Source organism: Coloeus monedula (assembly GCF_965178545.1).
Source record: "Coloeus monedula genome assembly, chromosome: 4".
NCBI lineage: Eukaryota > Metazoa > Chordata > Aves > Passeriformes > Corvidae > Coloeus > Coloeus monedula.
In genome coordinates this window covers 68,683,718-68,755,806 of record NC_138784.1, presented here as the reverse complement: position 1 = coordinate 68,755,806, position 72,089 = coordinate 68,683,718, and positions in this window count along the sequence as shown.

Sequence of the window (72,089 nt, the reverse complement as noted above, 5' to 3'; positions counted from 1 at the left end):
ACTGCTCTTGGGAGGAGTCTTTGTCTGGATGAACTCCAAAGCAATACTCCAGCCGACTTAAATGTGGTCATGGCTTTGTTCCCTACCTTCAAAATACTGACCTAGGTGTCGTGTATGATCATGGCATGTTTCTGGTAAGAACACCAGAAAACATATTGAAATATACTTTGAATTTGGGAGTATCTGCTCCAGTGATGTCCATCTACAGAGTGGTTGTTCTACATTACCCTTCCCTACAGTCACATGGATCCAAGTGAATTCATGGAAGAATAAGAATATGCAGTCCCCACAGGCTTGCCTACATGTGGAAGTTATCAGGAATTAAATTAGAAGAATTTGAAGTTTGGTAGCTATTGCACACTGTATCTGATATAGAAGCTAATATTCTGCACTTCTGAGCAATATTGAGTTATCTTCACAGAAGCACTGGGTACTATTTCAAAATTTCTTTCCACACGTCTGGATGGGGCTGGTGTTATGTTCTGGCCATCTCCCTTGGGATGGCCTACCAATAAGCCAGACTGGAGAACTGCCTTCCAGAAAACTTCTCTAAACAAACAACAGTTTCCTTCCAGCTAGGGCTTTTATCTTAAGTTGCTCTTGGAGAGTAAGAGCACCAGGACACATCCAAATAAAAAAAGCAGGGAGGGAAATGGTGGGCTAAACACAGCAGTGAGGTGGTACAACTGATTTTTGTGGCACTGCCTTCAGCTGAGAATGGCTGTGGAAGCCAGAGGCAATGTGCAAGAAGGGAAGTTTTGGGCAGGGGAATGAAGATGTTTTCCATGTCATCTATTCTGTGCATGCAGCTTTAGGGGTGCAATCTGGAGAGCCACTGACAGTGGCAGCTCCTCCACAGGTGTGTGCAAGCCTTGTGATCTGAGTGACCCCTTAGAGAAGCTCACTGCCGTCCACTGACTATAAACAACCTCAGTAGATGAGACTAATGTAGATGTTCAGAAAAGCTGACATTTTAGTGCTGCTTCCTTCAATACAGAGTACCAATAGCTCTTGTTTAAAAGTTTCTTTTGCCAGTTTGGCTAACATAATCAGCTAATTATCACAGTAATTGCTGTTCACCATGGTAGTCAAGAGTAAGTCTCTGTTGTTCTAAACCCTGTGGAGCTGATTAAGATGATCACTGACCCAGAGAGTCCATGGACTTAAGAAAGTCAGTGAATGGTTTCCCCAGAGAGAATGAAGGCAGATTTCTGGGAATAAGATCCACTGCTTGGATTCCTGTGAGAAAAGTGCTAACATATTCACCTCTTGCTCACAATCTCCAGCATTTTTCCAAGCTTTTAGTTTCCAGAGCAGAATTATGAAAGTTATATATTCTTGCTTGCAAAGCTGCTGTCAGTGCTTTACTAGCAGTGCCCCAGTTGAGCATATTTCACTGTGTGCAATGGCTGTATTTAGTGAAAGCAATCATGCTGACAGTCTGCATGATGGAAGCCCTAATCTGTGCAGTGTCATGCATTGTGCATCACCACAAGGGAATCTCTAGTGACTTGGTATTAATGAGAGGGAAGCAGTGGCACTGTTATTATTTTTTTTATGACGTATTCTGCTCCACAGATGTTTAAGGCACTTTAAAAAACAAATAAATCAGGTATCCCTGCTGATAACTATGCAGAGCAGCAAGGCACAGTTGGCATCCTCATGATTCCTGCTGCATAGGGTCTAAAGAAAGAAGGCTGGGAAACAGTGAGGAGAGCACCACCTTCTAGTGCTGTCAGAGATCTGGGTAAATGGAGAGTAGTCAGCATTGTAGACCCCTTAACAGACAGAAGTGCTAAAAAAACATGTAGATGGGGTTCAGTGGTGGACTTGGCAGTGCTGGGTTAACAGTTGGACTCAAAGACCCTAGATGTTTTTCCAACCTTATTCTATGATTCTATGAAAATTCTGCTTACTATTTCCATCACATAGTGTTTTAGGGTCTCCTTCTCCCATCTATGATTAGGGCTTCATGCATAAATGGCATGAAGAATTAACTCTCAGGCTCACTTTTCCCACTGACGCAAACCTAAATTATTCCCCCAAAGCACAGAATATAGGAAAGCAAAGAATTTATTTACCTTATCTCTCTTTCATGCAGAGAATATTTCCATGCAGACACTCTTCTAACAGCTAAGAATAAAATAAAGTATTACTGTTATTAGTAAAAATCACCTCTTGACTTCTAGGTATTGCTCTATTTTCCTCTTTTGTAACTCTGTATTGTCTGAGGACCCTGATCTGCATCACGGGCAGTGACAGAGGGATATGAAGTATGTGCAGGGGACATAAGTCTTTCACCTCCTGCTAAATTTTTTAACTTAAATATAATAATATATATGATAATAATAAAAAAGTGCAGTCTGCATTCTAAAATTGTGGATTTCTTCAGTCACGGGTAATTTTTTTCACTTTCCTCTCTGTTTAATCACCTGCTTCTGGTGCCAGCTTCTGTGGTATTCAGCTACCAATGTGTATTGAGGCTGAACTGGTATGTCCCAAAGTAAAAATGACTCTGAAACAGCAGCTCAGGAGTTGCCTACACATGCTTCATTTTTCCATGTCCTTCATGATCAAAGCCTGTTCTTTCCATCTGACTAATGTACTAACATTGGTCTGAATAAATGTGCACCTTCAGTCATCACTAGCAAAAGGTGCCCAAAATTACTCAGGCCGGGGTACACACAGTGAAAGTGAAAGAAACCTGACAAGAGACCATCATTATCAGCACTGATAGTGGTTTGGCATATCTCATGAGAGATGTCTGACCATGAGTTCACCTGGGGGATCAGTGTTTCTTTCAAGAAGGTCTTTGTATGGGAGAAAGCCATAACCTCAAAATGGGGTTGTCAAGTCCTAAACTTATTCCCTCATTTGGTTCAATGAGGAGGAAAGTTTGATGGTGTTCATGGTGTGCTGCAAAACAAATACACTTATTCAATCGTTTCTTAACTGAGTGTTCTGCTTAATCTTAGGAAAAACATTCCAAATTGGCTTGTCTCCACTCAGTTTCCAAGAACACCTTGATTTCTTCACATTACTGTAAATTTTACAAAGCTAACATCCCCCTCTATCCTGATTTTAGCTCCTTATCATAAATATTGCTATGGCTCTGACTTTACTTCATTGCTTTTTATGTGATGTTACAGAACAGCTTGCAAAACATCTGGCAGTAAATGGCTTATATTTTGAAGCTATAATTTTGCATGAGGAACTTTTAGAGACATCAGTAAGTTTTGGATAAAAGTCATTGTCAGAGTATAGTACTTTGCACTATTATAAGAAGATCAGAGAAATTTCCTCATGTAACCAAAATCTTGAAAAAGTTAAGGATTTTTTTTTTTTACCTTGCTAGCATAAATGATGTTATAACAGAAAGTATTGGTTCTGAATTTGCCATAGACGTAACTTTGCTTTTTTTTTTTTGTTTGTTTTGGATGAAAGAAGGATGCTATTTTCAACAGCACATAACCACATTAAGTGGTTCAAGGGAATAAAGTTTTACTGAGCTTGTTGAAGTTATTCTGATCTATTGCTATAGCCTAACACCCAGTTCTGGGCACTGTAATAAAACTGAATAGAGTTAAGTCATACTGTAGGTAGTGAAAACAGTGTCACTGTTTCATAAAACCCATGACAAAATGTGATGGATAAGTATGCCCTGATACTACTGCAGAAACACTGGTTTCTGGGGTCAGGAAAAAGCATGAGCATTACTCTTATGACAGTATTAATGTGTGGAGAAGCTATTGGAATTAAAATGATGGAATAAAAAGTTCACACTTATACCATATATTTATTTAATAAATGGAACAGAACTCTCTATATAAATCTCAGAATTTACAGACTAGCTTGTGCTAAAAGAAAGATTACTTGGACACAACCAGCTTTCTGTTTTTTTCCTTACCCAGAAGTGTCCCCTATTCCAGTATATGAGACAAGAAAACTTTTATCTAATGTATTTGAGTCTCAGTGGTATGAAAAGACATTTCATTTCTAGACCTTGTACCTCAAATATGGGTACTATGACAAGTTATACATTAAATTATGTACCTTTCCTCAAAATTAACACATAACAACATGGGCTGTTATGTTTGGTTGTTAAAACCGAAGTATTCAAATGCAGAGGATCAAAGTCACTGGGCTCAAGGCTTTGTGAGGATTCACGACAGTAATCTTAAAAAAGGTTAATGAGCAGCACAGACATGGCACATCAAGCACAATAAGTCACCATCTAATCCAAAGTATAATGAAACAGTTCAAGTTTAGAATTAAGTATAATTCCCCTGCTTCTGGTGCCAGCTTCTGTGGTTTTCAGCTACCAATGTGTATTGAGGCTGAACTGGTATGTCCCAAAGTAAAAATGACTCTGAAACAGCAGCTCAGGAGTTGCCTACACATGCTTCATTTTTCCATGTCCTTCATGATCAAAGCCTGTTCTTTCCATCTGACTAATGTACTAACATTAGTCTGAATAAATGTCACCACCAGCAAAAGGTGCCCAAAATTACTTGGACTGGGATACACACAGTGAAAGAAACCTGACAAGAGATCTTGTCTCCTTTCTCAAAAGGAAAATCTTTTGTTGAGTCTCTCCTTTTTACTTCTCTTTCAAAGTAACTATAGGAAACGCTAAATGCAGGATGAGACAGAAAATCTTCATATAGAAAGAGCAGAAAATAAGAAAAGAAAGAATCTTTTAAGCTCAATGATATATTTTTAAACTTTTTTCTCTTCCCTTTTCTTTTGACCAGCCTTAGGCTGGTGCTTTGATCTATATTTCAGTCACCAAGGTCCCTTATCAGAGAAAACACAAGAAAAGGAAAGTGAAAGATACAGACAGAATGACAAATAGATGCACCTTGAGTTACTACAGAGTGGCTTTTCTGCTCTTTGGAATTAAATCTATCTGGAAACCATATCTGCAATGGGAATGGACCAGAGCTTTGCCCTGAGGGCCTGAACCAACTCCTGCTGTTTGCAAAAAGTGCTTTTTGATATGTAGATTGATCAGGCTAAGATTCCAGAGGATAAAACAATAACATACAACGTTCTGGCATTCCTTGGATGCTCCTTTTTTGTTCCCCTCCCTTCCTGCACTGAGGGCAGCTCCTCTGTCCCTCCATATGCCTGTTTTCATGTGTGTGTACACCTCTCTGCCTTCTAGGAATAACTTCTAAGTGCACGGTATAAGGCATACAGATCAAAACCAGCCCAGTAGTCTGTCTCTGACAGACCAGGGGCAGATGCCTGGGGTAAAAGAAAGGCCAGAAAGCCCTTCATGGCTCATGTTTATACAAGCCACAAACAGAGGTGATAGGTCTCTTAGGTCACCCTCAGTGTGTTCTCCTTTCAAAAATATGAAGCAGCTTTCCCACAGAGGTAATTTTTAGCATCAGTAGCTTTCACATATGTGTAAGGAATTACTCCAGTTTGCTTGCTTTGAACTGAGTGTGTGGCAGAATATTCTCATGACTTTAAGCTCATGTATTAGAAGTTGATCCCTCTTCATGTCCTCCTTGTTGCCCCTGCTCTGCACCACCTTTTCCCCAGGAGTTCTGGTCCACCTCATTGTTTCTTGCACAGATGGCACCTACACCTTTGATCAGCGGTCATGCCCTTTTCCATGCCTTTCCCACTTCTGGATGAACAGAAAGAGCAGAAATGCACAAAGCATTGAAGGTGCAAGCATATCATAGATTTATACACTGGCATAATAACATTACCTATTTGTTCTCTATTCATTTCCTGATATTTCCTAAGGTTTGATTTGCTTTTTGACTTCTACTGAATATTGAGTTGATGTTTTTATAGAACTAGCTATGATGTTCCCAATATCTCTCTCTTGAATGATAATAGTCAGCCCAGAGCCCATAATTTTGTAACTAAAGCTTTATTGCTTTTACCTGTGTAAATTACTTTTCATTTATCCATATTGAATTTCATTTTCCATTTTATCTCTCAGTCACTTAGCCTTGTACAGTCTTTTAGCAAATCTTTGCAGTCAGCTCTCAGTTTTACTAAGCCAAGCAAGTTCATGCCACCAACAAAGTTTGTGTCCTCATTCTCTTCACCTTAGAGACTTGTGCACTTTCCTGGTGTTTTCAAGCAGCTGATTCAGTGCCATAGTACCAAGCAAAGTAAGACAAACTAGTCTTCCTCAGCCTTGCTATTAGAATTATTTGTACTTTATGCTTCCAAAATTTTGCATAGCTGGCTATGGGCCATCGTCTTCCCATCTATTTTTATCTACTTTTTCACTTATTTTTCTCATTTTCCTCCTCCTTATAGAGAAACTGCATTATTCATCTCTTTGAACATGCATAGCATTTTGAGATGGAGTTTGGAATAGATCTGTTTCATAGAGAAAACAAAGCTTTCTCCAGAACAATGTTCAGCTTGAGGGCAGCTAGAAAACTTGTGTAATGTCAAGCTAAGAAAAGAGTAATGGTATTGCATGTTTAGCTGTCACATTGGATAATGGCGATTAAGGCACATTAATTTTTGTAGCCAGTAGTACACACTGAGTGATATGACCAGCAGCACATCAACCCTGCTAAGACCTAATGGTCTTACACACTTCCACCTGAACCAAGAATAGGTGACTTCAGAGGAAAGTACAGAATGCAGCTCTTGCTCTTGCTTCAGGAGCCATAATAAAAATACCTTAACTTCCTTCACAGGAGATTTAATTTGGTCACAGTCATTCTCAAGTATAATTTCTTTGGAAATTTGGTCTTGTTCATTTTTCTTGGTTTATTTTTTTTCTCTGCAGATATTCCTCTAACCTAGAGGCTCAAAGAAAGGACATAAAATTCTGTCTAGTGAACACATATACTACCCTCCCAAAGGAAATGTGGACAGATAGTGCAGTGGTACCATTGATAGGGTGATTTGGTGACTAGCACATCACTGACTTTACAAGTTCGTGGAGATGAACAGTCCTTCATAGTTATCTCAGCTCTTAACTAAATCCACCTGATTTGCATGTCCCACTCATGGTTAATTTACTGAGCTTTTCCCCTTTAAGACTGTCTATAAATATGCCATCACGACCTCTAAACCTTATTTAAACTTCCTGAAGCACAGTAACAACAAACTTCCCACCACAGTCAGCAGCAGATTTCAATGGAGCTGCTCATGAGTATGGACTCTGTGGTTTGGCACAGACAAAAACCACTGGTGTGTAGGCTACTGCACCTCTAACCTCTTTTACAGTAAGAATACAATCTTATTCCTTCTCCTTTTTCCCTATCTCCTAGTGAGGTCTTAATCCATGTGAAGTTTTAACTCTCACTCCATGGTTACCAAGTTTCCCTAACAGTCTCTTGTAAGGGTCCTTACCAAAGGTCTTTTGAAAGCCTGAATAAATTTTATCCACCATTTCTCCCTCATTCACTATTTTGTTAACTCTGAATGAGTGTTGGCAGCTTAGAGAGCTATTATTTGGCCTTGAGAAGCCTGAGGCTTTAGTCCTAGTAGGTTGTATACATTAAATTAATATATAACTCTATCTTTCATAATTGTCTTGACTATTTTTCCTGCTGCTGAGGTACATCCTGTATATCTATAAAAGACAATTGCCTCTGGCACTTTATGGAAGATTAAGGCAGTCTTGGCTACAACCCAGCTGGCTGTGCTAGCAGGGTTCTATTTCAGATTTTTAACAATAAACTATGTATCTTTAAACAGCAATTGAGCTGCTTCATTATTTAGTCCCTCATAGCTCCTAGACAGCTAAGACACAGCAGTGATGATTAATTACTATGTAATGTGTTGTATTATTATACTACCTTTTTTCCATTTTTTGTGTTCACAGAGAACATCTCACCCTTACTTCATGTAGATAATAGCACCTATTTAAGTTATTTTTGTAAACAAGGGTTTAAGCTCAGTAGCATAAGTCAATGTATTTTTTGCTTATCACTTCTTGACATTGTGGAGAAGAATGTGTGTGACTGACACCATGTGAAAAGCAGAGGTAAGCAGAGAGAAAAAAATTAAACAAAAGAAATACTTCATGCTACTGGTGAGGGCAAATCATTCTCTTAGAGAGTGAGCTAAATAGTGCCCTGGTAAGGGAGCATAAATTGGATCTACCTTGAGTCAGATATATATTTGAAGAAAATTGGTGTAATTTCCCTTTGACAAATGAAAAAGTCATTTATACTCCTTGCAGCTCTGTCTCATTTATTTCAATGAAGTTATTCTGCATTTATGTGGGTGTAACCCAGAACAGCATTTACTTCACTGCTAAGGTAGTAACTTCTCTGCTCCTAATCCTGTGATAGCTGGTAGCAAAAATAGTTTGTGGGATACTGGCATGAATGGAACAGGAAAAAGAGGAGAGGAGAGGAGAGGAGAGGAGAGGAGAGGAGAGGAGAGGAGAGGAGAGGAGAGGAGAGGAGAGGAGAGGAGAGGAGAGGAGAGGAGAGGAGAGGAGAGGAGAGGAGAGGAGAGGAGAGGAGAGGAGAGGAGAGGAGAGGAGAGGAAAGGAAAGGAAAGGAAAGGAAAGGAAAGGAAAGGAAAGGAAAGGAAAGGAAAGGAAAGGAAAGGAGAAGAAGCTCTTCACATGCAGAGAAAATAGGTTTTGTTATTTATTGAAGCAATAGGTGGAATCTTACTTGAACCTTTCATTCCCATTGTGCCGGGCACCACAGCACCTTAACCTGAGGTAGAGGCTGTTGAGGCAATAACTTATTTAGCTCTTTTGCACTCCCCTCCCTCCTGCCCCCCAGCTAAACTGTGTTCTGAACAGCCAGACCGCCAACTGGGGCTCCTGGGCTGGTCTGGCTGGAAAGCAGCATACTCCAGCCTAATGCCTTGTACCCACTTCAGTGTTTCTATCATTTCTGTGTGCCAAACACAGCAGAATGCAGTGCAAAGATAAAGGGAGAGACAATATCCTGCTCAAAGAGCTTCCAGCAGAAACAGGCACCTTCCAATGAGGGAAATGGAGAGGCAGTCTGCCTGAGCTCTGACTAGAATAGAAAACTAGAAATAGAAAGTGAACTAGCAGTTCTCGAGACCTGTATGCCTTTACAATGCACTTTTTTTAGACAAAACACATCAGGTAATAATACCTTTCTTAGCTGAGTGCTGGAATTTTTGAGTACTGCCGCCCCAGGATTAATTGCAGTCTTTGGAAATGCTTTGTGTTATCTCTCTGTTACAACTGATGATGATTTGTTTCTGCTTTGCAAGTTTGAGTTGGTTTATTGGAAATTTTATGAGGGTAAAAGAAGTTTATGGGGGTAAAGAGGAAGAATTATCACTGTATGTTAAAGGAAGAGTTATTACCACTACTCATAATAGCAGTGGGAAGGATTATCAGTAGCAAAAGCTCAAGAAGATTACTTGGAATTCATCAACGTACAGTAAACAACCTTTATCTCTTGCAGAATGTCAGTGCATATTTTACAATATAGTTGGTGTTGGTGATCCATGAAAAAAATCTGCTGCAATTTAAGTTTAATCATTCTGAATCTTAGAATTAAATTAATATTCAGTTATCACCAAAAAAAAAAAAAAAAAAAAAGAAAAAAAAAAAGGAAAAAAAAAGCCGCTTAAGAAAGGAACAGGGAAAAGCACTGTAATTTCATTTCAGTCTAATTCCAATTTAAAATCTTTGTATCAGCATCCCCTTGGCAAGTTTTCAGTAGATTCATAAGACTCAGCAGAGCAGTATGAGCATGCAGATAACAGACACGAGATCACTAAGCAAACTAGTTTCAAAAGCTTCTGGTTTACATTAAATACTTTTTTAAAAGTACAGAATATATTCCTGAATTTCCTATGTCACTGTCATAAATATCAACTGATTAAATGTTGTTCTTATTTAACAAAAGTACAGATTCTTCCAGCATATTCACAGGCAGACACACAAGCTCGTCCTGTTGACAGAGATTAAACTCAGCACAGCCAGGATTTAAAAAAAGGGTAATGAAGATAGTATTAATGAAATTTATGTGAGGATTTCTTCTGGTAAGAAAAAATAAAGTAACCAGAATGAGGTTACATGTGACAAAAACATTTCATATTCTGCTGGAAATTTCTTGGATAATGTGAAGATAGGCATCCTATAATATAGTGAAAAGATGTAAAAGACCGTGTAAAGAAAACAAACCTGTCTAGGATGTGATGGAATTACATGAACTAATATTAGTTTTGCCCTTGGAAATTTATATTCACATTTATAGTTATAAATATAAAATCAGATTTATAAATCAAAAATACCCTGAGATGAATTCTGTACCAACTCTTTTCTTGCTATTCACTCATCAATGGCAGGTTTCAAATCAGCCTCTCCTGGAACTTAGGAATGTGAGTGATGCCCTGTTCTCTTTCACACTTTTTATGCAGCTTTGTTCAGTAACTGTATGGAGTCATAGCATATGTATATATACTATAACATATATATATATTTTTATATAAAAGTATGCATACAACAACACACAATATTCTCAGATCTCTGATCAAGGTGCCTCCTTTTGGAAAGAATTCTTGGTTATTAGAGAAAAAAAAACTCCCCAAGACAAAATGACATGCTAGTTATACATTCCGCCTCGTTTTCAAGACACTTGTACTATGAGTTTGTTTTGAAGTCACTCTTTTGCAATACAGTTATGTTAATGGAAATTAGGGCTGGAATTACAAAGATGGAAAACTGTGAAAAATAAAAATTCGGGATGCTCTGGATCATTAAAAAGGATAATTAACATTGTTTTGCAAAAACTATGGAAAGCTCATGCAAATTACATCTTATTTTAAATAAACTTGCTATGCATATATACATACTAATTTTGAAAGATGAGTTTCTAATTTTTAGGAGATAAGTTGGAAAATTAATGCTCTCATATTGATGTATTTATTATATTTAGGCATTTACTATGTTTAGGAAACTTAGATTCTCCTGTTCAAGGTACAAATCAATCATGGACAAAGCCACCTTTCCCAAAGGCACCCAGCAATGTGTCTCAGGTCTCACCTGGAGGATCATCTCAGGGATATGCAGTGCAGGCAAATTAATCACAGTGCTTGTTCAACCTTCAAAGTCAGCTGAGTTAACAAAACAAGTTAATAGTGATTAAAAAAAAAAAATTGTATGAGGGCAATCCTAGTAAACAGGAGTAGTGACTGACCTACTCTTGGAAGAAGAAAGATCTAATTTTCCCCTCACACATTGCATCTACAACCAAAAACCCTAGTTCTTTAAGATGAGAAGGGAATGTGCCATACCAGTGGAAGGAAGTTCACACTAGCAGCATTGCAGCCACACAGCTGTTCCAGTGGATCCCTAAGAAAATGTTTTTCTTAAAAGACATTTATATCAACACATACTGACAGACCCTGACACAAGTTCCTGTGCATACTTTTCAGTGGCAGTACACTGGTGTATTCTGCTTTCATTTACAGGTGGTCCAGCATTACTTTCCTGAACTGTAGAAATCTTGCTTTACATAGAATTAACACTTCAGTTGACAAAACATTTATTTTCTCCTTTTGGTACATGATTCAGGATGAACATAGCTCTTCCACCTTTCACATAGTATATTTCCAGCTTTCAAAGCAGCTCTTTGGAAAAGGTGCATTTTCTGGTGGGCTTTGGCATGTGGCCTCAGCAGGCAGCAGTGGAAGGTGAGCCCTCAGTGAGACACAGCAGGAAGCACAGAGGGATTAAGATCACTCACAGCCTAAGGTAGTGCCTGATACAGACCATGTTAGCGAGCACATTTCTCCTTTCTGCTGAGAACTTTATTGAAACATTTTGGTTTTAACAGTACATAATTTCCTAACACAGTTCCATGTCTTTGAAATTCACCAGTGGTATCTTGACTGCAAGGAGTCCATCCTCCAACAGCTTCCAAGCCTCCACTCAGGTGACAACTGCAGTCAACTTCCATCATACTGTTCTTTAAATCTTGTCTTACCATGCAACCTCTTTACTTTGACCTTCAAGCCAACCAGGATCATGTGTCCTGACCAAACCATGTGACAAACTTGAATTTACTTAGTCTGTATTTTTCAAGGTAATGGGATGAACTCCTGTGTCAAGCAGGGTCTCCAGCAGCCTCAGCCTGCAGGCACTGCTAAGTCTGCTAAGTGGTGTGAAGATATAATTGTGATAATAATAGCACTGCTGAATCTCTATTGAACTAAGGTGTTCTGCTACACTTTTGACCCCTGCACATTTATACACCTTGTCCTGACTCCTCAAATGTTTTCAAAAGGGCTGTTTGTTGCTGCAGTGTCCTTGATGTGCACTTCTGGAGGCTGAGCCAGCGGGTGCTGCAGTGCTTGACAATCTTTAAATGCTTCAATGCTCTTGAATACCTGATTTATTTTGTAGCCTTCCTTCTTTTTGAAGCAGCTTTGAAAATGGTAAGACGTACCCAACAGCAGTTCTCAGGCACTTAATGGCCACTGCTTCCGATCAAGTTGGCAGCATCTGTTTGCCAAATGACAAACACAGCCTGGGTCAGGTAAGCTCCGGGTCTCCACGTAACAAATCTGGAGGTGAGCAGAGTTGTTTTTTTCTCTCTCTCATAAAGCTGCCGTTGGCACTACTATGGAAAGCAACAATGTTATTCCGGGGTACAGCTTTGTCTTGTCAAGAATGGCAAAGGTGTTTTCACCTATTGTATGTCAACATGACTGAGATCCACTTACTGCTTGGCCTACATCTTTTCAAAGAGCCTTCCTAGAATAAAAAATTCTCTCTTATCTCTTTGAATTGCTACTTTGATCACTTCTTTCATCTCTTAAACAGTGACCCATGCTTTCTGATGTTCATCTGGACTAACAAAGCATTTTTAATGATTGACGTTGTATTTACACATCTCATGATCTCTAACTGCACTGTCACAGAATATTTCTTCATCACCTTGACTTCTATAAATGTCTATGCTCTTTATAGATACCTTTAACTTTTGCTGTAGTATCTAAGATTAAGAGGTTCATGGTGTAGGTAGTAATCAGTAGGTAGAGATGAAACACTATTCTGGAGCACTGTGAGGTGCTCTCGTTTTATTCACAGCATGTTTGTTGCCCATGAATTCTGTATTATGTGTTTATCAACAGATAGATTCAGCATTGATTGGTCAGGGCAAAGAGGGAATTACAGGCAATATGAATAACAGACAAATGTAAAGTAAACTGCGCTTTCCACTGTATACCAGGTAATCATTACTATTTTCTCTCTCCTTTTTATTGCTTTTAAAGTGGAAACTGTGACTTTGTACTATTATTTAGAATGTTCCTGTTTGTGAAGGCACTGGGACCAGAGACTCATTCTGCTGGATTCTGTGTGCACACAGAATTTGTTTTCCAATGTAAATATTTATGAAATCTTTGGCGATGGAAGGGGATGCACCAGTGGCAGCACAATATGCAACACAAACACAGGCAAAAATGCAAAAGTTATATTATGCATATCATATAGAATCAAGCCACATCATATGAAATGCAGTCTTTTTCATGACTGAGCTGGTCATTCATAAGCACTGCCTTGATGATCCTATGCTGATGCATCTAGAGTAAGCACTTATCTGTCTCCAGTGATAATATATAGAAGCATTAGAAAAATCACAGTCTCAGCTTACTGTCCTTGAAACATTAAATTCAACAGTTACCACCACTAACCTCATTAATTCCAAAACATTACTTAAAGCATGCATGTTAAACAAATTCAGTTAACTTCGTTGGAATAATCTAAAAATATGGACACAGTCCATTATTTCAGCTCAGTTAATCAGAAATAGCTCTTTAAAGTCAGTAGCTTATATTTCATAGAAACTTGCTTCCTATAAATATTTTCATAGCTTCACTTTCCATATTTTCACTTTTATATTTAACAGAACCATTCAATAGCTTTTCTGCTTATAATATGAATTCTGTTTTTACTAAACAGTTTTACATATTCAAAATTCACTAAAGAACATGTTCAAAGGATAGTGTTATAAATGAAAAACTAGTTGAATTTGCAGGAAGAAATACTTGTGATTTGAAAATATAATGTCATTGAAACCAAGGAATTATCATTAAGATTACTTTAACTATGAAATTACAGTTCTGAAAGTGTAAAATAATGCTCCTTTAATATATTAGCTATAACACTATTTTTTTTGTTAACGTTCAATTTCATTAAAATCAGAACAAAACAACACTTTTAAAATGACATCTTGAAATTACAGTTTTCTTTTTTTTTTTTAAACTTGAAAATGTTAAAGAAAAAAAAGTTATGTGACTTCTGATGCAGAGCTTTTGGGATTTTTTTTTTTTTTCATTATAGACTCAGATTTAGACTAAAAAAGAATTTAAAAGTTTTATCATGCCCCGAGTGATAAAGCAGCAATGTCACTAAGTGATCATGTACAAAATTTCTCTATGAAGCAGTTGTGTAATTGTAAAGCGAAGAGGTTCCCAATCAGTACCTCTTTAATGAGTTAAGCCAACATTAAAAGGAAGGCACAGCCCATGGTGGAAATAAATAAACTTTGGTGGAAGATTGCAGTGCAGCCAAAGGCAACTCTATGGATTCAAGGGTGTTGCAGTGAGGTTGTGGAGCTGCAGCTCTACCAATATGTGATGGTTTATTGGAGACATGGGAATGAGATGCTGTGGGATCAGGAGGGATCTGGGGCAGGAATAGAATCTGTGGGTAGAGTGAAATGGGTAGAAAAAGCCAGAAACTGCAGCACCCAAATCTAATTTAGTGAAGACTGAGGGTTATTGCTCACTGAAGAGTAAACCAATTTACAGTAAAGGTCATATCTACTGCACTGGGATATACATTTTTAATGAAAATAGCAGGGATTGTGGATGCTCATGAATGAATAACTGTGCATGAAGACCATCAGTACTGCTGTAACAAACAGATAATGCCCATAGTTCGCCTTTTGAAGCTATTAATCTTCTAACTGATGTCTGGTATCAATATCCTATACTGTTCCTAACTATACAATCAACCACATATTGTCTTAAAAACTATATGGTCAAAAGAGATTTTCATGCTAGTGCACCTTTAATTTAGGAAGAATGTTTTTCTCTGACAGTAAGCCTTTTAGTCACAGATGTTTAGCTTGGTGAAATGAAATAGTTCCCAGTATGCTGAAAGTCTGTCTATGATTAAATGTAATCACTTTTTAATTAACTGGAATTTTCAATATCTTGCAAGTACTCTTTATGAAGTTTTATTCAAATGAGGACATGGTTTACTTTAGTTTTTAAAGTTTGGAGCTCAGAGAAAAGGCAACCAAAGAGACAGTACAGATAAAATGAAGATTAGCACAAAAAGAATGATGCACAAAATCTGCCTAAAGGCTGTGCAGGGTGTATGCACAGAAATGGACCTTGAGCAAGACCTTAACTGTGTATTTGTCTGATAGAAACACCTGTACAGCTGTTCATATGTATCATTATCTTAACTCTAATGTTGTTATTAATTATTATGGTTAAAACTGTAAATGAGTGTATGTGTAGAGCAGTTTCAGCCCCCTCAAGCAGTGGCACAGAGAGCTCCATGTGTGACATCTCCCCAGGTGGACTGGCAGTCCTCCCCCAGAAAGTATCACAGGTGCTGTGCTTCAGCAATGCACTACAGAAGTCTCCAGGGCATCATGAGCCAGATAAAAACTTTCAAAGCCTCATGAAGCATAGAACTGCATTATTACAAATTTACCTTCCTGGATCAACGGGCAGACAAATAGAAAACCATTATAAACCAGAGCAGAAAACCTACTATTATTTCTTTTGAAAAGATCAAAGCTAAACCTTTTCCCTCCAAAAATACATAAAAATTTCTTTTAATAATAACCAAGGATTTTGTTCTCCCAAACTGAAAAATCTCAATTATATAAAGGACAAACCTTTCATTTCAGTAAATACGTACTATGGAGCAGTGCTTTAATATCATATAAATGTTATAAATACGATATAAAAAGCAGTATTATAAAATAATACTGAACATTATTAAATGAAAACTAAAATTTTAATTACCTTTTATCTCATTAAAAGAGAGATATTCCAAATATATTTTAGAAAATGAAAGAAAAATTTTAACACTTTTTTGGAATTTTTGACACAAAACTTAACTAAAATCAACAGTGATGTATTAAATATTTTGTTTTTAATTGAATTTATCTTCTGAATAATCATCTCTATATAGCTCTCCTCTTTCAAACAAACATTGTGTTGAACATGCATGAAATTAATTTAAATATATTCCTACATTTTTTGCTCTAGTGGTTATTAATGCTATTCTTCTGGCGTCTAAGTGGGCATTTAGAATGCCACCCACCCACCATTCCCTCTGAGGAGAATTCTCAATCTATTGTATAATCAAATGGAGCAGGAAAGTCTCAGTCTAATTCTTGATGCAGATAAGATGAGACAGATGTATTTCAAGGCTTGGAAATGTATCTGAGAAAGGCATCTAAACAATAAAAACCAATTTACTTGATTCAGGCTCAGGCCAAGCTTCCCTGATTGCACAGGTCCAGAGGGAAGAGGCAATCCCTGCAGTCAGCTTCTTGGCTTAGACTAAAAGAAAAGCTCAGTTTGGGAAGTAAAGATTACACGGTCCTTTCAACGCCCCTGATCTGTTTGAGCTGGGTGTCAGCCCTCTGGTCACAGGGTGGATGTTTTGTCAGGCAGGAGCAATCCTCCTTGCCCTCAGGAGTATGGGTGAAAGGAGGTAAATCATCCATTTTGCTACTTTTCTTGGGATTTGTGAGGTGCTTCTGCAAAACAGCAGTGGCACTGCCTGCACCTTTGCTGGGGTGGCATAGCTCAGGGGAGTTTGGGATAGCAGATGCATAATCATTATATGTGAAAATATTTCTGTCTCTGAGAATTAATCGCAGCAACTTAAGGGATGCCCAAATTGTCTCTCTGCCCCCCATCTACATGGTGACATTCTCTGAGGGAAAGTGTTTCCTGCACCCAACAAGGTGAAGGAAGAAACCATGGTGAGGAGGAAGCTCTTTCTGTCCTTCCCACAGACTGGCAGCAACATGGATTTTTGTGTTGGCAGCGTAAGAGTCTGTGATGGTCACGAAATGGGACTGCAACCAGCAAGTATCCGGTGGCAGGAGCTGGGAAGGGGCGGCATTGGAACAAGTAAAAAGCAAAGGAGTTTCCTTCCTTAGGAAGAGAAGAGAGCAATTGGCTTGATTTAAAAAGGCCTAGCTTCTAAGCTCTAATTAAAACTTCAAATGAAGGGGAAGGGAGGATGAAGGGAATGTGATTGTAGCACTTTCTTCTGCAAAAACTGCTCAGTCCGGGGGTCCCATTCATCTCCAGGAGGACATTCCGCCCTCACAAAACCAGCCCAGCCTGGCACCAGCCTGCACAACCCTGGCTGCTCGTTAGAGCCAGGCACAAGTGCTCAAAGGACGTGTGAGCTGGATGAAAGGGACATTGGCACAGCTGTGTGGGGAAGTAGCTGTCACTCGTGGCTGTACCAGCATGGGGCTTTCGTGAACAGCAAAGCTGCTTCTCGTCTCTCAGATGCTCTCTATGGCCTCATTGCCAAGATCACCATTCACACTTTTCACTGAAGTTGAGGATGGGATTCCTTCCAAAGAAGGGTCAGGGTGGGGAAGCTGCAAGACTGAAATCTGTTTTCAAAATGAGAGATCTGCTTCATAGTACAGACACTGTCAGCCTGTGGCTTGGAGTGTGGACCAGGTTTGAGCACACATGTACAGAGCCTGGGTGAAGCAAAGATAGTTTACTACTGGTGAATTCATAGAAAAAACAGTGCTCAGAAAGCACCAAGGCCAAGTGTGGCATAGGGTGGGCTGCCAGCCATGTACTTAGGGAAAGCTAATGGAGAAAATGTGTGGGAAATTACAGCCACTGCTATGGCATGTGAAGGAGAGGTGTTAAATTTGTAGGGGGCATAGGTTAATGCAGAGGAATCCCAAATGCACGCTGGATATACATTTCCATTTTACCCATAATAACCTTTCCACTTCCCATTTAGGCCTGAAGGCACAAGCTGTGGGTTACCTCCAGTCAGATTGTGTCCAAAACCCATCTCTATATGTAAGGATATTTTCCACTCTGTAAGAGCAATCTGACCTGTGCTACCTGTGCAGCAGGTGTGAGCCTGATTCCACTTTGGGCAAAGCTGCTGCTTGCCAGTGATACAGGCAATTAAGGTTTGGATGGGAGTGTGAGCTCAAGCCTGCAGCTCCCTAGCAGCACAGACATAGTCTGAATTTCCTTTCCTCAGGGAGGTTATCTCCTCCCCTGAATAAATATATAGCTATTCTTGCTGTGTACATCTCCCCATTGCCACTGAGAGCATCTATACATCAATAGGGTTCTATATTTTTAAATTAATGCATCATTATGTACTGTCACAGTGCTGGTAATGCAGACTTTTCTCCATTAACATATTTTTCAAAAAGTTTTTATGCTGCTAAAAGAAAAACTGCCTTGAAAAATGTTTCTTTCTCCCACAAAATATTTCAGTTTAAAATATTGCCATTAATATTAATAATAATACTCTAAGAAGTATTCTTGCTTTTTCTAAAGTGGCAATTGAAAGTAGTCCTGAAAGATTTTTATTTTCTTTCAGTGTTGTCTTTCTCAGATCGTGTATCTGGCAGAAGAGAGTGCCTATGGGGAAAAGGGGAGAGACAAGACCACAGTCACTAACATAGGGTATTTTAATACAGAATCCAAATGAGTGCTGCAGCCTTTGTTTGGGTAATAAAGGAACAACTGATGTAATGATAATATACGATAAAAAATAGCCAATGTTTTGATACAATAATGCTCCCATTGCTATAGGGATTTTTCTGCAGTTATTTAGTTGTGTAAATCATGTGTGTATATATATATATAAATAAAACCAAGCTTCATGCCAAACCTTCAGGCAATTTTTACAGCCATTAGCAAGGCAAACATCAAGTACAGGAAGTTTCTTAACAGAAAAATTAAAGAAAAGCAGGAAAAAAAGTCCTTTTTACAAGCTTAAACTACCCAGACAAGGCATCTTCTATCTGCAGGCACACAAACATACTGGAAAACAAAGCCTGTCCTGAATAGCTAACAATAAATCTAGAATCATAGAGCTGGGCTTTAAGGGGTCCTCTTACAACCTGCACTGAAGCAGCACCAAAATATATGTAGCACCCTGTATCTCAACTGTCCTTGAGAACCTTCAGTACAGCACCTCCTCAAGGCTTTTCCAGTATTTCATACATATTGGGAGTGTTATTGTATAACATTCATCTTAAATTGGCACATTTTTCATAAAACTTCTTATTCTATACCAAGGACTGTGGAAAATAATGAATCACTGAGTTTTTTAGTACAAACTGTATGTACTGGAAGACTGATAACTCTATTGGTCACTCCTGTCTTTTTCAAATTGAGCCCAGATTATTCAACTTAATCTTGCTAATCTTGTAGGGTTCCTTGCTTCTCTTAAACCAACACTAAAGCTGATATACAGTCTAGATAAAGCCTTGTGATGGACAAACAGCATTGAACCATGAAGGAAAAAAAATAAAAGAAAGGCTTGCTCTGTCAAGCTCATCATACATACAACCAACTAAGAGCTGGTTTGCCTCTATTGATCAAAGACCTTTACACAGATCAAGGCAGCTCCTGCCCTCCATGGCGAGTTAGCACCACTGAGGACATAGACACTGCTACCCTCATTTGCACAATGTGAGAGCCTGCCCTGAAAATCTCTCTGAGTTGTTTTAGATTTCTATTCTGTAGAAGAAAGAGTATTACAGATCTTGCAGTAATTAAGCTCTGCATACTGCATCTTCCAGCCAAATGCTTTCATTTTTAATAACCATTTATTTTCTCCTTTTTATATTTTTTTCTTTTTGCCTCTGCAGAGTGCAGCAGCTCAAGATTCAATGGTGCTCGAACAGGGGAGGCTTTGTAAACTGAATCAATAATGCTTAAAATTTAATTAAGCTGTTGCATCTGAAGAACTGACTCCAAAAAGTATATGTGATCCATCATGATACAGCTAGTGCTGTTTCAACTACAGCAATATAAAAGTGCCCATCCTTTCATTGTAAGCCTTTGGCAACATGATATTTTTTCTGCAGAGACACAGAAGAAAAGAACAAAATCCAGCCAGGAACTCCCTGCAGTTTACTTTGAAGTGTTCAGCACTCTTTGACCTTCATAGCTAAGCATCCCTTCAAGCCCTACAAAACATGCATGGATTTCTGATCCCTAAATGTTTGATTTTCTCAAGGTGTTTGGCTGTCCTTGCAGAGAATTATCACTGGAAAGGAGAGCAGGAAGAATGTGAGTCAGGGCAATCCCAAGCACAAATACAGGCTGGGAGAATGAATTGAGAGTGAGATTTGGGGATATTTGTTGATGAGAAGCTCAGCATGACCCGGCAATGTCTGCTTGTGACCCAGAAAGCCAACTGTATCCTGGGCTGCAGAAAAGAAGGGTGGCCAGCAGGTCAAGGGAGGGCATTCTTCCCCTGTACTCTGTTCTCGTGACCCTACCTGGAGTGCTGTGTCCAGCTCTGGAACTCTCACCATAAGAAGGACATGGATCTTCTCGACTGAGTCCAGAGAAGGGACATGAAGATGCTCAGAGAGCTGGAGCACCTCTCCTATGGAGACAGGCTGAGAGAATTGGAATTATTCAGCCCAGAGAAGAAATGGCTTTGTGGAGACCTTACAGAACCTTCTGGTACCTAAAGGGGCAACCAGAGCTGGAGAAGGACAGTGGACAAGGGCTTGTGGTGACAGCACAAGGGGGAAATGGCTTTGGGCTGAAAGAGGGTAGGTTTAGATTAGGTGTCAGGAAGAAACTCTTTACTATGAGGGTGGTGAAGCACTGGAACAGGTTGCCTAGAGAGCTTGTGGATGTCCCTCCCTGGAAGTGTTCAAGGCCAGTTTGGATGAGGCTTTGAGCAAATGGATCAAGTGTGTGGCATCCCTGCACATGGTGGGGTGTTGAACTAAAAGATCTTACAGGTCACTTCCAATCCACACTATTCTGTGATTCTCTGAGTTGTTTGGGGTATCATTTTTGTGCCTGACTTGTAAAGGGAAAAGAAATTTTCCAGCTCATAAACCCTGAGCAAAGGTGGCTTCTTGAGAAATTGCAAATACCTCTAACACCTTGGGAGAGTGCTTGGGGCTGGGAAGGCACTTCACAAAACACTCACACTAGCTCTTTGGGCTTTGCAAGCAGATCCCTCAGAGCCTGACACATTCATTAAACTAGAAATTGTAAGTAGGCAGCCCAAGCTTTTAAATAAATTTTATTTTATTTTAAAATGTATGTCCTAAATCACCACACAGTTGAACATTTTACCTATCTGGCTTTTCATTCTGAATGTCTTTCATGGGTCTTATTCCAATTAAGTATAAGAAAGAAAAAGGAAAAAAAAAAAAAAAGGAAAAGGAAAAAAAAGGATGTCATGCTTTTGTACATAATGCATGAACAGAACTTTTATAAAATTCTGAAATATTAAAATGGAAGTTTATTATGTTGTATAATGATTAATAATATTATATGAATGTATGAGAAATTTCCTAGAGAGATATTTGAAAAGAACTCAGAACATGGCTTTGTCACAGCTCTTTCAATGCTCTATTTTATGTGTGCCAAAATTATTCTTTTTTAACATGTTCTGCATTTCTCCACATTGTGCTTACTCTGCCTCACCCTGTGTTAGCAACACTGCATTGTATAAGAGCTCGAGGAGAAGGGACAGCTGGTTATGGCAGAGTCAGCTGGTGATGTTGACAAGTTCCTTGATACACTAAAAAGCCAGGGAAAAACAGGTCATGCTGTAAACATCAAAGTTAATTCTCACCAGAGGCTGCGGGAATATGCAGGTCACATGACAAGGTGTTTATACTAAATATCCTAGAGCAGTAATATCACCTCCACCTGGGCATGATTCCTGCTTATTACATGGAATGGGGTAAAAGATCCCTCCCTCCTGCCACCTCCCAGTCACTCTCTGATGTAGGAATGCTTCCCTGAAACATTTACAAAAACACCATAATATACACTCCTTCCTTAAGCTTCTACAAAAATAAAGAAAATATCAGAAGTTTTTACTGAAGTCCACAGAAATATAGCCCGAGTTGCAGAAGTTGACACGGCACCCTAAAAGCTGAGTAGGAGCCTCACCAAGATGCATTACTAAGAAATTACTGACTAGGTTCAAGCTAAGACAGTATTTTTCAATTTATAGACACATAAATTTCATAAAACAGAGTTGTGCTCCAAAAGCATTTCTACTTTGGATCTGTTTTTCCAGTATTATTCATTTTCAAAGGAGTAATTCAAGATTTTTTTGTCATATTTTCAAGATTTGAACATTTTTCCAATCCACAAAGCATAAAAGCTACCACTGCTTCAAAAGTTACTCATAAAGTCATATTTTTTAAAAATACAGGTTACGATGCTGCAAGAAAAGGTACTTTTTCATATATTTTTGAAGTGTTTTTCCATTGACTTTTAGCAAGATAAACTTTCTATATTAGCAATTAGAAATGAAAAGTAGTTATCTTGACAGTTTTTGCAATGTGGTTTGGGAAGTGCTATCTTTTGGAGGATTTGGGATTTTTAGTGCAGAGGGAGAAATCTCAGAAAATTCCCCTACTAGTACTTCTGAGATAATTTCTTTTCTGAAGTATATCTGTAAAAGATGCTGCAGAATGGGTTGGAACAGGGAAATAATTGAACTGGGGTATGGTCAATGCTTTATCTATTTCACTTTACAGCAATTTCTCTGCATAAAAGACCCTAATCAGACAATGCCTGCATTCCTAATGCCCTGCAAAAAAAGAGGAATGTGCTTACCTAGGAGTAAAACATATGGACTATAGGATAGGAAGAAATAGGGTCATAACTCTGGCTCTTAACACCTGTTGGATCCCCAGTAGCCATCAGTATACTGATGTGTGTTTCTTTTGTGAAAGCAGCAGCATCATAAAATTAGTAGTTGTTCAGGGCATAAAGTGGACCACTGTTTCCAAATTTTGTAGCTTTTGGAATATCTAATTCAGGGTCTAAATTTATGGTGCTTTTTCCTACCGTGCCTCCACACACTTGAAAAATTGCCAGCATTTCCTGATCTGGCTTTTACAGGTTGTTTCACAGATCTGCATACTCAGCTCAAGCTATTTAGCTGTATGTACAAGCAATTTGAACAAGCATTTTGTTTCTTCTACTTCATAAAATATCCATCAAGCCTAAATATGCACTCCTGATCATTTTTCCCCCTGAGGTTTTTCTTCAGACTTACTCCATGGTCTCCTTCCTGTCCCTAGTCTCTTATTTCCACTCTGTCTGTTGTTTCCAGCTGACACATTATCCGTTTCATAATCCATGAGCTGTAAGTTATTTCCACAGAGCAACATCAGTTAGCCCTGGATTTTCCAACCTGCCACAATCAGTGACTCCAACACGTTGCCTTGGCTCTCTTCCACTTGCTTTTCCCACCTCCCTTTCCAAAGACTTTCCCTCCAGCATCTGCCTTATTAGGCTGAGGGACAAGCCCCACACTAAGGGACTCTTTTCAAAGCACAACAGGGGCCTCTAAGGAATGCAAATTCCCGAGCATGCCCACTAGAGTTGGTCCAAGGCAAATGAAGGCTCCTGGATACCAGTTCCATGTTTTCCTTATCCTAACTCTTAGAGAGCAATTCCAGTCCCAATGCTCTCAAGTTTCCAGTGCGCATTCCCTATACATAGGGCCTAGGCTAAATGCTTGAGTCGTATGTCAAGGATATCCCTTAACCCTTAGCTTAAATCGTGGAGCAGTGCCATGGTGCTTCACTGAGGAGATTGTCCTCTCCAACAGGTCTCATATCTAAAGCTCACACCTGGGGACACACCGAATGCTGATCTGTGCAGAGCTGTGGCCCCATGCCTGTGAGAGGTCAGTTTAGAGGGATGATCTCACACAGGAGAGAGGATGATACTGTCCCTGCAAAAGGGACCTGCAGTCATTGAAGTAGAGATTGTTCCTCTCCGTAGATAATCTTCATTCTGACTAGTCTTGAACTTGTTAAAATCAGTGACAGGATTGCAGTGGGCTTAAACTGATTTAGAATTTTTCCCACCATATTTGAAAAATGTAAGATTGAGCCTCAGTAAATTTTCCTCCCATTAAAAAAAAATATTAGCAGAAATATACAAAACCCTCAGAAATACTCTGTTCTTCAGAAGACTTTATATGGTAGATGACAATTCAAAATAGACCTATTCTGGTATGTTATTAGGATATAACTGGGCACTTGCTCTGGGAAGATAAAGAGCTGTGCAATCTTGCACTTCTGGAGCCATCTGCTTTCAAACCACATTATATTCAATAAATTCAATAAGAATTCATAAGGAATTTGAAGCTTCTATCAGATCGTCTAGAAGAAAAAAGAAAAGAATTATAAAAAACTTGGAACTGAGTACTTTTTTTTATTCTAAACAAAAATTTGTCTGATACGAGGCTTACTTCTTATTTAAAATGGCCTTGAGAAACTGATCTGAATTCTGCTAGAGGTAAAAAACAGTGTAAGTTTCAAAATCACAAGACAGCCATCTTAAGGACATATCTTGGATAGAAGGACATATGAGGAACAAAATAATTACATATAAATTTAATCTAGGGTAGTTTATGTTCATGACGCAACAGATGAGGCAGTATGAAACTATATTGGTGGGGTAGAAACCTTATTTAAATACATTTGAATAAGTTATTTCCTGAAGTCTGGATAAAAATAGGACAGAGTGTGTGTGGGCTATATTACTGAGACATGTTCCCATTCAAAATAGACATATTTCATCAGTTTTTCCTTTCAATAATCCAATTGTCAGTTTTATAGTCCATAAAAAAAAATGTGCAGAAGGGATAGGAAATGACTTTCATACATGTCCTGACTGCTGAGTTGCTCTGTTTCATTACATTGCCCTGCAGATGACTGACAGCTCTGTAATCAACTTCAGACTGGATTTAGTGGTTCCACATCCCATTCTCTCATTAATTATTGAAGGCATTTTTCTCTGTTGCACGCCGGGTCGTTGTATCCACTGTGCTTATATTTGCATCTCCTGAGCAACGGAGGAGGTGTTGTTGAACTGGGAATCAGTCATCACATGCACACACACAAGAAAAGATGAAGAGGAAGAAAAGTAACATAAAAGAGCCATAAAAGTGTTTGCAAGAGGCCTGGAGCAGCTCCACTGCTACCTGTGAGGTCTCAGCACACTGTGTTCAGAAACAAACCGGTCGCTTACAAGAGAGGTTCTTGTTTTGCAAATGCTTTTTGTTTTATTCTAAACAGAATAGGTTTTGGGTTTTGCTTTTGGGGTTTTTTTTTTACTGTTAATGGTGCTGTTCACCCATTTCTTGCTGTCTGCTTAATTGGACAGTGCAGAAGAAAAAGAAATATTCCTGAGAACCTGCATGTACAAATAGCATCAGAGTAAAATCAGTGCCCTCTAAATGCCATATGTACTTAAGATTATATTTTTTTCTGAATTATTCAGTTAATGCTAAAAAATGCCACGTTCAGAGTTCTTTCTTGGAAGACCAGGTGACTGATCAATTAAATATGCCTATAGAAATAGGTCAGGTACACCTCTTCTCATCCACTCCTTCTCTTGGCAGCTCTGTGCCAAGGTAATTAATATATAGCCTTCTTTGTCAGGCTATAGGTGCCCAGCTAATATATAATAATATAAAAGGGTCACAGAATCACAGAATGGTTTGGGTTGCAAGAAACATTGAAGATCATCTCGTTGCAACCCCCTTGACACAGGGAGGCCTTTCACTGGACCAGGTTACTCCAAGACCCATTCAGCCTGGCTTTAACACTTCCAGGAATGGGGCATTCACAACTCCTTTGAGCAACCTGTTCCAGTGTCTCACCACCCTCAGAGTAAAGAATTTCTTCTTTATGACTAATATAAACCTAATTTATTTCAGTTTAATGCCATGTCACCACATGCCCTTCTATGAAGTCCCTCTCCAGCTCTCTTGTAGCCCCTTTAGGTTCTGGAAGGTGGTCTAAGGTCTCCCTGAAGGTGCTCTAAGGCCTTCTGTGCTCCAGGCTGAACAACCCCACCTCTCTCAGCCTGTCTCCATGGGAGAGGTGCTCCAACCCTCTGAGCATCTTCATGTCCCTCATCTGCACTTGCTCCAACAAGTCCATGTCCTTATGTTGGGATCCCAGAGCTGGATGCAGCAGCTGCCTTTTTCTTAATTCACAGTATCATAGAATGGCATGTTTGGGTTGGATGAGGCATATGGATATGATTGGATATGGTTTATGCTAAACCATAAACTGAAAATCTCATATCTACTTACAATTAGTTTCAAAAATAGCAGGCTAACTCACCCACTCACCCATCTCCCAATTCCTACTCCTAAGCTCTCTGACTGTATCCTTCATAAGTACCCACTTGCCTGCATTGACGTGATGATAATTTCACAGTGCACCAATATCCTACCTATGAAATAGAAAAAACATCAATTTCTGACCTCATGGGCATGTTCCATGAGCAACTGTCCATGCTTAGGAGAAAACAGAAATTTCATTTAAAAGATAATGCTGAGGTTTCAAAATTGACTTGCTTATAAAAAAGAATAAAATTTAAAAAACACTGATGAAACAAAAGTCAGGGGAAAATGTCTGTCTAAGTATTAGAAAGTTTGATTTTTTGTTTTAAATAAAAGAATTACTTTAGAAAATTAATCAGAAGAAAGAGTTGAATATGTGTGTTTCATGTTAAAATATTGAGAGTTCCAGACACTCCAATTTTAGTGTAAAACAAAAAGGGCCACAATATTGACATAAATATGTACAGTAGACTATTTTGGTACGTTTTTTCTAATGAATGTTTTTTCTAACTTTAGTAAATGAATAGGGACATAACCCAAGATTTATAAGATCTTAATTCCACATTTTTGCATGTTGCCAAGGGAACACAACTGGAAGGGACTTCTGATGTTACTGAAAGCAGTTCCTTCTCATATTAGCCACAGTACTGTATATCTCAACAATGGAAAACATAAATAACCAATCTGGAAATTTCTGTTAAGGGTACATCTCAAAAATTGAGACTGTTGATACACACCTTCAGGGGCAGGACTGATGTCTAAACAACTGAACTGAACACACTGTAACGAACAATACTTGATGATACTTGGAAAGATAAATTATTCATCTCTAGAGGATGAACAAATGACTATTTTTTAAAAATTGGATTTTTTTTCATGATGTATGAGAATGGCTGAATTTGTGTATAAGCAAATACTGAAGGCTTTGAAGAAAGTGCAGAATTTGATCTATGATTAATAAGTTGAATCAGATGAAAAACACTTTCAGCAGGCTTTTGAACATAATAAAATAGTGTTATTAGAAAGGTACCATGTAGTGGGACTAAACGTATGAGCATAAAATTTATTCATGAGTTCAGCTGAAGTAAGAAATACCATAATTTCTCTAACACTGGGAAGAAGAACAGGCTTTCTTAATGTTACAAACTGGAAAAACAGCTATTATATGTGAAATCATTTCAATGCATCTTGCTGCACAAACCAATACTGCTGCTAAAAGAAGGCATTGTTTTACAAGTAAATAAGTTTTAAAACACTTCAAGTAGCAGACTCACAAACACAGGTCTCTGTAATATTTATTCCAGGTGACATTTTTAGCCATTAAAATTGTTTCTCTTGAAATATGTATGGAATATTTTCTCATGCTAGAAACAAAAATATTGAAGTTAATATCAAGAACAATTTTTTAAAGTTTCTTCATAGTCAGTAAAACGTCAATAACTGTTCAAAAATGAGGTTAAGATGGAATAAGATATCCATTTTCTTTCCCTCTCAAAAAGAAACATTCTTACAAGGATAATATGCTAGTGCTTTTGTGTTTCTTCACCACTTGGCTTATAATTAACTAAAAGATTAACTTAGATATAATTACATAACGGCACAGAATGAACATAATAAATGAGAAGGCTTTGCTAATCTTACTCTCCCTTACTGCTATTCCAATGATCACATTAAAGAAAAAAAGCACCTAAAAAGTTCTCAGTTACATTTGTTGGAACTTAGGTTAATTAGCACATGGGATATCTTCATGTCAAAATCATATTCCCTTCTTGAAAATCTTTACTAACTACTTTCTTTATAGATTTCATATGCTTTAAAAATACCCAGTAGCCTGTAGACCAAGGAATGTGGATTCTAATTGAACAGCTCCATGAAAGGAGTCATGAGGATAGAGCTGATATTTGAAGACAAGGTAAGATTTGGCTTTTAAAAATAGAGGAAAGAGAAAGGATTTTCAGAAGAATGCCTAGTAGAAGACATTATTTTGTGTGGATTCTCTGCTCAGTAATAGTCAGAAATTTTCATTGAAGATTTCTGGGACAGCAAGAAGAATCCAGAAGTGCTCTGTGACATCACCTGTACTATCTCACCTCTAATATGAAAAACTCCTTCAGCATAAGAGAAAAAAAATTATCATCCATATCATAATATCACATCCCTGACAACCATCATCTTCCCCATCATACAGATAATGACTCTGCCAGCCCTTTTACTAATATTGAGAAACTCATCAAAAATAATAATAATATTTCTTCTAATTTCATATTTAAATGTAATTGAGTTCAGATTATACATAACAGCTCCTGTGCTAATATAATATTTTCAGTTTAAATAATCCTTAATTTTTTCTCCAGAATTGTGCGCTACATTTTCATTGAATGCTCTCTAGGAAGGCTGGAATTATCTCATCTGAGTTGTCCCAGGATCACATTTGTCATATTTAAGGATGCACCATGCTGGCGGCCCATAGACAATGTGTTTCCAGCTGATCCACTGATTACTCTCCCCCACTCTGCTATTTCCAGCTCACAAACACATAGCTGGAATCAGCTTTTTCTGTAAGCCTCAATGCATAACCTTGCATTTCACTTTGTTACAGCTCATCCCCTTCCCACTGTTCAGATTTCAATGTCATTTCAGTCTCCTTATACAATATTCTAACAGCTGACTGGTGCCAAGACTGAGTAACACAATATAACTAATAATGTTGTTATAAAGATTATTTTTTATGGACAAGTTCCAAAAATCACATAATCAAACCTGACAGACTGATTTTCACCTCTCTGAATATGCAGAATAGTAGAGGTCTATGAGCAGGAGCTTCACACAGCTCCTGCTAGAAAACCAGCCTCTTCTTCTCTTTGAAATGGGACATTTATGGAGACCAGACTGAACTTTTGAGAATGCTGCTTTCCACACAGATTCCCAAAATGCAGTTATGTGTGAAGCATATATGCACATACCTGTGTCCTGTTCTTTCAGGTAAGCTCACAGCAACCTGCATGTACCTATTTCAGGGTACCCAAGTTTGGACATGCTATGGGTCTTTCGACCCCACATTTCGCTTCTACATTTCCAAATATAAACCAGACAAAATTGTAAGTGGCTGAATATAGTTCAGTATTTCTGTACTGGAAATAAAAGCTTGTTTTGTCTCTTCTATTCTAATTCAAACCTCTTTTCCATAAAGCTGGTACTCCCACAGTAGTTAGAGGAGAAGGAGAGAGAAGAGGGACAACCATCATCCCTTTTCCTCATGAATAGAAGTTAATTTCTACATGCTGTCGTAGGTAGAAATACTGGACTCAGTAACATTCTACTTTTTTTTCCTACCTGTATGTTCAGAGCATCTAAGAAAGTTGCCTATAGAGAGAGGTTGCGGATCTGTTTCATCAACTTGAAATGAAAACTTTTAAGGTTTGTTCTCATTTAAGTTCTGCATCTTCTTCAGCTAATATTAAGAATGCACAAAAAGAAAAGCAATATTGTCTTCATGTAACAACATACAGATGAATAATCTGGTCCTCCAGGTGAATAGGATTTGAGACTGGGAATTTATCAACAGTACTAGGAAAATGGCATTTTTTATTTAAGGCAAATTTCTAGTTATAAGGATGAACTGTAGAAAAGAAATGACAATGAAACTGTCGCTGTCCAGAAACTGAAATGGGTGCAAGAAAATTGCACAGATGAAACAACAAGTGAAACAAAACTAGTTTGCATGACAGGCACAAATATCAATTCATCTGCCTGTGCAGGCAGCAGCATTTTCTTGGTCACCTAGTGCGAAAAGTGATTTTTATCAGAAAACATCAAACTTTTACCCAGATAATAATCCATTCAGGTATTTGACACATCTGAGCAGCACCATTATTGTTATTTTCTGTGTATGGAAACTCACGTAGAGAGACCTGTAACAAATAAGGAATTTATGGGTTCTTTAAACTACAGATATTAGTCCAGTCTTTGGGTCACCCTTTCTCATACTGAAGGCTAAAATAAAGGACAGGGAATTTTCTCATTCAGAATAAGTCTGGAATTGTGTCAGATTAGTGATGAAAGTCTGTTCCATGGTCAGCTTTCGGTCTATTTCTGAAGGAGGATGATAGGTGAGATGGTGGGTACCAGCTAGAGGTGGTAGGTAGAATTAAGCCCAGAGTTTTCTTTACAGCCTCTGGAGGAAAACAGACATTTACACACACAATGTGCACATCAGACTTAATCTCATCCTAAAGCAGGTTTCTAAATTGATCAGATTAATCATGCATTATTTTGCATATTTCCTTTTATGGACTATAAAAGGTAGCTGTGGTAATAAACTCAGATATAAATATTGAAGTTGCTGCAGGCTAAAATTAGTGAGATGAAACACACCCAGGAAGACAAATGTGCTCTCAAAGACCTAGAAATTCTCTATTTAAAACAAACCCAAAACAAAATCAGTGTTTATTTCCACTCAGAGTTTATAGTTTTGGTATAAAACAAAGGTACCCATATCCTTTCAGTATCCTTGAAGCATTTTAAATATGCATGCTGTGAGTATTTTAATATATTAATCTTCAGTGGACTGGTGAGTTCAGATTTCTTTTTCAAGTTTCAATGTTTTTCTCACCCTTACCACCCCTATGATTTTCTAGTTATTTTCAAATACCATTGCTTTTATCTTCAAATATATAAAAACCATGGAAACATAAATCTTGACAGGATCTCAAGAGAGCATGTATTAATCTGTCCCCTAGATATGAAATAAGATGGGCATATCTTAACCATTTCTGTCAGATACTTTTCTGAAAGCATTTTCTTAAAAAAATCCAGTGGGGTAGATTTTACAGCTTCCTTGGGTAATCTCTTCCAGTGCTTTACTCCCTGGTAATCTGAACGTGTTTCTTATTACATGTTTGCAAGTTAAACTAATTCGTTTTTCCCTTATCCCCTGTGGATGTAGAAAGCAATTAATCATCACCTTTTTTATAATACAATTTAACATATTAAAGATAGCCAACCTGTCTCAGTCTCTGTCTTCCCTTCTGTAGACAAAAGGAGTCAAATTTTTTCAACCTTTCCTATAATTCATGCTTTATAAACGTTTTTCTCTTACTGTTTCTCCTTCAAACTTTCTGGGCTATGTCTATCTTTGACTACAGAGAAACTTAAGATTTTACAATGTAACAGTGGTAGGTGAACTTTAATCATTATTTCCCATATCTTACTTCTCACATGGTCTTAATGAATCCCAGAATGAGATTCACCAGTTTTGAGTTATCGTCTCTCTGTTGACTTTCTTTCTCCTCAGAATGTACTATCATTCCCAGGTCTCACGTGGCACATTGCTGCCTTGTGAGCTATCCCTCATTTTGTAGTTACACATATGATTTCTTCTTCAGGGTGCAGTGCCTTTTACTTCTCATTATTGAATTTCATCTTGTTAGATTTCATCTTATTTCCCCAGTTTCTCAAAATCATTTTGAATTTTAATGCTGCCTTGCAGGTTGCTTGTGACCTCCCTCCTGGCCCCGCTTGAATTCATCAGTGCCTCACAGATTAGAAAGGAAACTGATAATACTAAGCTAATCAGTGTGTGAAATGGAAAGTCTAAAGCAATGGTAGAGAGTGAAAAACATTGCTGATATTAGTTGGGAATAAATGCCTTGTGGGTAGCTGCCAGTTAGGAGATATCAATCAACTCTTACATGATGCTTCTCCTGACACTGCATATTTTGAGAATATTTAGTACCTGCTTAGCAAAATTATGATTTGCAAACAGAGCGTAACTTTCAAGTCTCTAATTCTTTTGTCTCATGCATGTGTGCTGAGAACTTGTGTCAGCCTTCTATGTGCCAAAATGATGGGTCTGTCTCAACTGGATGAGTACCCTGAGATGGGAGGCCACTTGGCATGTGTAAAAATGTGTGTTGGTGTCACACCAAAGGAAAAAAAAAACCCAGTAACACATTTTCTAGGACAAAGCTATAAAGCTATGCAGGTCAGAAAGCTATGAAAGTTGACTATTTCATCAGGACAACTGCAGCATCTGAGATACTGATAACATTGGTGGGAGGCACATAGACAACATACCAATGTCTGCAGCCCAAGATCTGCACAACACACCTCCCATATTTTATCAAGGATTATACACAGACTGCAAGTTTTCCCATTTTAAGATGTGGAACGTGAACTGCAGTGCAGCTAGGAGCAAAGTTTCCATACAAATTTAACATAAAGTAATCAACTAAAGAGTGCATGTTGCCTGACTGAAGGAGATAACAAAAAAGAAAAAGGATATTAAAAAGGATAAAGAAGGTATTAATTATATGTAAATCTGTAGATTACATCTTTTAATTTGGAAATTGTCTTCTGTATTGGGAACAGTGGGTCAGGGATTCTGGAGCTCCTGAGAGCCTGTAGTCAGACAAGGGGTGTGAGATAGCAAACATCAACAGACATGAGATGCAGACTCTGGAAGGTGCATCCAAAAATTATTAAAAAACCTAAAAATCAATAAATCTATTTTGTATTCCTTTACCTAAGCCATTAAAGGAAATACTGATCAGGAACCACCTTACAGGAAATATACAGATATACCTGAAATATCTTCATAGCCTAGCAATAAATCACTGACTATGGTGTGAGGATGTTTTTTACTCAGCTGATAGTGACTCTGTCTCATCCTTTCATACCAAATACTTAAGCAGCTCTTCTCTGCCTGTCAGAATTAAATCAAGAATGGTTATTCAATAACTTCTCTCATCTTCTAAAGAAAAGGTTAATCTTAATATATTTTTAGTGACATATTTCTGTTCTATCATTTTTCAAAAAATATATGTAATTCAGATTCTTCATTGCCACCATGCATAGCTTTTTTTTGTAATTGTTTAAAAACTTTCAATATTTCCCTCTTACTAGGCAGTCTGCAGCATACTCCATACATCTGTTTTTCTCCTTTTACATTTATTCAGAAATACTACATCTTTTCACTTTTGCAGTCACTTCTTCATGAATGAGAGCAAAAATAAACTCTTTTAATATGTAGAAAAATTACATCTTAAATTTCCCTCAGATATTAATTCTTTTTGCGTAAACACTCCAGTTTTACGACTCGCTCTAATCTGTCTCTTAAATGATAATACACAATTTTTATGGCGTTTCAAGATTTCAAATTTTTCCAATAGCCTCCTGTTATCTGAATATTCCTGTAGAGATGCCTCAACTTCTCATCAGGCAACTCTCATTTTCCTCTGGCAGTTTTCAGCTAGCTTCCATGCTTTTAACATTCTCGTTAAACAATCTTTACCAAGATGATTAATTGTGATGCTCTTAGCTACTCTTCCCTTGTTTTATCAGCTGTACATCCCATGCTCCTCATAGACTTTCCTCAGTGAGCACTGGCCAGGAAGATCTGGGTCAGAAACTTTCTGTGATTTCCATAAGAAAATCTTCCATAAGTAACTCTAAAAGGCTCTTACCTGACTGTATAAGCCCATACCATTATATGAATTTGGGGGAACAGACAGAAGCATCTCTTGTTATTCTGATGTCTGTTACAGTGTGGATACTGCAACACGCGTAGCAGACAACGAGGCCCGTGGAAAAGAAATATATATGGACCAATTCTTGGTAGACGTTTCAGAGATGTTTATTTCTCCAGCTGCATGGCCGGGGCTCTGCTGAGGATCTGCTCAGTCACGGGACCCGAGGGTCCTTGCCCGCACAGGGGAACACAAAACAACCATCGGGGAATGAGGCTGAGCAGGGCAGGGAAACCCCGTGCCTCCCCCCAGGGCCCCTCTCCCAGGACCACATGGCAGGGGAGGGACCCCAACATTTCACCCGTTTATTTTTAATAAAAAGAGATTTAAAACTTAACATTGAAAACAACTGGATAAACATGAGATAACAAGGTGTCTCGGTTTTGAAAGACAGGTGTCTGCTAAGGAAGGCAGAAGCCCCCCTTGAAGTGGCAGATATAACCCTTTTTCCCTCCAAGTTATTATATTTTGAAATCAAGGGCCTTCAGGCAGAGATGTGGGAAATAGGAATAACAGTTCTTTACTATATATATATATATATATATATGTATATGTATATAACCAGTCAAACAAAAACAACAACAACTATGACAGTAACAGCACACACAAACCCAGTGCCAGCCTTCTCGGCTGTCAGGCTATTTCCCCTCGGGTGCAGTTCCGCTCGCAGCCGGCAGGGGCGCTGGCGGCTCCCGGTGAGCAGGGCAGGTGCGATGGTTCCCCCGCGGCTGCAGGGGGCGCTCCGGAGCGAGCTCGGGAAACACGCGGGCAATGGCGGCCTGGGATCCCGGGAAGGGATGGGACAAAGGCTTCACAAACCGCTGGGCAGCCGATCCCGGACTCTCAGGAGCAGCAGGCTGGAAACGGCAGGCAGGAGCGGCAGGGACGAACGCAAATCCCGGGTGGCAGGCGAGATGTATCCAGATGGGAGAACCCCACGGGTGCCCAGGCAGGCAGGGCGAGCAGGGCTGCAGCGTAGCGAAAAACTCGAAGCAGCAGCAGTGGGGCAGGGCAGCCACAGCTCGGCCTCCAGCAGGGCAGGGAAAGCGGCTTTTGGGGTCCCGGCGTTGTTTCCAGCAGGAAGAGAAGAACGGCCAAAAAAAGAAGAAGCAGCAGCTCCTTTCTCTGCAGCTTCTCTCTCCGGACGCTCAGAGCGAACTGCCCCCACACCCAGGTGTAGACAAAAAAGTAGCCAGGCCCGCCCCACTCCCTTTTTGTCTTTCTTAAGTACAGCTATTTGTCCCCTAGCAACATGCATATGGGAGAAAATTCCTTTAACAGAAAAAAAACCTAAGACTAAACTAAAACCCCAACATTATCCACCCCGAATTTTTTCCCATACTAACATGTTACATGAAACTTAACTTTTTTTCTTAACCATATAAATCTATGCATTACCCAAATTATACACAAATATACATGCTGATAGTGATACAAGTACAGAGTCATGGGTAGTTCACCCTAAAACAAGGTCCCCTTGAGGTAAGCATCGGGTCTCTCCATCCTTTTGCATCACCCACCAGGTGCAACCTGGTCCCTGAGCAAAAACGACCCCACGGATGGGTTTGTCTTTGCTCAAGGCAGACTTTACCCAAACAGTTTTTCCAAGCATACCTCTCATGTGCACCACTGGAACCTTATCTCCGTCTGTTGTTTGTAGGGGTTCGGATTGGGCAGGGCCTGCTCGGCTGGTGGAGCCTCGGGTGTTAACTAACCAGGTGGCTCTTGCTAAATGCATCTCCCAGTTTTTGAAAGTCCCCCCACCCAGTGCCTTCAAGGTGGTTTTAAGCAATCCATTACACCGCTCAACCTTCCCAGCTGCTGGTGCATGGTAAGGGATGTGGTACACCCACTCTATGCCATGTTCTCTAGCCCAGGTGTTTATAAGGCTGTTCTTGAAATGAGTCCCATTGTCAGACTCGATTCTCTCAGGGGTGCCATGCCTCCAAAGGACTTGCTTTTCCAGGCCCAGGATGGTGTTCCGGGCAGTAGCGTGAGGCACAGGGTAGGTCTCCAGCCATCCAGTGGTGGCTTCTACCATTGTGAGCACATAGCGCTTGCCTTGGCGGGTTTGAGGCAGTGTGATGTAATCAATCTGCCAGGCCTCCCCATACTTGTATTTGGACCATCGCCCACCGTACCACAGAGGCTTCACCCGCTTGGCCTGCTTGATCGCAGCGCATGTCTCACAATCATGGATAACCTGGGAGATACTGTCCATGGTTAGATCCACCCCTCGGTCTCGTGCCCACTTATAGGTGGCATCTCTGCCCTGATGACCTGAGGCATCATGGGCCCATCGAGCTAGGAACAGTTCTCCTTTATGTTGCCAATCTAAGTCTATCTGGGACACCTCTATTTTCGCAGCCTGATCTACCTGTTTGTTGTTACGATGTTCTTCATTAGCCCGGCTCTTGGGGATGTGAGCATCTACATGACGGACCTTCACGGATAGCTTCTCTACCCGAGTGGCAATGTCTTTCCACTCTTCAGCAGCCCAGATTGGTTTTCCTCTGCGCTGCCAGTTTGCCTTATTCCACCTTTCTAGCCAACCCCACAGAGCATTGGCTACCATCCATGAATCAGTGTAGAGGTAGAGCTTTGGCCACTTCTCTCTTTCAGCTATGTCCAGAGCTAATTGAACAGCTTTGAGCTCAGCAAATTGGCTCGATCCACCTTCTCCTTCAGTAGCCTGTGCAACTTGTCGTGTGGGGCTCCATACAGCGGCTTTCCATTTCCGGCTAGCGCCTACAATTCGGCAGGAACCATCAGTGAAGAGGGCGTATTGTCTTTCACTCTCTGGTAGCTCGTTATATGGTGGGGCTTCTTCAGCACGTGTCACCTGCTCCTCTTCTTCTTCAGAAGATAACCCAAAAGTCTCACCTTCCGGCCAGTTCGTAATTATTTCCAAGATCCCAGGGCGACTTGGGTTTCCAATTCGAGCGCGCTGCGTGATGAGGGCAATCCATTTGCTCCAAGTAGCGTCGGTGGCGTGATGCGTGGAGGGAACCTTTCCTTTGAACATCCACCCCAGCACCGGTAGTCGGGGTGCCAGGAGGAGTTGTGCCTCTGTGCCAATTACTTCTGAGGCAGCCTGGACTCCTTCATAAGCTGCCAGGATTTCCTTCTCTGTGGGAGTGTAGTTGGCTTCAGACCCTCTGTAGCTTCGGCTCCAGAATCCCAGTGGTCGGCCCCGAGTCTCACCAGGCACCTTCTGCCAGAGGCTCCAGGACAGACCATTGTTCCCGGCTGCAGAGTAGAGCACGTTCTTCACCTCTGGTCCTGTCCTGACTGGGCCAAGGGCTACGGCGTGAGCAATTTCCTGTTTGATCTGGGCGAAGGCTTGCTGCTGTTCAGGGCCCCAGTGGAAATCGTTCTTCTTGCGGGTAACCAGGTAGAGAGGACTCACGATCTGGCTGTACTCGGGAATGTGCATCCTCCAGAAACCTATAGCGCCTAGGAAAGCTTGTGTTTCCTTCTTGTTGGTCGGTGGAGACATTGCTGTGATCTTATTGATGACCTCAGTAGGAATCTGACGCCGTCCATCTTGCCACTTTACTCCCAGGAACTGGATCTCTCGGGCAGGTCCCTTGACCTTGCTCTTCTTGATGGCAAAACCAGCTTGCAGGAGAATTTGAATTATTCTCTCTCCTTTCTCAAACACTTCGGTCGCGGTGTTCCCCCACACAATGATGTCATCAATGTACTGCAGATGTTCTGGAGCCCCACCCTTTTCTAGTGCAGTCTGGATCAGTCCATGACAGATGGTGGGACTGTGCTTCCACCCCTGGGGCAGTCGGTTCCAGGTGTACTGCACGCCCCTCCATGTGAAGGCAAACTGAGGCCTGCACTCTGCTGCCAGAGGAATAGAGAAGAATGCATTGGCAATGTCAATAGTGGCGTACCACTTTGCTGCTTTGGACTCCAGCTCGTACTGGAGCTCCAACATGTCCGGCACGGCAGCGCTCAGCGGTGGAGTCACTTCATTCAGGGCACGATAGTCCACAGTCAGTCTCCATTCCCCATCAGACTTGCGCACAGGCCAGATGGGGCTGTTGAAGGGTGAGTGGGTCTTGCTGACCACCCCTTGGCTCTCCAGCTCGCGGATCATCTTGTGGATGGGGATCACAGCATCTCGATTTGTCCGATACTGCCGGTGGTGCACTGTCGAGGTGGCAATTGGCACTCGTTGCTCTTCCACTTTCAGGAGCCCAACTGCAGAAGGATTCTCAGATAGTCCAGACAGGGTGTTCAATTGCCTAATGCCCTCTGCCTCCACAGCAGCAATACCAAATGCCCACCTGAGTCCTTTTGGGTCTTTGTAATAGCCATTCCGGAGGAAGTCTATGCCCAGAATACACGGGGCCTCTGGGCCGGTCACAATCGGATGCTTTTGCCACTCCTTCCCAGTCAGGCTCACCTCAGCTTCCAAAAGGGTCAACTGCTGTGATCCCCCGGTCACCCCAGCGATGGATACAGGTTCTGCCCCCACATGTCCCGATGGCATTAAAGTACACTGTGCCCCAGTATCAACCAATGCATCATATTTTTGTGGCTCTGATGTGCCAGGCCATCGGATCCACACCGTCCAGAAAACTCGGTTCTCCCGTGCCTCTTCCTGGCTAGAGGCAGGGCCCCTCTAGCCCTGGTTATCATTCTTTCCCTGGGTGTACATGCTCGAGGTACCTTCAAGGGGATCCGACATATCATCCTCCCTTCTGAAATATCTGGCAGCTCGGTCACGGGAGGCTGAGGCTACCTTCACCTTAGCGGAACCCCCTCGGTTAGTGCCTCCCTCCTTGAGTTCACGCACCCGCGCTGCCAGGACAGAGGTGGGTTTCCCATCCCACCTTCTCATGTCTTCCCCATGCTCACACAGGAAAAACCACAGCTCAGCTCGTGGGGTGTACCCTCTCTCTCTAGCAGGGGGACGACGGGCTCTGACTTGGGGGCCTGTGACTCGCACTGGTGCCACACTGACCCTCCTCATCTCCTCCCTCATCTCCTCCCTCATCTCCTCCCTCATTTCCTTCCTCATCTCCTTCATCTCCTCTTTGAGGTCCTGGACCACAGCAGAGACATGAGCTTTCAGCGGGCCATTGATCATGCTGTCATAATGCCTGAGCTTGCTGGCAACAGAGCCCACGGTTTCTCGGGTATTGTCAGCATCAATCGTTGCAATGAAGGTGGTGTATTGCGATGGCCCCAGCCTTGCCAGGTTCCACATCATCTGTCCTGTGCACCTGACCTTATCGGGGTCATTATCATGCTGTCCATCCCTCCCAAAGAGTACCTCTAATATTGCCACCTCTCTTAGCTGTTGAATCCCTTGCTCGAGTGTCTTCCACTGCATTCTATGATGGTACTCCTGCATTCTTTCTTTGTGAATGAACCTTTCTCTCACACTCATTAAGAGCCGCTCCCAGAGAGAAAGGGGCCCTGGCTCCCTCACAAATACCTGGTCCACACCTGGGTCCTGGGTCAATGATCCCAGATACCTTGCCTCACCACTATCCAGTTGCACACTTGTGCCCATAAGGTCCCAAACCCGAAGCAGCCAGGTGGTATAAGGCTCACGCCCCCTTCGCGCAATGTCGTTTCGCATAGTGCGGAGACTGTCGTACGACAGGGACTCAGTGATGATTTCTGGCTCTGGCTCTCCTGCTGGTTGTGAGGGCCCTGGTTGTCCATCATCATTAACTGGTCGTACTGATTTGGTCTTACACTTCCTCCTTTGCACAGGGGCGACTGCTGCTGGCTGTGGTTGTCCTTGTGGTTCAGCTGAAGCCTGGACGGTTGTAACATCCGTGGGTTCTACTGCTGTACCATCGGACTCACCCTCTTTGGGGCAGGGAGAGGGCTTTTCACTAGCTGAGGAGGTGTATTCCCTTAGCAATTGGCATATCTCCTGGCGCACCTGGCCCATCTCCTGGCACATCTCCTTGCGCACCTGGCCCATCTCCTGGCACATCTCCTTGCGCACCTGGCCCATCTCCTGGCACATCTCCTGGCGCACCTGGCCCATCTCCTGGCATATCCCCTGGCGCACCTGACCCATCTCTTGGCACATCTCTTGCATCCCTTTTGCCAGTACCCCCACCCAGTTTGGGTAGTCCATTTCTGAGGTGGACTGTTGGGCGGTATCAGTCTGTGGGGCGGGGTCTCTAGTGTCTGGGGCTACGTCAGTCTCTGGGGTAGGATCTCTAGTGTCTGGGGCCGTGCCAGGTTCTGGGGCAGGATAGGGCTCTGGGGTAGGATCTCTTGTGTCTGGGGCCATGTCAGGTTCTGGGGCAGGATCAGGCTCTGGGGTAGGAACTCTACTCTCTGGGGCCAGGTCAGGTTCTGGGGCAGGATCTCTAGTCTCTGGGGCTGGTGTCCGGGTAGATATCCAAGCCAATCTCAACTTATCCTTGAGTGCTAAATAGAGTAGGCCTATCAGCAGCAGATGGTTAATATTCAGAGGGAATTTAAACCCTTCGAAAATTGATGGGGTGGGCCCGAAGAACTGGTTGAGGGGTTGGGGGAAAACTTCCCCTGGTGTCATTTCCTCACAGAAGGTACCATTGTTAACATAACCCCAAAAACATGTGCTCAGTGTGTGATAGCCGTTTATCCATGTGCCCACATTCCGGAGGAAGCTAAAAACCCATGAATTCCTCACCTTCTCAACCCATAACGCAAGCTGGATAACAGCAATGGTAGCCTTAGTCAGAGGACCCAGATTCAAGTAAGGAGCTGCAAAGGGGAAGAATATAGCTACGGCCACATGCCACCCGAACCAGGGTAAACTAGACCACATAGTGCAGCCTAACAAGGTTCCTATATCTGGCACACAAAATAAAGTTCCAAGAACTGTTATTCCTTTTTTTTCACCTCTCTCTCTTAATGCCCTCAGGCCCCACGTTGGGCGCCAAGATCTGTCTCGGTTTTGAAAGACAGGTGTCTGCTAAGGAAGGCAGAAGCCCCCCTTGAAGTGGCAGATATAACCCTTTTTCCCTCCAAGTTATTATATTTTGAAATCAAGGGCCTTCAGGCAGAGATGTGGGAAATAGGAATAACAGTTCTTTACTATATATATATATATATATATATGTATATGTATATAACCAGTCAAACAAAAACAACAACAACTATGACAGTAACAGCACACACAAACCCAGTGCCAGCCTTCTCGGCTGTCAGGCTATTTCCCCTCGGGTGCAGTTCCGCTCGCAGCCGGCAGGGGCGCTGGCGGCTCCCGGTGAGCAGGGCAGGTGCGATGGTTCCCCCGCGGCTGCAGGGGGCGCTCCGGAGCGAGCTCGGGAAACACGCGGGCAATGGCGGCCTGGGATCCCGGGAAGGGATGGGACAAAGGCTTCACAAACCGCTGGGCAGCCGATCCCGGACTCTCAGGAGCAGCAGGCTGGAAACGGCAGGCAGGAGCGGCAGGGACGAACGCAAATCCCGGGTGGCAGGCGAGATGTATCCAGATGGGAGAACCCCACGGGTGCCCAGGCAGGCAGGGCGAGCAGGGCTGCAGCGTAGCGAAAAACTCGAAGCAGCAGCAGTGGGGCAGGGCAGCCACAGCTCGGCCTCCAGCAGGGCAGGGAAAGCGGCTTTTGGGGTCCCGGCGTTGTTTCCAGCAGGAAGAGAAGAACGGCCAAAAAAAGAAGAAGCAGCAGCTCCTTTCTCTGCAGCTTCTCTCTCCGGACGCTCAGAGCGAACTGCCCCCACACCCAGGTGTAGACAAAAAAGTAGCCAGGCCCGCCCCACTCCCTTTTTGTCTTTCTTAAGTACAGCTATTTGTCCCCTAGCAACATGCATATGGGAGAAAATTCCTTTAACAGAAAAAAAACCTAAGACTAAACTAAAACCCCAACACAAGGACAGTTTCAAAACAAAATAAGCCACCCCCCTGAGTCTTTAAATGTCTAAACAGATTCTCTGGAACATCTTAAGGCTTAAGAAGGGAGACAGGACTCCCTGGGCATGCTTTGTGGGGAAACTGAGGCAGGAGAGGGTTTCATTTCTTCCCTCCCCCTTTTCATCCCGCCCTCAGCATCAGAGAGGAGTTGTAGGGAAAGGGAATTGTATAGGGAAGCCATGGGGTGAAAAATGGATTAGGAATAAACTGGGGATAGGGTAAATTTAGGAAAGGGTTCATATTGGGTATAGGGTAAAAGGGGAAAGTAGGTTGTGGGTAGGGAAATTGCTGGGATGGATATTGTTTATAATTTTGTGCATAACGGCTGCCTTTGACGGGAATACCTCCAGGCCCAGTAACATTTGCTGCTTGTAAACCCTTCTTTCCTTGCACTATATCAAATTGTACAACTTCTCCATCTCCTACACTTTGCAGGTAATTTTTAGGGTTATTCCTTTTAATGGCAGTTCTATGAATGAATAAATATTCCCCTGTATCATCTCGTGTTATAAACCCATAGTTGTTTTTTACATTGTACCATTTCACAGTTCCTGTGATTTCGTGGCTACAACTCCTCCTATCGTGTGTTTGCGTGTTTGTCGTGGCTGCTGGTCCCCCGTGGCCGCTGCCTCGCCGACTCCGACGTCTCGGCCGGGCCCCCGCGTTGCGGCTGCTCCGCGCTCTCCGAGCGGCGCTGCTCCGGCGTGTCTGGGCTCTGCGCGGCCCCGCGTTGCCATCGCCACTGGCTCTGTGCCCTGTGAGTGGTTCCACTCGGCCAACTCCACGCTGCTTTGAGAGCGGCCCCGTTCCGGCTCGGCGCTGCGCGGCTTCTCGTGTCGCTGTGGGAACCGCCGCTTCTCCCTCCGCAGGGCTCTCCGAGCCGTGTGCTCAGAGCGGGCTGCCACGCCGATGCCGGTTCCTGGCTGCTCGTGGCCCACGGCACCCGCGGCGCCTGCGGCATCGCTCCCTCACTCGCGGCCGCGTGGCCGGGGACCCCGAGACAGGGATGGGGTCCGTGATAAGGAGCGCGCTCCCGAGGGGGCCGGGCGCATCCAGCACAGGCACCTCCGCCGGCACGGCTGCAGTCGTGTGCTCCCGGGATGGCGGCTGCACGGTCTTGGCCACGGGATTATGGCCATCCTCTGCTCTAGGGGTAATGGGACCATACAAATGCTCCTCAAGAGCTTCGCTGATTACAAGGGATGCACGGAGAGTTTCTATCACTAGTGCATGCTCTGTTTGATCCTTTATCTCACACAAGATCTCAGACCAAAAACACCTGTGAGTAGTTCCAGGAGGATTAATATCAAAAGTAAGTCTCGAGAAATATAAAAGAAATTTTTGAAAAGCCAGTTAAAAAAATGTTCTAGATCTCCCGGAACAAACGCTTTCTTGTTTTGTTGTTCAAGGATTCTTTTAACTTCTAGATACATTTCTTTCTGTGGCTCAGAGAACCACATTTCCCACGATTCTTCCATAGTCCAGAGAGAATATCCAAACCAAGGCGAGAAGAGAGAGATCTAGAGTGGTTTTTACTCACGAATTTTCTGTCCTTAGGGATCAGTGTCTCCTCGGCATCTTCACCATATGTTTCAGTGCAGATGCTGCAACATGTGTATCAGCCAATGAGGCCCGTGGAAAAGAAATACAAGGACTGATTCTTGCTAGATGTTTCAGAGATGTTTATTTCTCCAGCTGCATGGCCGGGGCTCTGCCGAGGAACTGTGGCAATCACGGGACCCGAGGGTCCTTGCCCGCGCAGGGGAACACAAAACAACCAATGGGGAATGAGGCTGACCAGGGGCAGGGAAAACCTGTGCCTCCCCCCCAGGGTCCCTCTCCCAGGACCACACGGCAGGAGGAGGGCCCCAACAGATGTCCTCACCTTTGTTCTCAGAATTTTGTAGTTATTTCTAATTGTCTTAGGGTCACTAATACCAATGTGGATAAGAAGCTTAGAGTAGCACTGATTTATTCAAGGTTTTGCAAGATCTTGAAGGTCATCAAATTCAGATGCTTGGGCATGTCACAGCAGATTCTATTTGCAATTAAAATAGTGAGAATAACAAGAAGATTAATTGCTTTCTGTGGAGGTATTACAGATCCATATCAATGTAATTGAGCTCATAATCTGGCCCGTTGACAGGTGAGTTCATTTATAAGGAGTGATTTCACTGTTACTGTTCTTGCAACAGTGCTTTCAAAAAAATGTAGTCCTTGATCTATTCTCACATTTCAAATACATTAAAAATATGCATAAAATAATATAATTTCTCCTAAAATATATGCTTAGTTAATTTCCCTTCATCTCAAATAAAAAGATTACTTCTCTCTCCTTCATCTTCCTGTCAATATGCAATTAATAGGTGGAAATGAATGTATTCTCACAGATGTCGGTGCTGATATTGGTAGGTATGGATGAGTGTCTCCTAGCACAGTGGTGAACCTGGGCAAACTGCTTGATTTCTGCAGCCAGGCTGCGTCTGGTAATGGATGTAGTTCAGCTGTCAATGTCTTGTACCATGAAGCCATGCTGTGGAGGAAAAAGTCACACGGTGCAAGTATTTCCAGCCTCTGTGACCTTTCTGCCTGCACTGTTCAATGTCAGAGGGCAGCATCCTTGGCATCCCAGTGTGAGCCTCCATAGTCACATATGAATCCAATGTTACACTGGGAAATCCTTGGACTCTGCAGTTATTGGTTCAGCTCCGGCAGCAAGAGAGGCAAACAAAATAGTTAAAGCCTGTGTTAAATTTTACATGTATCAGCAATATCATAACTTCAGAGAAAACTGTAACCTTACAAAATGACAGTACTTAAAATTACTGACCCAGAGTGGAGTCTTATATGAGGGGTTCTTACCTGTGCCCATACCCATTCATTAGGGTCTTCACTGCTGTGAACTCAGTATGGACGAAGTCCAAGAGTCCTGGTATGGTGTTGATAGGTAAAGTGATATCACCTTGAATTGAGCCATCACTGGAGAAATTATCTCACTTTCAGATCAAGGGTGCAGCAAAACACACAAATGTTGTTGTTGTTACAGAACAGTAACATATAGTATCAAACACAAAAGAAGGTTGTTCCCAGGTGCTGGAGAATCATTTGCCTTAATTACTGTCTTTGACTGAAGCCCCTTAAAAACTGATTGCTTTAATTGAAATTTGTGGAAATAACATACATTAGGCAGGGAAAAAAGATTTTTTTTTTTTGTTTTACACCTCTGTTGTGTCTAAAATAACCACAGTTACACCATCTATTGGTAAATGAATGCTTCTTTTGGTGAGTACAAGAGACCACAGGGTATGCAGTTAAAACAAAACCAAATGTAAAAGCACTCTTTATTATGCATAAAGATTTTTAAAAACTAAAACATATTTCCTCTATCCCCTCCCAAAAGCACTGCTAGCAATTTCACTGTATAGCAAAGTACATCAGAGATAAGTTATTATGTAAAGAAGCAAATCTCCAACTATAAAGACTTTAGATTATAGTGGTATCAAGACTAAACTATTTGCATAAGCTTGAATCTTGGCCAGCAGATGAAAAATATAACGCCAAGGTCACAAACCTTTCCAATGCACCCAAGGGGAAAGGGGTAGCTTCAAGTCTGTCATAAATGAAATCATAAATCTCTTTAGAGCAGCAACTCTGAGGAGGATTTGCATTCTTCTGGATTTTTGTACTTAGAAAGTTCATCCTCTGATTTTCTGTTTTCCCAATTTAGCAAAACATTCCTTTATTCACTGTATTGGGAAACTGTCCAAATAAGGCTAAATAAATGATGCACCTTTTATTTTATCCCTGTAGCAAACTGACTTTATCCTGCATGTTCCAAATTTCTGTTTAAATATTTAAAAATATCTAAGTTAGAATAATGTTATCAAGATATAAATTTTAAGAGAGGATATGAGAGGATGGGACCCTTAGTCCCATAAATGACTGCAGGAAACTGTAGGTATGAGAAGCCAATTGAATTAAACAATGTGAGGTGGTAAACTCCACATGACAAAATTTCTCATTTATGTCTGTCATTGCTCTACATGACCTTCATGCTATTGAAGGCTCCTAAGCTTTACTGCAATTGCAATATTTATATCATGTTCTTTGGAAAATATTTGGAAAATATACGTTTTTTCCTTCAAAAATCCTATTTTGTACATCGGCATATTGTCTCACTTCCAGCTTTGGAAAATCCTAGCTCCTAACTGAGTGCTTGTGTAACAATTTAGGAGTCCAGAAGAAGACTAGGAGCATAGATATTAATTGTATCTAATCTTTTATGCTATTGATATGCCATCTCAAAATGGCAAACATGGAAATATTTGACATATCCTAGGATATTCCCTACAGCTGCTGCTCTAAAAGGTGTGGTCTTCTAAAGGTCCCTATAACATTTTCAAAGACTGTGGAAATATTTCAGATACCATGATATCATAAGGGGGTTTTGCAGAAGATACCTTAGGTGGATGGCTGATTTTGAAGTCTTACTTTAAAAAGTCAAGAAGGTTAAAAGAACTACTCCATTTTCTCTAAACTAGATATATTTGGCCAGTTGCATTTCTTAACAGGCTCCACTCATCATACCAAGAGATCTTCTTTATCTATAACAAGATCTTAAGCACTTAAATCACACTTGGACAACTACAGAGAGACACTTAAATGTGTGTGGCTTAATCTGAGTCTCACTCTAACTGTCAGATGCTGAGGTGAGTAAGGTTTTGATTCTTTCTCCCACTAGTCTCAAAAGCCAGCTAATAAAATTTGGTCAGTTTGAAAATACTGGATTTCAGTTTGGGATCAAAACCAACTGCATGTCTCAGTTTTAATTGTGATGATCCCCTATGATTAATTTTATTTGATTTATATTTATTTAATTTTATTAATTGATTTTATGATATGTTCATTACTAAAATGTTTTTAGGAACAGAAGTGCTAGAAATGTAATAGAAATAGTGTCGTAGCTGTGACATTGTAGAACCAGGTTTTCTAGGGAGACGTAACATATTGCTTTAGCCCTAAATGTCTTTCATGGTTAGAAAAATGGAAGCCCTGGGAAGACCTGTTTTAATGTGTTTCTAGATGAAAAGCACCGTGACAATAATGTGTAAGATGGCGTGGTTTGGGGGTTTCTGTTAATTTTGGGGTTTTTTAACAAAGTTCTGACTAGAGAACTACTTGTGGTGCCTCTAAGGGCCGTTTTTTCAAGACTTGCAACATAAATCTAGAGATCTTGGTGGCTAAGAAAAATGTTTTGCTTCTTTTATCATCAAACTGTGTTTTTATAGATTGCTTGAGGTAGTTTAACAATGTATACTTTAGGAACATTATTTCTGCCTAGGCTTCACTGAGAGCATGCAAATGCTGTTTTTGAACTTGCCTTTAGCTCATTATGCATTTTAATGCAAATTTGCGATGGAGAAGGTTTTGGTTTTTCTCAATTAGCTTTATAGAACTTCAGTCTGATTTAAACCTATCCTAAAATAAATGACATAGCACACAAGTGATTTAAACCAATGTTTAGTTCACTGTATAAACGCTGTACTTAGATGAGCTACCCACAGGAATTCCTCCATAAGAAGGAGCATCTTATGGAGTTGAAGAAATGGAAAAGCTGAGCTTGAGAGGCTTTAATGCATTCCTATTTGTAAGTGCTATTTTACATTATTATGCAGTCAGCTTTTGCAGTTTGTACAGTGTGATCCACTGCAGTTTGGGAAACTGCAAAGGCAGGATCTGACCTCAAGCCCATACACCCAGAGCCTTTCCTTTCTCTGCAGCATGGCTAAAGAAACTTCAGCCCTCTCACCCCCAACCTCCACCCTCTCAGTAGAGCAGAGTATTTTCACTTCCTTTGTCCTTCTCTCTTTAGACAGAACTGCTCTTATCCTCTCCTACAGCCATCTGCCCAACAGCTAAACGAGGTGCCAGTTATTGAAATTTCCCAGCACCTTCACTTCCCCACAGCAGCAGCCTGTCTTCCTCTTCTTCCTTTCTTGCAACCATCCTGCTCATGAATGTTCCTATTAATCTCTTCTATCAGGAGCAATACTTTCCCTTGTGCCCTTAAATGCAAGGAAGGACGTACAATCAAATATGGTTCTACCAAGGGAAGCCAAGCTTCTGCCACAGGGAAGATGAGGAGGAAGGGAACAGGGGATATGACAGATGCCAGCCCGGTAGGAGTGACCACAGCAGCCACTACTGATAACAAGGGTCACTGCTCACCAGCAGAAGCTGTCATCTCCTCCTCTCCCATTCTCCTGAGATTATCTCAGATGATCAGAGCATGGTGCTAACAACACCAGGGTAGTGGGTTCAACCCCTGTATGGGCCATTCCCTTAAAAATTGGACTTGATGATCCTCGTGGCTTGCTTCCAACTTAGAATCTTCTGTGACTCTCACACAAGCAACAGCAGTAGTCTGGCTGTTTCTGGATAGATGAAAAAGATACAGAAATTACCTATTTGGACAGAAGTTGTTGCAATAATCACCATCCTATGCTTATGAAAGAAAATGCTTTGGGCTCTACAGAAACATTTTGTAGGCCAAGTCTACCTGTAGAGTGGTATTTGGATTGCACTTTCTTTCTGTATTGCTTGCCCTAGAGAGCTGTATGAGTTGCTTGTCCTCACTTTCTGTCTTGATTAATATCCAAATAAAACATATCTGTATAGACAGAGATGTCTGAGTTAGTGACAACCACTCCCTGTCTCCATGGTCAGGTACTTCAGAAGGGATGGCTTTGCAGGGAGGCTGACAAAAGCACAAGAACGAACTGGTGCTTGGTAAAGAAGTGGTCACATACTGAATACCTTAGGGAAGGAATAATTTCTTTGATTTTCCCCTTAAGAAAACATTCTGTTAGCAGATAGCAGATGCTCTTGTCACATTTACATGGATGTATGGTACACCTCAGGGTGACAAAGAATGGGATACATTCATAGAAGGAGTGTGTCATGCTCTTAGTCCTGTGTTCTACCAAGTGTCCACCAAAATCATTCTGCCTGCATAGTTATTTGTGTTTTACTGAATTTTTACTGATTGGAATTATTATGATGCTGGCTATTGTCTGTGGCAGAACTGGAAGAGAGATGTATTTGTCCTGATTCTCAGCTGCAGCTACCAAAATCTCTTCCCTTTGTTAAATGTTGAAGTGATCCAGGATGGATTGCTCTGATGAACACTGTCCACTTGACACCATGAATTACCATTATCCATAGAAGCAAGAGATAGTATTGATCAAACATGGCTTCTGTGCCTCAAGTTGTAAAATCTGATTTATCACCTCACCTTTGACAATATCTTACTTAAAATCCCTTGCCAGTCTGACATTTAATATCCTTTAAATGAAAGAGCATTTAACTTGAAGAGGATGCATTGAACCATGAATTTACAAAAGAGACCAATCTGGAAATTGCAAGACGTGGGCTTGCTGACTGATTTCTTACCAGTGTCTGGAGAAGTTAGTCCTAAATGGTCTTCACATGTAAATATTTCTGCCTCTTTTTTTTTTTCTCTTTAGGAAAACAGCTACATAGGAGCTCACAGGGCATGCTAAGGGGCTGATTAATTTCTCATCCATATTACTTTTTTGAAGGAATGATTTTGGGGCAACCCAGCTTCTGGGTGAGAAGTCATGAGCATGTTTGCTTTCTTCAGTAATATATGTTCTCAGCTTCTTATTCTATCAATTATCACATCAGTTCTGGGACATCAAGCAGAAGAGTCTTTCCCGAGAGGGTTTGGTTCCATTCATCTGTGCTCATGCCAAGACTGTCCAGGATTTTGTGAAAACATTTATTCTAGTGTTTTTTATGGGGCTACTATATCTGTGAGGTCTTTCAAAATATCAGAAGGATCTGGGAGGAGTGTGATTCCAATTTCACAGTAGGCCAAACACTTTTGCTACACAATACTCTCTGCATAAGTGATTTCATCAGTATTATGCCCCAAACCAGAAAAAAGAACTTCACTTTTAGAGAGTAAAAAGGTGAATTCTACTGAGAGCAACCCCGATACAGTTTTATATGCTTGTGTATTTCATGGCTCCTAAAATACATCTGTTTCTATTTTTGTAGCACAGACCTTTCTTTTTAGCTTGAACCAACTTCAAACCAACCAAAATAAGCTGCAAAGCAGAACAATTAGTTTGAGATCCTCTCCCCAAGTGATAATAAAATATTTTGGAGTTTGCTTAGCACTTTAGGCACATTCATTTCTTTGTCTCTACAACTGTGCCTAAGCAGGACAGGAGTCATGCCACCCAAAGGGCAGCAAGTGTTATTGTTATCTCACAGTTATTTTATCCACCCTGTGCTCTTTTAGGGAGTACAGCTGTAGCCGACCCTTCCTAGCATGTAATATGCAGTTTTTCTACTGCAGCCAACCATCCAGTTAGGAGTACTGCAAGTGCTATTTGTAGTTGAGAGGGGTGTTTATTTTCCAGTAAAAGACAAAATTTTATAGGTAAATTTCCCCTGTCCTGAAGGCAGGTTTCTTACTTTCTATACAAATTAGTTATTGTTCACAGTCTGCTCTTTCAGACCTTTCTTGAAATGGGTCAGATGCCTTTGGGGGTCTTTGGTGGTCTTGTTTTCCCCTACAGTCCATGCCCACTTCTTGGCCTCATTCCTGCACTTGTGCTGTACAGTGTTGTGCTTTTCTCCAGGATCTAAAACAGGGATGTTTGTCACAGAAAAGTGCTGTCCTATGTCCACACAGCCCTCTTCTCCAGCCACACCTTGTTCTTTCCTACAGCGTGTTATTACCAGCAATCCTTGGTTATTACCAATCCCGCTTGTTCATTATTACCAGCAATCCTTGGTTGGCTCCACAGCCATCAGACACTGGTGTTTGAGACATACACATTAGTCCCTTATCTTTTGGGATTCTACATCTTTATAACTGAGACTCCTGAAAGAGTTCTGCTGGAACAGACAAGCCTCATGCCAAGCCAGGGCTGCCCTGATGAGGAGAGAGTTTTGAGCTGGATCTGGTCTGCTCTTATTTCCCACAGAAATGCAGGATAGCCTGCAGAGAAGAGCCTGGCTTGGGAAGAGCAGAGATGATTTTTAGCTTTTGAAGGCTATGTTAAAAGCAATCAGCTCCTCAAAGAGAAATGATTCAGTTATTCAGGTAGTGCTGTTCTCCCGGGTAACCAGCTCGTTACCTGGTGGGCAGCACCAATTCACACATTTCTATTTTTTATTCTAGATTGCACAAAGTAGGGAGCCAGGTTACCCACAAAAGGCTGCCTCCCCAATCATCAAAATTTTACACTGTTTAAACATTTTAACAAACAAAGGCATCAGCATTCACTGGTTACATGTTGCATAACTTTTTCATTAATTAATACTCAAATCTGTGTTTGCTAGTTATACCTCTTGCTAGTCTACATGTGCAGTTCTTCCTTCTACTTGAGTCTGAGGTCTGTGTTAAATAGGTGGCCAAAGAGTTGGTGGTCATGGTCTCCCATTGCTGGAATCACCTTTCCCCCAGTAACTGTTCAGTTCTGATGATTTCACTCCATGTGGCAATTGTCCAGACAGCCCATTCATCTTGGGATTGTCTTCCCTTTTCCTTAAAACAAAAGATTAGCCAAGGCTACAATGTGAACAGTGCAATTTTATAATCCTAACTGTCCAGCTATAGCTACTGATTAACATCTAAAAAGAAATTGCAAAATTTGATTCCAATCTTGAGAGGCTCAAATCTTGAAGGGCTTGATATCAGCGACACTGAGATGCAGAGAGCACAGGTCACTTGACATCCTTTTACAATCATGTAAGTTGTCTCTTTTCCTCTAAGGTAGATCAAGACTATAAAAAGCTTAAGCAACTTTTTTACCAGTTTTGATTATACACTTTAATTAAGTACAAATTACTCCTGATTCCTACAATTGTGTTTCTAAAGCATCCAAAGCAGTACCTATAAATACTTAACTATGGAATATTTCATAGGCACTTGAGGCTGGCTAGAATGCACTCTTAGGTCACGTATATTTAGTGCTGAGCACTGTTTTTGATGCATTTTTGTCATCAAAATGGCGAGTGCTCTCTGTGATCATTATCACAATTAAAGCAAAGCAGTCTCTAAGTTAATCTTTCTAAGATAACTTTTCAGATAAGAAAACAAATCAAAATAAAGAGGGGAGGGAAAAGATAAATAGCACACCAAACCACGAGTTGATGCAAAAGTTTTATTGTATTCCCAGGGCTGCAGGTGCCCCAGGGACTGTCTCTCAGCCAGAGCCTCCTGGAGAGGGCTTGTGCTGAGCCCCCCTTCAGCTGTGGGGACACCTGGAAAAGGTGGTGGCACGGGGGGCCCAGCTGGCTGTGCTGGGTGACCCCTACTATGACCTCAGCTGCTTCTTCACATGCAGCAAAACAACTGACTGCAGCTGCAGGCACTTACCCTAAACACTCATTTTGCCTCTTCTTCTCCTCCAGAGGACACCTGTTCTCTGGTGCTTTTACGTGGAGTCGGGGCTTTCACAGCTTCTCCCAACTGCTCCAAAAAGCTCTTGGCTGTCACCAGTTCTGCTCCTTCCAGATGCTGCAGAACATCCATGGCTCCTGACTTATCTCTTCTTAGAGCAGCCTTCTTCCTGCTTTTCCTGACACCTGACATGACAGTATGCCTGCCCTAATAAGACTTTTTAAATTATTGTATTCTTCAGTTAGGGACCCTTTAGTTGCCTAGTGTAAGGTAAATCTTCATCATTCAATATCTGAATGATTGTACCTCAAACATGCTTCAGCAGCCTGGCTCTAGCAGACATTTCTTTTGTTCAAACCCTTTCAGTTATCAAAAACCCATCAAACAAATAAACAACTAAACCAAAACTCTTTTATGTTACTTAGTACGATTCAAAGCAATATATTATTATTATTATTAGCCATGCATTACTCAGATTCATAAGGAATAAAGCACGAACAGAAAAACATTTATTTAATGAGGGAATGAAAGCTGAGAGCTCTTTAAGTGCCACAAACATCAACAACCTTAAATTGCTAAACTGAAGGGAAAACACATTTGATGAATTACTCCAGCTAAGAATTTACTTTCACAGAATTTTGACAGCCCTAGAAAACAAGGCATAGTCCCATAGGAAACAGGTCATCCTTAAAACACACAGAATACAAGCCACAATATTTCTGCCAATGGAAGTGAGCCCAGGTATACCTTCTGGAAGGTCCAGAAAAGAGTAATTATAATGAGAAAAGGTGAAAGGCAGCTGAAGTATTTTATTCTGGAAGGAGGGATGGAATATGAGAGTGACTATAGAACCATGAATGGGATAGGGTGATGCATAGGGAATGCTGATTATCTGTTTCTCCATAGCTCATAAAATGAGACATCCATTAAAACAACCAGGTAAAAAATTTGTGAAGTGCATTTGATCCAGAATAGGTGAGGTGCCATTTTTAAGCTTTTCAGGCTTTACTGGTGGTTTTCACTGAGGCAAAACATCACTGCATTTGCAATAATTTAAAATCATAGAATATCCTGAGTTGGAAGGAACCCATAAGGATCATCAAATCCATCTTACAGTCCTGCACAGGACAGTCCCAGAATTCATTCCATAGGTCTGAGAACATTGTCCAAATGCTTCCTGGACTCTGTCACGATTGGTGCCATGATTGCTTCCCTAGGAACCCTCTTCCAATGTCCAAACACCCTCTGGGTGAACAGCCTTTTCCTAATATCCAACCTAAACCTCCCCAACACAACTTCATGCTGTTTCCTCAGGTCCTGTCACTGCTCACCAGAGAGACCAGTTTTTCCTTAAGTCTGTGATATTGTTCACTCCTGAGACAAATACTGTGCTGGGGAATTCCTGACTAGGAAACCCTTTCATCTACTCTTCAAGGGGCAGAGAATAACAGAAAAATTAAATATGGAAGATATACGAGATGAACGGACCAAATCCTTGAGTAATTATTGCATCAGAAGCAGGGAATTAACAGATAGCTAAAGTTAGTGAAATAAACCTGTGGATGTTTAAATATTAAGTCACAGAGAAATTTAAATACTTAGCAAAGGCCAGAAAAAATACCTTCAGAAGTGCCAGGAGTATCAAATCCTAGTTTGCTACTTTAAATGCAACTTCATTCCATCTCTAGTTTTTAGCCTATCACTAACTACTACTATTCAAGAAGCAGGAGACTTCAAATCACACACAGTGGAAATCTAAATCTTCTACGCATGTTTATGTTTTTCTCAAAGGGAAAAACAAGTAACAGAGTTCAAACAAGGACTGGACAACCATGTGGACAATGCGAACTAAATGACCTGACATGGCTACAAGATAGCCACTAATGGAAAATGTTATCAAGGAATTTTCCTCATGGGCCTTCTTTTATCTCTCTTTGAAACACATGAAAAGTGCTACTGGCTGAGAAAAAAATATTCACCTGGCTCAGTATGACAATTCCTAAATTGCTAGTAGTCATAAAGATAACACTTTATGAAAGTTTTATTGACCCAATGTGTGGCTTGTTTTTCAAGCCTTCCCTTGCTTCTATTGTCCCTGACAATGTAGCTTTTTTTTTATATAAAATCCAAGTGAGAGATGAGAAATTCCCACATCTGACGTGTTCTTCACATTCTTTCAACTTCATAGCTTTGTCTTCTGAAGAATGTCAGTATGAGCATCTTTAGGTGGAAGATTTCAATGCATGTTCTGATTTCAGTCACTCAGCAGAGAATACAAAAACTTCTACATGAATGTGACTATAATTAATAGAAGGACAACAGGATATTTAAACCTATGGCTCCATTCCCCATAAATTCTTTCTTTTGTGTCAGCTCCAGAGCATTATTCTTTTCCTTTTCTTTCCTTATTTCTCTCAGTGTAGTATACGTTTGTGCTCATTTTGAGTATTTAATTCTTATTCTCAGTTACTTAGGTTCACCTTTTGTGTTTACAAAAGGTTTTACCTTTTGTAAACTTTGCTTTAATGAAAGTAGCAGTGATCAACTGCTCATTCTGCACATGGGGCTTGCAGAGCTATAGTACAACTTTTCCCACTCTGTCCTTTCCACGCACTTCTGCCTGTAGACCCAGTTTCTAAGAACTGGCTTTGTTAGTCATGTTTGGTCACTCAGGTTTGAACTCCTTTCATGAGCTCAGATGTGTTCTACAGGGAATCATTAATTGTGCATCAAAGACATCCACAGTTTCTTGCTTCCTTAAACCTTTGTTCCTTATTGGATGTAATTAAATTCCTTGAAAAATAGCAAAGTCAAAGAGAATTAGAAATAGTTCCAAACAGGCAAGTCTCTGATTTTACAGATGAAAACCACCCTGGTGGTTTCCTCAGATAGGAGGAGGAAAGGAGGGACAGCAGTTCACACTGAGACAACAGATAAAATAAGCAAGGAACGAGAACAGAGTCTGAGAGCATCTATTAGTTGGCATATAACTGGTATCTATTTTTTTTTTTTTTTTAACCCACTACAAAGTTTTTAATTCTGGAAATGTTTATAGTTTATCATTATCATCAATTTTTTTTATATCATATACACATTATAACAGCACAGCCTGAATTCAACTTCTGATGTATCCCTGCCTCGAAGCAGAGAGATAAGCAGAGAGTATTTCTGCTCCTTCATAAGTAGATTGGGAGTCAACACAGGGTGATGCCAAAATGAACTTGAAAGTCAGACCGAGGGCAGACACTGCCATATGTTATAAACCAACGTTATGCCATAGCTGGCAGAATTGTCGGAAATGTAATTGCTAAAAATTATTAATGGATAACTGCTGTGTTATACCCATTTCTGATGCAGATGCTGTTTGCAGTGGAAGATAGCCAGGGACTGAAAAACGAAATTCAAAGGGGAGTATAAATATGTCTTCTTTGATGTGCTACACCTGCCCAGCCCTTATAATGAAAAGATTCATTGCAATTTAAAGATTGACTCTTAGGAAAATGTAAATAAGCAGTAAAGGTCTTTTCCCTTAGCTTTCCAATCTCAATGATTTATTGCTAAAACCTCTTCCATTTTTCAGAGTGATTTAATTGTTTTCTTTTTGATGTGTACATGGAAAGATATCTTTTAAAGAAACTTAAAACTTTCAAGAAACTTTCTCTTTCAAATAAAATAAAAAGAAGAAACTACAGTGAATAAATAAAATGAAGCAAATAAATATTTTAAGTGGTATTGCGCAACACAAGTGATGATTTCCTGGAGACGGGAAAACAACTTTTGTCTTGCAGGCACAAATTTTGAGTTATCTTTTGACAGTCAGTATTTCTGTTTTGGTCTGGTTTGTGACTGGAGAAATTCATGTCTATGTGAGAGATAAGGAAAATATAATTGCCTTAAATATGCACATATTCAGGTGCTGAAGAAGGTCCTTGGATCATCAGTCTGAAGGGTCTGCATGAAGGATGCAGTTTGTATCTGATGTTCTGTGCTTGACTTGGTCCAACCTGAGATGTCACAGCTAAACTTGTGCATGTGCTGTCAGGTGGTTTTGGTATTGATCAGTAAAGAACAGGAAACCACATCACGTTCCCAAGAGGAAAAAGGAACTGGGTAAATCAGATTTAAGAATTACATTACATTCTGGGCTTTCCTTAGCTGGTAGAAACTCCATTTTACCCTATAGTGGGTTTTCATTCCCAGACCTCATTTGGCTCATATTAGCACAATCTCTGTAATGCAAAATAGTGTGGCTGGGCATTCCCTGTTTTTTTGGGTTTTTGTTTGTTTGTTTGTACTGGGCATGCATCTGCAGCAATAACATTTTTCCTATATCACTCTTTTCTCTTGGTGATCAATTTTTTCCTATTAATTGTGATAATTTTGTTAGCTGCTACTTCTTCTCTTAATATCTCTATATGAAGCTCTGTCCTAACTGCCTCTAATGTTATTAATTTTATTTCTTGTCTTGATAGGAAAAAATTGATCTTATAAACAATGCAAGCTGTTCCTAAGAACTTAAAGTAATCACATTTGTGTCTGCGGATAACAGTCCCATTTAACAAAATGCCCGGACTGTGGATGTTAGCAAATGAACAGTGAGCTTCAAGGAGCATAGTGCAAGTAGTACTGGAAATTATATTTTATAAAGAATTATTTTAAAAAATTTAAATGTCCCTTAAAAAAACCTTTGGGCCTCTTTTGTGGTTATGCTCCTTATTTTTATATTAACTCATAAATAACTGAAAAGAACATTTCAGTAAATTCTATACAGCAATATCCCTTGCTGATGGCCTGTAAGAATTGATTTTGCTTAGTAAGCACAGTGACAAATATGCATATTTCATGCTGCCTAATTCATGTGGGTACAGATTTAAAACAATAAACTCTGCACACCACCTGCTTCAGAAACACAGAGGAAAACATAAATTAAATCCAACTTTTAGCATCTACCAAGGTAGAAGGCAACTACCACTGTACCTGTGCTTTGTAGTTGTTCATGCTAACACCTGACAGGTTTTTAAATTATTTAATATTTTAGTGGTGGTTGTGGTGGTGTTTCAAACACACAGAATCCTAAACTCAGTTGTGGTATAAATGGATGCAGTACAATTATTCACCTGCATAGTCTGTAAACTCTGTCTGGAAGCAGGATTGACTCCTTGCCCAAACTCACACACAAAAACGGAGAATAGAAGGGTGGAAGCAAGGATGAAGTTAGGAAAGTTACAGTCCAAACCGAATTGAATCTGGCTGGGGATATAAGAAACAACATGAAGGACTTAAAGTGCATAGATAATAAAATGCATGGCTGGTTAAAGGAGTAGAACATCTCACCTGTGAGGAAAGGCTGAGAGAGCTGCACTGTTTAGCCAGGAGAGGAGAAACCTCAGGGGGGTCCTATAACGTATATAAATTAACAAATGGGAGGGAGCAAAGAGGGTGGAGCCAGGCTCGTCTTGGTTCTGCCCAGTGACAGGACCAGTCACTGTAAGGGTGACTGAGGCAGAATTCTGACCTCACTGAAATCAGCAGAGCCTTGGTTTATGTTCAGTGGGGTTAAAATTTGGCCCTTAAAAATTGTGATTTAAAGCCCCTTTAAGTCAATGGGGAGACTCCTATTGACTTCTATAGATCCATAACAAATCTGTAGACAAACAGCTGTTCTTCATCCTCAAATAATTTAATCAGAGAAAAAATGGGAACTTGACTAGGTGACCTGAAAGAAAAAGTCTCCCTCAAGTAAAAGCAGCTTTCATAATTTCTCTATCTCCTTGTACTTGAGAATTTTATGAGGACAAAAATCTCTCTGCCTGACATTCTACAGATGGGCATAAAGATGTGGATTAGAATAAAGTTCCATTTGTGCAGTTCTGTAAAGCAGGCTCTGCATGAGAAATTGTTTCAGTGCAGTGATTTAGGTGCAATCCCTTTTTAATTGTATAGCCTTTTAATTACATCTGTGCTACACCTTGGGGAAATGCAATGGGGACTGATAAGGAATCTTGTTTCCAAAGTCAGAGGAGGATTAAAAAAAAAGTGGTTTGCATCAAGCGAAGAGCTCTGCAGATGCAATTAATTGGTAGATAAGAAACCCGTGGCTGTTTCCTTCTTAAGCTAAATAATACTAGGTCTTTAAAAGTTTCTTTTTTGTGTGAATCATCTGTATCCCTTATAAATCTCACGAGCACCTCAGTACCCACAAATATTTATTCTCGGCTTTGATTATTTGTGCTTGAGGTCAATGATGTTGAAATATTTTTTCTCATTGTTACTTCAATAAAATGTTTCCGAGATACCGATAAAGGCCATTTTCTTGTGTGTTTGGAGGTCCTTACTTGTGTTTCCAGGTGCAGATTTAGCAGAATCTATTGTTACTTCCCATCTTTAAAATTATCTCAGTTTGTAGCTAATGATTTTTACAAATTGTACCAGACTCCAAGGTGGAATTTTTCTTCTTACCCACGTACAAGCTGGTCGGTTTCTGCTGTGGATTTTTTGTTGTAGGTTTTGGGGTGTTTTTTTCCTCAGAACTTTGAATAGATTATCTTCAAACCATCCTTTCAGACTGATGCCAAGTTTCATCTATATTCTGTTTCATTGCAAGAGATAAATGGAGGTCTGTGTTCCTGTTTGGTTGCCTCTGATCCACCTCTTCTGTACCTGGTATGGATGCACAAAGTGTTGGCTTTTATCTTTAAGTCAGTTTCTGCTTCTTGTGGACACCTTTCAGAATCATTCCTTTCAAAATTTAATGCTGGGGGGAAAGTGCTTTTTTCTTTCTTCATGTTTGCTTTTACAACATGTGAATATTTGGGGATGGATGGTACACTTCCAGTTCTGTATCAGATCAGAAGCAATGGACTGGACCCTAATTTAGGACAAAGTTAACTGAAAATTGTTATTCCTTTGAAATACATCTATATTTAATGTTAGATGTGGAAAGAGATCGTTATACACCTGAAAAAAAAACCCAGGGGAGACTGTGGAAGTAAAGTAGCTGACAGAGATTTTGCATTGCCTGTTATCTGAAGTTCATCTTACAAACTGAAGCAGTTTCTCCTACTTTTAAATGACTGTGGAAATTGGGAAGGACCACAGGAGCCATAAGCAAGATTTACAGATAATTTACAAAAACTCCCTAGTACTTGTTTCAATTCTCCTCCCTTTCAGAAGCTTTACTTTTCATACTATCTCACAAAGTAGGTTGGAAACCTGAGGTCACACAGGAATCATAAAGCTATTTTCAATAGACCACACTGTGATGTCCCTGGAGCAACACAAAATCTCCCTCCGGCTCTGCCAGTGCCTCAGTAGCTATTAGAGTGGTTGGGAAAAGTCAAGTGGCATTAATTTGCCTCACGAGTTTTCTGGATTAAGTATTTTGTCACATTCCATTAGCATTTCACCAATGACATTTCCCTGGAACAGATGAATGAAAGATCGGGTGAATGTTTCAGCTCAATATTTGCGTACGTTTTCGGTGAGCATCAAATGACATTTCAGAGACTGTTATTAATATTGTCAGGAGATACAGTTTAGCTCAGACTGTCACTCCCAGGGGTCTGTTCTTTTGTCCTCAGACCGACAAAAGGACAGCATCTTTGAAAAGGTGACCTTGTGCATTGGTGCCTGAGCACACCAAATCAAAAGAGCTTGGGTTTGAAGGAGAATGACAGTACTTGCTAACAGTTTGTAGTTAGTTCTTATTAGTTCCTAATATGGGACTGCAATGACTCGCTGGCCCTGTTTGCAGCCTCCCTCCCAGCCTTCAGCAATGCTTGAGGTGGGAGGGAGCCTTACATCCCAGCTGCTGCTATGAACAAAATTTCCATTAGCCAAGCAAGGAACATGCACATGTCAAACTCATTCTGCAGTGTCTAATGGATAACGATTTTCCCTTGTTTGATTTTTGTTTATTCATCTATCTCTCACATTCATTATTGGCACATATGATGACAAAGAGTTTCTTCCATGGGGAATTAAAATTCTTTTCTTAAATATGAATTTGAATATCAAAGATTAATAGAATATCCTAAGTTGGAAGGAACCCACAAAGATCATCAAGTCCAACTCCTAGCCCTGTACAGGACAACCTCAAGTATCACACCATGTGCCCAGGAGTATTGTCCAAACACTCCTTGAACTCCGTCAGCCTTGGTGCTGTGAGCACTTCCCTGGGGACTCTATTCCAGTGCCCAACCACCCTCTGGGTGAAGAATCTTTTTCTAATATCCAGCCCAAACTGCCTCTGACAGACCACGTCAGACCATTTCCTTGAGTCCTGTCACTGGTCACCAGAGAGAAGAGATCAGTGCCTGCCCCTCCACGTCCCTTCATGAGGTACAGACCACAGCGAGGTCTCCCCTCAGTCTCCTCTTCTCCAGGCCAAACAAACCAAGTGACCTCAGACGCTCCTCATATGGCTTCTCTTTTAGACCCTTCACCATCTTTGTAGCTCTCCTTTGTATGAGTTCTCTGATGGCTTTATATCCTTCTTCTATTGAGATGTTCAAAACTGCACACATGGCTGGAGGAGAGGCTGCACCAGTGCAGAGCAGAAAGGGACAATCAGGTCCTTTGACCAGCTGGCATCCCTCGTGCCTGAAGTACCCCAGAACACGGTTGGATTTTAATTCAAAAAACATCCAAATAGAATATTTCGACAGTAGAGATTTTTGGTTTCGGTTTTAATGATTTATTTAAATTAAACTCCCTTAGAGGCTTTCCAGGGAAATTTTCCACAGCTTGTCCCGGCGTGAGGGCAGAGCGCAGCTGGCGGCAGGCTTTGCCGGAGAGCCCTGACACAGGGCAGGCAGCGCTGTGGCGCTGTGACGGGGCAGGGGCGGTGCCCAGGGTGTCCCCCGGGATCCATCGCGTGTGCCCGGGAGCTCCGGCCGGGAGCGCCCCGCGATTCCGAGGGGCGCCGGTGCCACCTCGCGGCGGCGGGAGCGGCGGCACGCTCCGGTGTTCCACTCGGGAATGCTGAGGGCAAAACGGTGCTCGCCCACGTGCTGCCATCCTACCTGGCCGAGCGCCTTTTCTCCACCAGCTGCGCCCACTGCTCTCTATGCACGTAGATGATGCCCCATCCTGGAAGTGTTCAAGGCAAGGCCAGGCTGGATGGGGCTCTGAGCTCTGTTGGAAAGGTGTCCCTGTCCATGGCAGGTGGGTTGGATTAGGTGATCTTTAAAGTCCTTCCAAACCCAAACCATTCTATGATTCTACGATCTGAAGTTCTTAGCTGTGTTTATTTTTATTTCCAGGATGCTAACTGCTGCTGTTTGTCCCATTAAAGAATTTAGAGGGTCAATCGAGCAGTATTCTACTTCTGGATGCTGTACATAAGGGCACAAAGCCAGGCAGCCTATGTCTCTCCCAGTCTGAAATCATCTGCCAGCCAGGCTGAGAATGGCCACACAAACAGACTTGGTGATGTGGCTTTAGGCAAAACAGCTTTAGGATCCTAAGGGGTGTAATATGGAGCTGTAGAACACCGTGTGGGCTGTCCACTCTGCATTTACTCAACACTTTTGAGAGACTGCTAGGCTTCCTCCTGCTCTGGGATTACACAAAGAAAGAAGAAGAATAACAACAACAACAACAAAAGAGTGAAGTATTATTATTGTTTAGAGGAGAGACTGTAGCAAAGACCTATTAGAGTTTGCTCCGAATCACGAGGGAGATTCTGTTCTAACAGCAGGAATTGAACAACTATGGATCAGTTGAATTTAGTGCAGTAAACACAGCAGTGTTTGTCCTCTACTGACACAAGTCCTTTGGACTTGAGTCTGCTCTGGGTTAGAAAAGTGGAGTTAAGAACAGGACTTGCTCAATAGCCACTTATTACAGCCATTCTTCACTGCCCTGAGAATTATCTCCATTCAGCCTTTCAGGGATATTCTTAAAGAGGGGACTGAGGAGCAAACATATCATCACCTGTGCTGTTGTATGACTAACCCTTAGCACAACAGAGGTGAACAAGTGTTTGATCTGCCATGCATGACAAAATACTTCGGGGTCACTGGCTGATAGCTTTTCTTTGGGAAGAGAAGGACTGTAGGAACAAATGTGCCAAGAGAGAAATTCTGTTCTTTCTGCATCTGTCTGAAAAGTCTTTTATATGTGATTAACCATTTCCAAATAGTATAATGCATGGACATCCTTAGTTTGCAAAAAGTATCCTGCTTAGTTTTGGTAAAATTCTCTCCTGAGTTCTTAATCTTTGAATTTAAAACTTATGTTGACACCAAAGTCACATCCAGATGGATTCAAGCCTTGACACTGCTGGAAAGTCCAGAGTCAATGAAGACTGTTACTTTTCAATTAATCATGAGATTTGCACACAAAACTTTAAATCCAGACTAGCTGTGTTTTTTAGAATAACAAAGCTAAAGAAAATAAATTACTGTGTGGACTGTTTTACTGAAGAGCATGGGGGAAGTAATCTGTTAGTGTCAAGACAAAATTAGACAAAATATTTTTTAACACTGAGTAAATTGGGATATATTAAGTACTTTGAATAAAGTTAAGATGACAGCAAAAGCCATAATAATTTCACTGTCAGTTAAAGGTGCAATTGCCAGAAAATTGAAAAATGTAGGGAAATTCTCTGCAGTGCTTGAAGAATCAATGTTGGCCATATGTGGCAGTACAAAGCTGCTGTGGAGCAGATAGAACTGACTGATCTTTTCAGTGCAGGCTCTGATGCGTGAAAGTCATTCCAAAGTTTAATTGAAGTTGGGAGAAGCAGTTTCTGACAGAAGATATTTGTTTTAATTGTTTTGTGGGAAGTGAATGAAATCTTTCATTTTCAGCATGCAAAACACTCAGACATTCATAGACAAAGGTGGTCTATTAAATTTATCACCTTCTTAAATTTTGGGGAAAACTACTATTCAACCAAGTTAATATTTCAAGCTGTAAATATTATTTCCTTTTTTTTACTCAGGAAGCACGCAATGAGTTCTCTTATAAATATAATTGAAGAAGGAAATTCTAACATGACCTCTGTCATCATGTCTTTCAAAAAAGCTGCTTAAAATCGACTTGAATATGAGTGCATTATGGCTGGTGCTCAAATCACTTATTGCAAGCTCAGTGCTGCTTTGCTGCTGCCTCATTCTGTGCACTCAGAGTACAAGATCTTCTGGTCAGGGGTCTCCCTTTATGATGCATGTGGATAATCTTCCTGGTGGACACATAAACAGAGTTTGCAGCTGCTGCAGTAGCATTAGTAATAAAGCATTTCTGTTGTGACCTCCTAAAGTCGCTTTGCAATGCCACCTGCGCCATTCATTAATTTTGAAGTATAATCTTGGTCCCACCAAACTTCTATGGACCTGCACAATGGGAAGGTATGTTTTCCAGAAACTGAAATCCTGACTGGGATTCAACAACTGAATTTTGTTTGTCTGGCAGAAAGACACCATCAGTGACCCCAATTTCCTCCTCCATAAACAGGGACAATGTTATTGATCCTGGGTGGTATCTGCTCTGAGATCTGCAGTTGCAAAGTGTTGAGCATTTATCATCATGGTATCATTTTTAAGGAACCAGACCTTACCAGGGTTGTTTTCATACTCTTATTCATCATTCTCAAGACAACTGCTTTGTACTCCCAGTCTGTACACCAGCACAGATTTGTTTTGTTCTGCTCTATAATTGATATATACTGCTGAACTTGAAGCTGGGGATATATACATAAAGTTAATAATAAGCTTATGAAAGGAATATAATTCTAGGACACACAGTTATGTAGAGATCCTTACAATTTTTTCAGTGTAGGGATCAATTTTTGTTATAAAGGTATATCTTTGTCTTTGCAAATGTTTGTTTTGTAGAGCATTACAGAGAAAAAATTTAAGCTAACCATTTCAGAGTACCTAAGTGACTGGTTTACAATGATAAATTACTATTTTTTTATATTATAAATTAAACTTTTCCCTAATACTAAATTAAAGTTTATGAATTCTGTGATATTGTGATAACTTTGACAGCAATAAAAGGTGAAAACACCTAAACTTCAGACAGCTTTAAAGAACACAGACATTTAAAAACCATAGTGTTGCAATGCACAATCTGGGCTCAACTGAAACCTTTTTTTCAGGAAATACAGCTGTTAACAAAATGTCACCTTATCTATTCAGTGATTGTAGAAATGGAAAAAAAATATGGATTAATTTTAAAGCGTTATCTGAGGATTCAAATAAAATAATCACTGAGCAAAAAATAGTGACAAGATAACAATCACAGCCTTATCCTGTTTTGAACTGCTGAATGACACTGAACAGGCTCTTAATAGCACTTATGTGCTTGGAGCTATGTGGTGCATTCAAGGAAGAAGATCAGGAAAAATCCAAATTCAAGAAAAGAGTACACACGTGCTTGTCTAGCCACATATTAATTGCTAAAGAAATTGTTATTTATATAAACATGTTTATATTTTTCAAAGTATAGATGTACTTTTTAGAAATACATACACAGAACATCATCAGAATGCCCAATATAACTTTCAAGCCATAAAGACAAATTAAGGGAGGGTAATGCTGTTTTCAGTTCTTACATCTTGGATTTCCCTGAAGAGTTTTGTTATCTACATTGTACAGGTCAGTCTTGCCTATTGGTATTTTAGGTTCTGGTGGTTCCTCATGATGTGAGGACCTGCAGGCCCAGTTATTCTTATAATTCCTCCTGCTGCCAGTAATTGCTATTTCAACAGCTCTGAATTTCTGCAGTAATTAACTCGTAACAGCAAACACATGAGAAGCCATTGAACCTATGTTTTGCTGTTACAAATATCCTTTACTTTTTGGCTGCAAAGGCTTTTACAAATACAGTTCCCTATCATGGTACATTTTCTGTTCCATTAAATCTCCTTGCAGCCATTTGCAGTACCTTTGTTGTTCGCTTTGTGTTGATACCAACCAGGCTGTTTCTCAGCTTTGTATTGAATATTTTAGAAGTTAAACAGTTTAAAGTCAGCAGTTTCAAAGTTGCTACTCCAGTTTTACTAGTTCCATCATGCTCTGACATTGTCCTCAGAGGAACCAAGAGTAGTTTGTGACACAACATGGAAGTGCCTGCTCAGATTTAAGGTGCCTGCTTTTCTTAGCTGATTTCTGCTGCTAATCCATAAATTTGCCTTGTTGATCATGTTTTATCCGTCAGCCCCACAGAAATGCCTGGGAACACCCAGGAACCCTTAAGTGGTCTTCATTCCTAACCATTTGGAAAATGAAGTCACTGCTGAGACACCTGGCTCCCACATCCTCATTTGTCAGCAGCTAACTGTTGAGGTGTCTATACCACAGGCTTCTGCCTTGCCATAAAAGGTGGCATAAGATCACATTGCGAGCAACAGAAAATAGCAGAGCTCACTGTGTGATTCTGTCCTCTGACTGTCACTCAAAAAACCCCTGTAGGTGTCCCATATATGTCCCATAGCTCCTGTGCTGAATCTGCCAGGTAGACATATTAAGGTATTCTATCTTGTTAGGTGTTTCCGGAGATGTTAGATCCCTCTGCTTGGGCAACTGAATCAAGTTACTAATGTCAGGCAGATCTTGCATTTCCTTACACTTGCAAATATACCTTTCCAAGACTTATTGATTTTTGCACCTAGCTCTGAGTATTCAGAGTACAAATAGTCTTTCCATGATGTAATCTGACCTTTACCTATGTTCCACATGACCAAGTTTTCTTTTCACATACTTAACTATACCTTCAGCTATCACAGATAGCTGTGCAGGTTTTAAACCTATAATTAGAAAGAAACATTCCTGATGTTTAAAGTAATAGTTCAGTCACTGTGTGTGAGCAAATCCCACCAGGAAACGTTCTCTAAAATAGCTGTTAGTGTCGCAAACACCTCTGTGTTGAATACAGAGGCTTCTCATTCTATAAAACACACATACTATACTCCTTCATGGATAATTTCTGTCCTTCTCTGCAGCCTTTTGGAAAATGGGTTTTCATCTTGCAGATCTGACAGTCCTATGAGATGTTGGGACATTGCCAGTGTCTGCCAGTTTCCTCTGCAGGCCATGTGCTCTTTCTCACCTCTCGCCTATCTTCAAACTCTTGGAGTTTTATTTTTGTTTTGCCATCGATACTTCCGTGGACCCCTGTTTTCAAAAATTCAGCCACGACTTTTCTCTTCTAAATATGTCATCTTCTCTGACTACATTCTGGAAAATAACAGGATTGCTTTTCTTTTAAGATTGAGTTGGGATGCTCTATCTCAGGTCTCCGAGCATCGTCATAATCTGTTCTCAAATTAGGGATCCCACAAAACCTTCAAAATTGCATGTCTGGCTTGGTAGCCTCAGAGGTGGTAAAATGCTTCAAAAATTTCTCCCAGTTTTTGATCCGTTATGAAACTGATGTAGTTCTTTATTTTCTCTGGAAGTACAATATTATTTCAAATCTCTTTAGAACAGTTAGATAACAGTTCATTCTTCTTTCTGTAAGTGCAGTCTGCTAAACAAATGCAGCACTTCAGACACAGCAAAATGGGGAAAACAGAAAACTTCTGCTCATGCTATTTTTCAGTAGTTCTGCTTCCTAACTAGAAAAAACCCACATTTTCTCTTTGGATATATACCACTTTCCTGGACAATTTCATATGCAACTACAGACTCATCTAATAGCAAAGGGATACTGCCCTATTTTGCCATCTTTTTCTTCTCTTCAAGAACCTGTCTTCATATCTTGTATCTACTTCTAATCCCACTGAATGCTCAGGGTTTCTCTGTGGAGTTTATAGGCTTGAATGTATCAGCAAAGAAGTAAATGAAAAATTGTATGAAAAAGCTTGAGAGGAAGACAGAGCTAACTTTTCAGTTTAAAAGCTGTCAAAGCAGAATATTCCAGAGTGTTGGATTTCAGCTTTAGCAGCAAAAGTCCAAATAATTAAAAAAAAAAAATCTTTTCACAGAACTAGCATATGTTTGAAGATATACACAGGGTAATTGCTTTGGGGGAAGAGCTCAAGGGAATGGGAAGATTATTGGGTGTCTTTCTATGATGCTTTTATTTTCCTTTTATGTGTATATAGGTATATCTATATATCTATGTATATCTATCTCCTTATTTTTGTTTGTGTGCATGAACGTGGATGGCTAAATGAGAAATGTTATGTTTGCTTACAATTGCTAACATACATATACATATATTTATGAAGAAAGTGGAGAAGAAAGTTAATTTGTCTGTGTATCTCTTACTGACCAAAGCAGACTTCTCTGAGAAACCTTAACCTACACACAATGATATACAGAATTAAACAGAATGTCAGGAACACACTCTGTATTTGATTTATTGCACAGCAGATAAATGCCTATGCATGTTTGCTAATGTAGTAAGTAAACTATATGAAAGAAGAGATCCAGAAATTAAGAAAAATGGCAGAAAATATTTATTTGGTCCAAATGTCTTTAGCTGGAACATTTTAGGATAAAAAAATTCTTCCACAATCATCTTCTCTACCTCAGTCTTTTGAGTTGCATAAGAGCAGTTGACAGCTCTTTGTTCCTGAATTCTGCAGGAAATGTATGAATTTTTAAAACAAACCCACACCCCTTTCTTTTCATTTCATCTTTCCCACTGTGTCTTTTTCTGTTTAAAAATATCACACCTTGGTGTTTTCTGTCTACATAAGCACAGAAATGTGCAGGATATATATTTTCTCTTACAGAAAATATGGCGCTTTTTTTTCCCCTGGCAATGACTGTCTGTGTGCCCAATGTGGTGACACTCACAAGAGGGATAAATATGGGACATTTGCCCTTTTAGAGCCTCCTTAGGATCTTTTTCATAAAAATGGATTATCTGTTTGCCATTTTCTTTTCTCATTATAACCTTTGTCATGTGTGTATGCTCTCAGGGCTCTAATGTCTCTTTCTTCATGAATTAAAGGGGGAATTCTCCTTTTCTTTGACCTTTTTAGTATTCTGCACTTCAGTGGGGTGGCATTTCCACTCCTTAAAGATTACAACCTGTGCTAACTAATCAGCCAATCAAATGCCAATTATGAATGTAAAATCAATTACTGTTGCTGTTAAAGACAAACCTCATCTGACATATTTTGACCTCCTCTGCCATCATCCACTGAGAGCGTTAAAGCTCTAATGAGAGGCCTATATATGAAAACAGGACAGATCCTTTGACACATACTGCAACACCTTTTACTTGACTAAAACAAAGAGGAATTGAACTTCTGTAATGGAGAATTCGGGGGTTAAATTCAGTATTGCCTTTAGTCCTGTCATTTGTGTAACTTTCAGCAAGACATTACATGCAATTCCACACCCTCCCCAAAGAAAATGTTTAAAACCATCATGGTTGAATTAATGTCTTCCTGTTTCCTGGAAGAGGATGCTGGAGCTCAACACTTGATCTGCACAGGGCTTGCCTCTGAACCCCTTCAGATGATTTCCCATCAGAGATCTTTGTTTACCACAGTGTTGGCTACTTTCAGAAGTGGGCACAGTGTCTGGAATTTTAAATATACTCTTGAGTCTCATATTTCCTATTAATCAACTGATGGCAGCTTCTCAACAGGCACGAAAATTAAATCATCTTAGAAGCTTGTAGGCCTTACATACAGTAAACAAGGAGATAAGGGTGTCTGACGTGGGCAGCCTTTATAAATACCTGTTATCTTTGTTGATCTGAGAGAAATTTAAGTGAAGAAGACTCTTTGAATTAGTCTTCCAGATATCCCTCTAGGCTTCACAATGTAATGTATCTTCTGTTTCTTTGGTTGTTGGACTTTTAGAAGTGTAGTCTAATTTTCTAGCTTTCCTCTGAGGACATCCAGGAAAGAGGAAGAGTGAATCTCACTTCTAATAGAGTGGTTCTGAAGTTGGCTCCTATTGCAGGAATTATTGTGCTTCTTTAAAATCTTGTTGGAATGTAGGTGATGATGGTGAAGACATTTCAGGGGAGGATGAGGATTTTTCTAACTAAATATTCCTGTCAGCTGTTTTAGACTTGCTATTCCGTTGACCTGTACCAATCTTTATTTTGTACGTATGATCCTCCCTTATATCTAAAATGGTTCTGGAAAGTCTTTACAGGAAGATGAAGTGTTACTTCATTGTGCTGATTTCCAGATTCTTGTGTTATAACCCCCAACAGCAGTTAGAAAACTTTTCTTTAAATCATGGATAATAACAATTTAAAAGACATGTGTTGAACTGTTTCCTGGAAATCTCTTTGGAGATCTGTGAGCAATCAGAACTCCTGGATGTCATAGAAAGGATCTTGTCGTCAAAAGACTGAGTTTTTCTTTGTATGGTTTCCCTTTTTCCTCACTTCTTAAGAAAGAGGTAATCAATTATCCCAGGATGTTACCATTATTTCTCATAGGCAGCAAATACTCTCTCAAAAATTGGATAGTATTTTGAGATAAAAGGCAAGATTCATCTCAGCTATCTTGAAATAGATAGAAGTTATGGAGTTACTTTTAGGATGAAATTCAGATTGTTAAATTTAGTTGTCTGAAACCATCATCTGAATCTCAATGTGAACCACATGTCTGTTTTAGAGCAGAGGAATCCCGCCACAGGTTTGTGGTCTAAACCTTTTGTATAATTTCCCCGTAAATAAATTGCTAAAATGAGACACCTAGCTTTTAGATGGGACACTTCAGTTTTACAGATCCTGTATGTCTCACCCCAAAAGCCAACATGATTTTGGGATGATGTTTTCAAATATAACTTATGGCTAACATCCTGCAAAACTTACACACAATGAAAATTCCTTCAGAATGTCCAAGTGTGATTCAAAGCCCTTTACAATCAGTGGGAGAATTGTTGATCCATTCTGGAAAGGAAGCTGTTTAAGAAGGAAACAAACTTCGCTGACAGAATCCCCCTCTCCAGTAAAAAGAGAAGTCTCAAGGGAATGATCAAGCATGCAACAAGATCTATTTTTTCTGTCTCTGTAATGGAGGAGTGGCTGTCACTTACACACTGGTATATTTTAGCAACCAGAGCACATATTTTAGCTGGTTAGGCAGAACAAGCATTGCTGACTTTCAGACAACTCTCCCTTAGGGCCATTATGGACAGTTCATCTATCTGTTGAAAAGATATTTTCCCTCCACAGCAGATTTTAGTAACCTGGAGTGAAATCTGCATTGCACAGGGGATGAGAACCCAACATTTGCATCATTCAGAGTCATTGCATCATTCAGAGTCATTGAGGTTTCCAATGCATCTAAGTAGATTCCATGAGAAAGGACAATTTTATACTTCAGGATGCAAGGTTTTAACGTTATGTTTTGTTTGCATAATTCGAGTGGTCTGTAACATCATACAGTTTTGAGATCTCATTTCTCCGTTAAAAATAAACATATGATCTCTCCTCTCTGATGAGCAGTGACAGGACCTGAGGGAACAGCATGAAGTTGTGTCAGGGGAGGTTTAGGTTGAATATTAGAAAAAGGTCCTTTCACTCAGAGGCTGTTTGAGCACTGGAACAGGCTCCCCAGGGCAGTGGTCACAGCACCAAGGCTGGCAAGAGTTCAAGAAGCATTTGGCCAATGCTCTCAGGCACTGGCTGTGATTCTTCGGAATGGTGCCATGCAGGGCCAGGAGCTGGACTTGATGATCCCAGATCAGACATGGCAACATGTAACTGAAGCAGCTGCTGTCTCTTTGCTCCCTCTCTCCACACAGTTGTCACACAGCCTTAGCTCCCAGACATAATTTTTGGAGCCCAGGAAAGGACCAACCCCCCTGCAATGGCCAGGGCCACCTTTCACTAGACCAGGTTGATCAGAGCTCCATCCAGCCTGGCCTTGAACACTTCCAAGGATGGGACATCCACTTCTCTGGACAACCTGTTCCAGGGCCTCCTCACCTTCACAAAAAAGAATTTATTCATAATATCCCATCTAAACCTACTCTCTTTTAGTTTGAATTCAATCCCCCTTGTCATGTCACTACAGGCTTTTGTAAATAGTCCCTCTCCATCTTTCTTGTAGGCTCTCTTCAGGTACTGGGAGGCTGCAGTTAGGTCATCCCAAAGTCTTTTCTTTTCCAGGCTGAACAATTCCAATTCTTTTGGCCCTTCCTCATAGGAGAGGTCCTCCATCCCTCTAATCATCTCGGTGGCTTCCTCTGGACTTGCTACTACAGGTTGATGTCACTTGAGCTTAAGATGGAAAATGCAAGCTAAAAATGTATCTATGTCTAAAAGTAAGATATTTTGGAATCTAGAGTCCCTTCCTAGCCAGTGGAATGAAATAAGTAACTTCAGAAAGCAATCTTCCCACTTTCCTTCAGTAATTTTATTAGGATGAGATTGATCACTGTAAGGGGATGCATGTTTTATCACAAGATACACAGACACTGCTAAAATTTGATGCAGCTTGGACTTTGATAAGTAGCTAAAAGTGGCTTAGATCCAAAATATTAATTGTGTGAAAAAATTGGTTAATTAAATATTAATTACTAATATTAATATTTTTCTCAAATGGAAACCTCCAGAAATATATTAAAGAATGGATCTATTTTAAGATCTATCAGGCTGTCTTTATGATGAGAGACAAATATTTCCTCAACAAATAGATTTTGTTCATTATTGATGTAAGCCAAGAGAGAGGAGGAGCAGGGGATTCAATGACTGGAGTACGAAGCTCCACAGACTATCTATAGATCTAATTTGGATATTTCAGACCATTCTTTAAACTAGAACAAGTAATATATCTCATTCACTTTCATATACCTTCCAGGCAGATTTATTTTTACCCCCATTCAGAACTTCTATGGGATATGGAAATCATGTGAACACGGGAACGGGGAGAATTGGAGAAACAGCGTGCTGGCTACCAGGCACTTGGCCGAAATGAAA